The sequence below is a fragment of the Myotis yumanensis genome, unplaced genomic scaffold, assembly GCF_028538775.1.
Source record: "Myotis yumanensis isolate MYYU_CA2020_CCGP unplaced genomic scaffold, mMyoYum1.0.hap1 SCAF_18, whole genome shotgun sequence".
In the NCBI taxonomy this organism is placed as follows: Eukaryota; Metazoa; Chordata; class Mammalia; order Chiroptera; family Vespertilionidae; genus Myotis; species Myotis yumanensis.
Window position 1 is genome coordinate 13,436,687 of NW_027223769.1, and position 70,166 is coordinate 13,506,852.

At 53.0% G+C, this 70,166-nt stretch overlaps 2 protein-coding genes and 1 long non-coding RNA gene across 4 annotated transcripts in view; 2 read left to right on the top strand and 1 right to left on the bottom strand.

Moving 5' to 3' along the window:
- MTHFSD (methenyltetrahydrofolate synthetase domain containing) overlaps positions 1–10,044 on the top strand; it is a 22,299-nt gene extending 12,255 nt beyond the window's left edge. For both annotated transcript variants that reach the window (XM_070397934.1, XM_070397935.1), the window contains exons 6-8: positions 1,025–1,137; positions 1,350–1,475; positions 6,453–10,044. In XM_070397934.1, coding sequence (XP_070254035.1) covers positions 1,025–1,137; positions 1,350–1,475; positions 6,453–6,938 — 725 coding nt within the window. In that variant the 3' untranslated portion in view covers positions 6,939–10,044. The remainder of the gene's footprint in view (positions 1–1,024; positions 1,138–1,349; positions 1,476–6,452) is intronic.
- Positions 10,045–23,814: 13,770 nt separating this feature from the next.
- FOXF1 (forkhead box F1) lies at positions 23,815–28,228 on the bottom strand. The gene is made up of 2 exons (XM_070398379.1): positions 26,700–28,228; positions 23,815–25,343 (listed from the first exon to the last, which is right to left on the bottom strand). The coding sequence occupies exons 1-2, from the start codon at positions 27,826–27,828 to the stop codon at positions 25,183–25,185; spliced, it is 1,290 nt and encodes a 429-aa protein (XP_070254480.1). The 5' UTR covers positions 27,829–28,228; the 3' UTR covers positions 23,815–25,182.
- Positions 28,229–29,397: 1,169 nt separating this feature from the next.
- Positions 29,398–50,648, top strand: LOC138996803 (uncharacterized). The gene is made up of 2 exons (XR_011468863.1): positions 29,398–29,622; positions 49,484–50,648. It is a non-coding gene; the product is annotated as an uncharacterized lncRNA (long non-coding RNA).
- The last annotated feature ends 19,518 nt before the right edge of the window (positions 50,649–70,166 follow it).

A 70,166-nucleotide genomic window follows, 5' to 3' on the forward strand; every position in this document is an offset into this window, starting at 1 on the left:
TATCCTTTGCTATTTTTCTATTGAATTGTCTTTCTCTTATTTCTTTGCCTGCACTGTTGAAGGCTTTTAATTGTAAAAGTAGTATGATCAGATCTGAATTTCAGATGCACGAGTAATGATGCTTACACTCTCGGTGGTGAGGCTGATGTGAAGTAGAAATCAGAATTTCTGTACTGTCATGGGCTGCTACTCAGAGGAATGTGTTGGCTCAATTTGGGAGCCAGAGGCATGTTACTGCTTACTGTCCTGCTGCGTTCTTTCCTCCTGTAGCCTCAGATAATAATCCCTTTGTTACGCTACCATTTACGAATTAGCAGAAATAGCACTAGTACTGCTTACACCACCCTCCCTCAGGAGCTGTAGGGGTGATAGGGTAGCTATGCCATTTTAAATTGCATATCCTTGATTTTAGAGCTTTTATTTTCCTTTCAAGGGAAGGAGACGAAAAAGATTTTGCCTTTAGTAGGAAGTTATTCTTAGTCCTTTTAAAAACAACTCTTTCACCCTAACCGGTTTGGCTCAGTGGATAGAGCGTCAGCCTGCAGACTCAAGGGTCCCAGGTTCGATTCTGGTCAAGGGCATGTACCTTGGTTGCGGGCACATCCCCAGTAGGGAGTGTGCAGGAGGCAGCTGATCGATGTTTTTAACTCTCTATCCCTCTCCCTTCCTCTCTGTAAAAAATTAATAAAATATATTAAAAAAAAACAACAACTCTTTCATTGTTTTTAAATGGAGTCCTGCTAGCATAAAGCTCACATAAATGCAAGCTCAGTTTCCTTTTGTAGCATGTTTAAAAGGTTTGACGTTCACTTCGTTGTGTGTTAACGACTGTACATATTCAGTGTTGTTACTCCTCTTTGATTCCTCTTTAAGTTCATTCTCAATGGGCCGCCTACGGAGTTACTGTGGAAGGCCAGGGATATGGGGACCACGTTTCTCCCTTCATTGTCACGTAATGAAAAGTTTACTCCTGAGTGATTCCCCGGACCTTACTCAGATGTTGATTCTCTGCGTTGTCTCTTAGGCTGGAGAATTGGGAAGGGAGAAGGTTATGCTGACCTTGAATATGCCATGATGGTGTCGATGGGAGCAGTCAGCCAGGGGACGCCAGTGGTCACCATCGTCCACGACTGCCAGGTGCTTCCTGTGGCTGACAGAGCCACACCGTGCACCTCTGAGAGAGGGGGACGCGGGGAGGGAGGGGTCGGTGGGGAGAGGCAGAACAGTCTCTGCCTTCACTCCGCGCTGTGTCATGAGTGGCATTGCTCAGCCGGGGCTGGACCTGTTTAGTGATGGGGCAGCACTCAGCGTGTTACCGTCAGCTCCTTGACCCACTTCTGTTTGCCCAGGTCGTCGACATACCTGAAGCGCTCCTTGAGGATCACGACCTCACAGTGGACTACATTCTCACTCCAACCAGAGTCATCACCACGGGGTGTGAGCGCCCAAAGCCAACAGGAATCACGTGGTCTAAGGTGGGTCAGCACGTGGCAGCGAGGGCAGCCACAGTCTCCCGTGGCCTGCGCTGGCCCCAGCTTGGAGGCATCTCTCTTTCCCTGGGTCCTCCCTCTGGCGTGGCAGCTGTCCCCAGGCCTGCAGTGGCATACGTTAGAGTTACCGTGAGCTTTTCAACAATTCAGCTCCTGATCACGGTCTCTAGGCATGGACCTAAGAATTACTTTGCAAACCCGTGGGGTTCTGATTAGCAGCCGGTTCAAGGTCTCCTTCCACAAGACATCTAGCTACAGGCAGCAGGAATTACAATCAGATCCACCAGCAGGGCTAGCGACTAGGATTCGTTTGCCAACTGGTTTATAGCATTATACTCAGAGGTACTGTAATTAGAAAGCTAGTGGGCGCTCCGAGGCATGGATGGCATCTGGGGAAGACAGCCCATGTCCGGGCTTATCCTCCTCTGAGCATGCTTCCTCTACAGTGGTTCTCAACCTTCCTAATGCCATGGCCCTTTAATACAGTTCCTCATGCTGTGGTGACCCCCAATTTCATTGTTACAAATTGAACATAATTAAAGAATAGTGATTAATCACAAAAACAATATGTAATTATATATGTGTTTTCCGATGGTCTTAGGCGACCCCTGTGAAAGAGTCGTTCGACCCCCAATTGGGTCGCGACCCACAGGTTGAGAACCGCTGCTCTAGAACCTTTTCACCCTGAGCATTTGGAGGGACCTCAGAGCATTGTCATCAGTGATAAGCTCTAGCCTCACCCAGAGGAGTTGTATTTCCATTAGAAATACTCATGGCATTTCTGTTCCTCTTTGCCAGCAGCGGCTCAGACCTGCCCTGGCATTTTAGAACGAGGGGGATTTTAAAGATCGCCCATCCTCGTCTCCTTACCTCTGGGTCAGGAAAGTGAGGGTCAGAAGGAAAGCAGCGTATCCAAAATCGTAAAGCCAGTGAGTGGCCGAGTATGACTGGAACCCAGCTCTTCCTTTTGGGTTGGCAGCAGATGCCTGCAGTGTCAGATTCCTGATTTATATTGGACTTAACATGTGTTTGTAGGGACAGGTTTTTAATGTAATCATTAAAGAGAACATAAGTGACTGATATCTGTGTGCTCCAGTGAAGCGTGATTGCAGCATATAAAAGAAAACCAAAATTGCTTTTTACTATTTTTTTAGTTACACAAGGGTGGAAATATTTTTTTATGTTTGATTAACAAGCAACATCTTTCATTGCACATGGCAAGTTAACAAAATGTAACAAATGTTCCTAATTGCCAGCCAGGAAAAACAGTAGCACTGCCGTGGGTCTGTCCCAAGTGTGACGTGCAGCCGTAGGTTGGCTCACAGAGGCCTTTCTGTCCGCCGTGGGGAGCAGTCACCCGAGCCGTCCGCATAGAACACAGAACGGCAGGCAGCTGGCAGGAGCCACCTTGCGGGCCGGTGAGGGGGGTGGGAGGGGTTCCGTTTAGAATTTGTGGGGGAGTGTGGAAGACTACACTGACGTTAGCTTGTCATTCCTTTTACCCAATAAACATCTTGCTCTTGAAGCAAGCAATTTTACGTAAAAGCACGCATTTGTGCATTCCAGTTTCTAAAGGCCCTTTGCACGTGCCTGTGCGAGGGTGCTGTAGACTTCCCGCTAGTGTGTGCTGTGGGTTAAAGCATTTCATTATTTTCTAGCTGGTTGCAGGTGGCACAGTGCTGGCCCTAGGGTGTGTGCAGCAGGATGTGTTTTTGCTTCACGTGACATGTTCTACAATGAATTTCTGCCGCCCGAGTGTAGAGCCTTGCCCTGAGAACACTTACTTCTGCCTGAGGGAGCTCTGTGGTTCCACCGGGCAAAACCCACAGAAGTTACAGCATGCGAGGGGTGGTCACCCTCTCCTGGCCCAGACGGCAGGGGCTGCTGAGGCTTGTGGTTCCTGCTGCTGCTGCTTGCGGTGGACTAACATTTAGCGCTTCCATATATCCATATAGGCAGACTTTTCCTCTGATTGTAATTGCAGTTGTTGGTCATCCTTTCTAAACACCAGATCTAGTACCTTAAGAATCTAATTATGACTAGTTTAAGTCAGCTTTTAAATATTCGGAAAGAACACAGGAATCTGAACTCCTTAGGAAGGTAGAGCAGGGACATGGGAAGGCGTCGGATTGGCTGGACTTAGATAATCTTTGGGATTTTTTTGGGACCCAGAGCCTCTAGGTCTGTGAGTTTAATCACCTTTTGATGAATCAGTTCAAAAGAATTTTGGAGGGACAGTGGGCAAAAGTTCCTGTCGATTAGAAAAGAGTAGTCACATCCTGTGGAGATCCCATGGCACAGACATGATTTTTTTCCTTTGTGTCTGAACAATGGGCAACATTAGAAGGAGCAAGCCTGTCTGCACCATCTTTCCATGGCAGCTGAGTCTGTGTGCCATTCTGAAGACCCGAAAGGACGAGTGCTGCTCGCAGAGGCTTCTCTAAGTGACTGATAGCGCGTGCTTCAGTGGAGCGTGATATTAGCATATAAAAGAAAATCAAGCCCTAGCCTAGCCGGTTTGGCTTAGTGGATAAAGCATTGGCCTGTGGACTGAAGGGTCCCAGGTTCGATTCCGGCGGGGGGCACATGCCAGGTTGCAGGCTCGATCCCCACTGCGGGGCGCGCAGGAGGCAGCCAATCGATGATTCTCTCTCATCATTGATGTTTCTATCTCTCCCTTCCTTTCTGAAATCAATACAAAAAATATTTAAAAAAAGAAAAATGAAAAACCAATACATTTTTTTTAAAAAAGAAAATCAAATTTTCTTTGCCGGGGAGCAAGGCTGGTGTCCACTTGGAGAGGGCTCTGACCCACAGAGGGCTTTGCCGAGGTGGGAGTGTTACTTAGACCAGGTACTAAATGAAGTCTGCAAGAAGGCGCTAGGCTATTCTTAGGTGCTTGTGTTTCTGTAAATCTTACTCTAATTCACTGATTTTTAACCTGAGGCCTGTACACTTCTTGTGGTTTGGAAGTCCATGAACAGACATTGTGGACTTGTACACAGAATTGTGGGAGAGTCCCAGGGAGGGAACCCCAACTTCTCTCAAAGGTTCCTGCCTAGGATAAGAACCACTGCTCTAGCCGAAACCGGTTTGGCTCAGTGGATAGAGCGTCGGCCTGCGGACTGAAAGGTCCCAGGTTCGATTCCGGTCAAGGGCATGTACCTGGGTTGCGGGCACATCCCCAGTGGGAGATGTGCAGGAGGCAGCTGATCGATGTTTCTCTCTCATCGATGTTTCTAACTCTCTATCTCTCTCCCTTTCTCTCTGTAAAAAATCAATAAAATATATTTAAAAAAAAAAAAAAAAAAAGAACCACTGCTCTAAGTTACATATGGTTCTGAATATAACGAGAACACTGATGCTAGTGAGACTATTTTTGTCCTGGGATAGCTCAGTTGGTTAGAGTGTCATTCCGACAGGCCAAGGGAGCAGGTTTGATCCCCGTTCAGGGCACATACAAGAATCAACAATGAATGCATGGATAAGTGGAACAACAAATCAATTCTCTCTCTCTCTCTCTCTCTCTCTCTCTCTCCCTCTCTCTCTTCCCCCCTCCCCCATCCCCTTTTCTCTCTCTCTAAAATCAATACATACAATTTTTTAAAAAAACTATTTATTTTTGTAGAAAAATTGCACCTGTCTCCTCATGGGCTGATCTGTACTCTGACATGCCCACATCTGGGGGAAGCCGGTGCCTGGGCACTGCTTGCCTCTTTGTAACTAATCACTTACAAGCTTCATGCCCAAAAGAAGGACAGAAAGCATCACTAAAGAATGAGGGTTGCTCCGGCTGGTGTGCTCAGTGGATAGAGCATCAGCCTGAGCACGGAAGGGTCTCAGGTTCGATTCCTGGTCAAGGCACATACATACCTGGGTTGCAGTTTGTTCCCTGGCCTGGGTCAGGGGTCGTACAGGAGGCAACCACTCACTGTGTCTCTCACATCAATGTCTCTCTCCCCCCTCCCTCCCTCCCTCCCTTCCACTCTCTAAAAATCAATGGAAAAGATATCCTCAGGTGAGGGTTAACAACAACAAAAGAATGAGGATTGTGAAAAGGACTAAAGAGTGTTTTTCTGTTCCTCTTCTGCCTCCTGATTCCTCTGATAATATGAGACCAATTCTGCCCCGGCTCAGTGGTCCAGGCTCAGCCAGACCCGCGGGCAGCCCCCGTGTCCCTGCCCCAGCAGGACAGAGCTAGCGGTCTCCACACTGCAGGCCCATAGAGGCAGTTCCAGCCTGTTCAGGCGGCTCCGGGATTGAGCCTCATTTACTGGGACACCTGCCTTTCCTGTGTTGTAGGTTTCAGGAATTATATGTTGATCGATTAGGCCAAAAAGCCAAAGATGTCCTTCGTATAGAAGTCCTGTCCTTTGAGGCTTCAGTGTGTGTGTGTGTAGTATTATTGTAGACTCATTGCTGGAGCTGTTCTATTTCAGATTTGCCTTGTTTCCACGTTGTCAGTGACACATTTCTCTGAGAAATGCTCCTTCAGTGGAGGGTGGGGAGCAGGAGGAGGGGATCCCTGTGGCCTATTACAGACCTCATCCTGCCCAATGGCATAGTCAGGGGGAGGGGACAGGTATGGAGGCAAAAAAACCATTATCCTGGGGAGCCAGCAGGGGACATGCCATTTGTGACCCTGTGACCCTCATACTCGTGACCTCAGCTGCCCCCTCTGTGCTGGAGGCCTTTGGTTCTCTGCTTCCTGGGCCTCTGGGAGAACAGAGAAAGCTGCCCGTTCTTGCCAGCTGCTGTGGCATGCCCTCAGCCAGGGGCTCAGAGCTGCTGAGTAAGGGAGTGGGGGCCCACATCACAGGGCTCGTGGCTTACCGTGCAGATAGAGACGCTGCCGAGAGCACGTGTGGCAGAGGCCCCTGTGGGATTCTCATCTCCTCCCTCCTGACCAAGTCTGGTCCCTTTTGGACACCCTGAGTAGGTGGAACTGCTTTACTTTTTCAGATCAGCTGTGCAATGATGGGAAGAATCCCAATACTCAGAAGCCTTCGCTCCCGAGAGAAGCAGGCCGGGGGAGACGTCACGCTTAAGAATGAGCACCCACACCTAGAAGCCCACAGCCAGCACGCAGCTCCGCCAGGCGCTGTAAGGAGACCCGGGGACCCAGCCCAGCCGGAGGCAGGCTCCCCGCAGGGGGAGGATGTGCCTTCCGACACTGTTTACGTGGGGAACCTCCCCCGGGACACGCGAGTGAGTGAGCTGAAGAGAGCCCTGCGAGAACGGGGCGCAGCCCCACTGCGGCTCACCTGGCAGGGCCCACAGCACAGGGCCTTCCTCCATTTCCAGGACCCAGCCTCGGCCCAGCAGGCCCTCTCCTGCTTACAGGGCTTACACCTGGGTGCCAACACCCTGAAGGTGGCGCTGGCCCGGCAGCAGAGGGCCAGTGACCCGGCAGGTGGCCATGCTAGAGAGCCACACCCAGACCATTGACCGTCGGTGACAACCTGACCTCCAGAGGCCCGCATGGTAGGGTGCAGCCCAATTGTTGCTACACGAGCTGCTTTGACCAGGTTCGTTCTTTCTAGGAAGTCACAGCCTCAGGCCCTGCCTCCTGGTGATCTCCTGATGAGGAGGGAAGTTGACCAATACACTTCCTACTCTCCGGAGGCTGAGCGCCCCATGGATTCAGTTCTGTTTATCATGGTCCTCAGCCCACTGGATGGTATAACCGTGCTGGTTCTCTGGAGAGACCGCAGTTGGAGGGTTTAGGGGACCAATGAGCAATAAGCGAGTGGGAGTAAGAGGTGACAGTGGATTAGAAGAGTCTGAGGCCCCGGCAGGGACCAGACACAGGAGCACTCATGCCCCAGGACCCTGCCCGGCACTGCTGGAGGGAAAGCTGCATTCAAATCGCAGAAGCCAGGTACCTCCGCCTCCTGGGTACAAGCCGCTTGTCTCAACTCAGTCCTGGTGTCGGAAATGGAGAGCTGGTGCGACATGGACCCTTGGTGGAGCCGTCTCCCCTCTGTCCTCGCCTTACCTTTCCAGCCCTCCTCCTCCCCCTGGGCTTTGCTCTGCCCCAGCCAGCGGCCACGCACACAGCAGGAAGCGCTGGCTCGTAGGAGACAGTGGTTTTAGAAACTGAGTCATGCAGGCCGGTATCACAGGCAGAGTCCGCAAGTGCTCTCGCACTCCCATTTGCCCAATGCCCATGTTCTCCGAGTTCCTCTACTTCCTTGTTCCTAAAAAACAAGCTGGATTTTGGCTGAACTATGCTTTCTAAACAGAAGCACTTTTGCAATTGATCCTGGGCACAACGTCAAAATAAGCATTTAAGTGTAGGTTTTATTTTTTCAAATGTACACGCATTGGAAATTTTATTTTTTCACCAGGGGGCCTTACTGTGTATTTTAAGTACATTATTATGCCTCAAGAGGCCAGGCCTTGCACGAACTTTCAAGAAAATATTCTTAAGGTACTCAGTCTCCCTTGGAAAAAACATTTCCTTTTTGGTTTTACAATGAAAATACTGTGGAGACTTCGGAAAGAAAATCTATCCAAATAGACAGATATTTCTCTAAGAAAATCTATCCAAATAGGTATTTCTCTAGCAAAATGGGACTATTCAGGAACAACAAAGAATTGTAATTTGGGACATAGGATCTAGAGGCAAACCGTGTGAAAGTCTTGAGAAACAAAGGAGAGGAATGCTCTTTTATGGACTTGGGAGGAGCTGTTGTAAAGGAAGAGCCCATTGGAGGAAACTGAAAGATGGAAGTGTAGTGACTTTTCATTGGCTGAGCTGTTACTAGGCCAGAAGGAATCCTTCCTCCTGCTGAGGCAGCAAGTAGAACCATGCCATGGGAGATGTGGGGTGGGTCCCTCCTGTTGGGGTCAGTAGTGTGCATAGAGTGGCACGTTTGAAAGAACTCTCTTCCAGCTCTGGACTCCACTTTGAACGAGGTTTCACCATCCTTAGATTTGTTCATTAAATGCAGACTCCTTTTTCAAGCTGTCATGAATAAAATGAGAGTAGACAAATATCTTAAAATGGACCAGGACCTTCCCTGCCTTGGGACCTCTGGGCTTCCTCTCTCTTGGCCTGAATGCTGTCCACCCTCGTCTGCAGGGCTGGTTTTGTTTTGTCACTAGGCGTTCAGCAGGGATGTCAGAGGTCGACTCTGGCCACCCAACCCAGAGTAGCGAGCTGATCATCCTAACTCCTCACTGTTTCCTTTTGTTTAGTTTTTCTTTTTTCCCAGAATACCTCTTGTATTTGTCATGTTCTTGGTTGGATTTGTTGACGTTTTCACTGTTGACTAGCACTCCAGAACAGGAAATGTGTCACTGCCCATCTTTTTCACTCCTGCTATACCCTGGCTGCGAACAAGTCCTGGCAAATACATAGCAGCTCGGGAAACTAACATGTGGATGGATTCACCCAAGCCAGAGAGGGAAAGGAGAGCATGATGATACCGCCTGAAGCCCTGTGTCCAGTTGTGCATACGCCAGCCTGCCGTGGACGGTGTTACACTCATCAATAGTGGTCCCTCTTGGGTAAGCCAGGTCGCTTGGGTATTCTGTCGCTCACAGCCAGAATAATCCAGATTAATGATAAACAGATCTGAATGAGTTTCATCGTGTTTATATTTGTGGGAAGTAGTATAAGGAAAACTAAAGACCATGTGCCTGAAATATAAGTCCCCCAAACGTAGCAGCGTGGACCCACCTTTTACCCCTCCGTCTTGCCTCGGGCAGGCCTGGACAGTCTTCCTCAGAGCCGCCAGGAAGAGCACTCAGATTGCAGGACAAGTGCTTAGGGACCCAGCTTTTTGTTCCCAAGACTCGAGTACTTGTCGGAATCATAATTATATAATTTACATGACGATAATGAGGTTGAAGAATGGAAAATGATCACTTGATAACATGCTGAGAAATAAAGACATAAGGGTTGCTGTCTTGATTTGTGGGTCCCCTCCTGTATTTTCCTAAATGGTGGTGAGCTCTGCCACTGGATTTGCCTCGTGCCAAATCTGCAGCTGCACAGTTTCCAGAAACTCACAGTGAGTGCTGGCCCCTGAGAGCCCAGAAGCGCAGGTTCCACTGTGGTCTCTGCTCGGTTCCTGTGCTGCGCACTAGTCATGTGGCTTATGTGTGTTTCCGCTGCTTCGTCTTTAGGACAAACCCTTTGGCGTCTGTAACGCCTGACCTGTTCTCACAGTCTGTGTTTCTTTGGAGCTTCACTGGTCTCCATCACTTAGATTTTTTCCTGTTTATAAAAGTAAACATAGCCATTGTGGGAATTTTGGAATATCAGAAGTGTAAAGGGGTATCACCCATCACCCCACCATTCAAGCAGCCTTCATTGATATCACCTTTTATTTATTTTCAGTCTTTCTTCTCTGCAGTTTTAAAACAGCTAGGATTAGCAATGTGAGCTTCAGAAACAAATACTTGGTGTGGGCATTAGTTTTGCCAGTGTTAGGTACGCTGTGCCACGGCAGTCACTTAGCTCAGCACTCTATTTGCTCATCTATAGATGGTCATAGGTCTGTGAAGGCTAGATGAGATAATGCCTCAAAAATGTACGGTCTGCACGTAGCAAGTGCTCATGATTGTGTGCTTTGGGCGGGGGGGTGGGGGGGGTGGCATATGGTTCAGCCAACCAGAGACCCCCTCGATCACCTCTCAGACTGGGAAGAGCAGCTCCAATGCAGCAGAACTCAGGACTAACCTGAGGTCCTGTCTCACGTCCTTGCATTGAGAGCAAGAGTCTGAGGCAGCAGCAGCAGGCCCGGGCCTGAGGGGTATCAGTGATGGTAGTGATGGCCATTTCCCAGGTGACAAAAGTTGTCACGGATGCTGAGACCTGGTGGCCGTGGGCGGGGGTGACCACAGCACTGAGCTTGCTGGAGGGCATGTTTATGAAGACGAGAAGCAGCCATTTCTGCTCCAGAGGGGCTCCTGGCTATGGAGTTTACTCCAGACAGAAGAAGGCACAAGGGTCCGGGTTCGATTCTGATCAAAGGCATGTGCCTTGGTTGCAGGGTCGATCCCTAGCCCTGGTCAGGGTGTGTGTAGGAGGCAACCAATTGGTGTGTCTCTCTCTCTGTCTCTCCCCCTCCCTTCCACTCTCTCAAAATCAATGGAAAAAATATCCTTGGGTGAGGATTAACACCCTCGGTAAGCCGTGGCCGGCTCCTCCCAGCCCTCAGATGGCTGGGCCATTGAACTGGAACAGTCCCTTCTGTTGAGATCTGAGAGAAAGTGGGATGGCTTACAGGTGGAAAAGCAGCACCTACAGAGAACCCACTGGCCAGTTTCTAGGAAATACACAGTCTGAATACAGTTGAATAAAGAGAGAACAGATCAACATGGGGCCGTTCAGAGACTCAAAGTGAAAGGGTCTGACACAGATGTGAAGTAAGAGCATTTATGAAAAAGATTGACTCCAGGCAACAAGTGGATTTCAGGCAACACCTGCTCTGTACTGAAAAGTATGAGAAAACAGTTTCCACTTTTCTATGAAAAAATTGTGTCAGTGTTTTACCTTCTCTGTGCTGATCTCGAAGTACACAGGAATCCTGAGCTCTGATATCAAAGACCCTGTGGGCTAGATCACGTTCAGAAGAGAGCTTGCTGAAAATAGGAAGGGAAAGCGTTGAGCAGGATAGGTAAAGATGTTTTTTAAAAATAAAAATGTGTGAATTTACATTTATATTAGACGTGGTGTGGAGGAGAGAAGACAGCAAGAAGGTGAGAAAACTGGAGAAGACAGTGGCAAAGCTGCAGCTGACACAGGGAGGGCAAGACCCACCCACATTCAAAACATGGAGAGTCCTGGCCGGTTTGGCTCAGTGGGTAGAGCGTTGGCCCGAGAACTGAAGGGTCCGGGTTCGATTCTGATCAAAGGCACGTGCGTTGGTTGCAGGGTTGATCCCTAGCCCTGGTCAGGGTGTGTGTAGGAGGCAACCAATTGGTGTGTCGCTCTCTCTGTCTCTCCCCCTCCCTTCCACTCTCTCAAAATCAATGGAAAAAATATCCGTGGGTGAGGATTAACAAAAAACATGGGGGGAGGGTGGCTCCCCTCAGCTGCAGAAGGCAGTGTCAGTGCACAGACCTCCACAGCCGATGTGCGTGTGTAAATATCCTGTGACAGGATTCCTGCCTGGAGAGAGGAGGATGCCAGCACTGCTCCCTGGGCCCTTGTCTACAGATCTGAACAGACAATAAGGAACCTCCTGTCACTGAGGAAAACCAGCATCTTGAAACAGTATCTCTCCCTTGTGGAGATGGCAATACAGGAATCAGAAGGTAATTAGAAGGCCATCATAGCCATTACAAAGAGAATAAACTGGTAAGGAAAAAAAGCAATTCTTAGGAGTTAAAAACACCATAAAATAAAAAGTAGTCACACTGCAGGCAGAATAGATGCAGATACACTTAGTTGGGAGATGAGCCATGTGATTCTTCCTGGAACTAGCACAAAGACGATAGAGGTGAAAAGTATGAAATGTTGGGGAGAGTAGACAAAACTTACTTCAGCTAAAGAAGGTTTTATTTCATGTCAAACAGTCCTCAAAAGCCAAAATGGGAAGCATATAGATCAGCAACCTTCTCATATAGTATTAGTAACTTACCGAAAATTTTGTTTTTTATGCAGTAGCAACCAAAACTAATAACTCGGGGGTACACCTAAAGAACAGTCCAGGGGTCACATGGCTAAAAAATTATAAAGTTTTTTTGAAAAATATGAAAGATCTGAATAAAGAAGCATGCTGTGCTCTAGATGAAAAGTTTCAGTATTATAAAATTATTATTTCTCCATGTATTAAGATATTCTATACGTGACCATCAAAATCCCAAAGGGTGTTTTCATGGGACTTGATAAGGCGGATGTCAAAACCTACTCTAAAGCGTCAGTGCTTAAAGCAGCATGGTACGGGCGAATCACCTCACCAGTGGAACAGTTTCCGAGCGGGTGGGATTCTAGAATATAAGAGTAATCTCAAGGTGGGGGAGGGCTTGCTTCTTAAGAAATGGAATGAGAGCTACTAGCTGGTGTTTTGAAGGGTGAATAGAGCAATGGATTTCAAACCACACATCAAAATGAAATCCAGCTAATTTAATAGACACAAAAAGAAACAAAAGGATTTGGAGGTAATACCAGGGCATGTTTTATAACATTGGGAAGGGCAGCATAGGCAAGACCCTGAATTTAAGGACTTTATTCATTTGTTCCCTCTCAGAAGGTCGGATTTTAACGGGTGCAGAATCCAATGACCCCAAGATGAGCCATCTGAAGAATATTCTCCAAGTAGGAAAGTTGACTAGTGCATTTCATGCACTTCGTGAGTATTATCCTCTCCAAAGCTGCCTAATGCAACAACCTTTAGCTATACATAAATCAGCATGGAAGGTTTGTTGCCTTTCCGTGGAGTTTGGGAGCTGGCACCCAATTCATGTCATACTGTTAGCATAGGCAACTAGGAGTTAACAAAAGAGAAGGAAACCCGGCTGGCATAGCTCAGTGGTTGAGCATTCACCTATGAACCAGGAGGTCATGGTTTGATTCCCAGTCAGGGCACATGCCGGGAATGGATTCTATCCCCAGTGTGGGGCATGCAGGAGGCAGCTGATCAATGATTCTCTCTCATCATTGGTTTCTGTATCTCTCCGCCTCCGCCCCCCCCCTCTGAAATCAATAAAAAGTATTTTAAAAAAGGAGAAGGGAGCTAGACTGGCTGAGCCTAATGACGTCTGGAAGGTACAGCTTCAGACACACCAGGGGGAAGCCACATCCTCTGCCAAAGGGGGCATAATCCCTGGAAGATCCACCTCCCAGGGGACAGCCCTCCATTAGCCGGGAGCCAGGGAGGGCGAGGGAGGGGAGTCCTTTGCCTGGCACGTGCGCAACAGGAGCCCAGATGGCCACCATAAAGGGAAGGTATCTAGCCTGAGAAAAGGATCGGATTGGATGAGGGCACGAAACCCCAGAAAATCTAGGAAAGAGATCGGATGGGGAAGGACCAGCACAAGCCTGGGAAGCATTAGGAAAGAGATTGGTTAGTTCGAAAGGAAGCCGGCTCTTTCCCAAGCCTAACAGAGGCCTGGCTCACGGTGTGCATTTGCTCATTTGTTGGCCTATTTGCCCATGTTCTCCCCATAGTAGCCCTAGCAGCCGTGGGGCTCCACGCACAGGTCATTGCAGCTGTGCACGTGGGCAGCCGCACAGGCCCAAGGTTGGGCCTCTGTATGGCCGCAGAGCCCCAGCCGGAGCGCAGCGGCAACAGACACTAAGGTCGCCAGATGGGGACAGAGACAGCTGGACTGAGCGCTGGCACCGACTCAACTCCAGCCGCGTCGGATGCCCTCCCGATGCTGGGTCATGGCACCACCTCTCTGACCTGGCTCTTCTGGGCTTGGTGAAGACAAGGCTGGCCTTCCACAACAGGATGGAGGAGACACGGGCCTGGAGAGGTCCTTTATTTTCACGTCAATAAGTCTTACCGCTGCACCTCACTCTCCCAGGGAGGGCTCCCAAAAATGCTTTTCTTGTGACTCTGTGAAGAGCCCCATTTCCGCCCCCAACGCTTCTGTTCTAAGGGAAGGGAAGTTTATAGAAAATCCAGTTTTATCACCTGGAAAAGAGTTTCATCTTCAGGAGGAAACCCAAGCTTTTGGTACCCAGTCTCTCCCACCGCCTTTTCCTTCCACAGAATTTCCCTAAATCCCATCACACTGCCCAATAAAACGGGTGGGATGTATGGCCAGCTGGCCGGGCCCAGGCATCTTCTTTCTGATGCCCCAGCACACACTGCCTCAGCCTGTGAAGTGGGAAGCAATGTTCTCCCCACCATTACAAATGGGAAGACGGCTGATCAGGACGAAGTGGTTCCCCCGACCTGGTCCCACAGCCCATCCTGGCAGAACAGCGCTGCACCTGATAGAGATCATTGCTGCAATGCCAGTGTTCTTTCCACTCCTGCACCCACTCCCCCACGCCCCCCCCCCCCCCCCCCACCCGCTGAAGGCGTCCAGTGGACGAAAGCTCAGCCTTGTGGTAAGAATTCCTTACCTGCTGAACCACCACAAACAAGGCTGTCCTCAAAGGCTGATGGGACTTGTTCAGGGTTCCAAACCCAGGCCCAGGCCCAGGGAAACCTGGTGCTTGCTTTCCTCCATCACTCTCTCCGGGAGCAGAAGAGCAAGGACAGCGCCGTTCACGCCCATCCTCCCAGCCCAGCCAGCAGCCCAGCCAGCAGCCCCGCTCCAGGGCAGGGGTCCCGCCCGCCACTCTGGGTCTCTGCCCTCCCAGTGTCCTTTGGGAATCACTTGGCTTCCCCATCTCACCCAGCGACCCACACAGACCTCGCCCCAGACACCACAGCAGGAGAAAGAAGCTGATGACACAACACGGCAAATGAGAGGCTGAGGACCCAAGAAAAGAGCCAGTGCAGCTAAAACCACGAAAGAGCTTACATTTGGCAGAGATTGGAGAGAGGACTCACATGTCAGATGGGAACAATTAAAAGGAGAAGCCAGGACTAGGGATGGTCACGTGGTGAAAGCACTCTCCGTCCACACCCTGGGACACCAGTGACCATCCCTGCGGTCCTGCATTTTAATGCACCAGGGCCAGGCCATCTTCTTTGCCAGGAGATAATGAAGCTTTTGCCAAAGGAGCAAAAGTGACGATCCCTTCCCTTCACCTCTTCTCATCTTGCTGGGAGCATTCCCACACGCCACCACCTGCCCTCCCCCACCGCCCCCAGGGAGCACCTGGCTGACAGATGATCTTCAAAATGTTCACCCTCCCTACCCCCAGCACAAATAACCAAATGGGTGTTGCTAAACTCACTTCCCCTCTCCTGGATCTAATCTAAGCTGTGTTCCAAATAGAATAGCTACCCCTACAACTTAAGGGACTCCACTCACTTTCAAAATGGTTTTCTCCTTGGGGGCAGGGGTTCCTGGGACACCTTTCTTTAAAATAAGTCTTACATAGAACCCCACGCATGCAGCAGGCGAGATGGTAGTGTGTAGGCGAACAGGTAATCACTTCCCGGAAGCATTCTTTGATGGGTGCTGCCTACCTGGCTGCCCGGCCCCTTTCTCCCGCAGGGAGGGAGGGGACCACGTCCTCAGCTGGAGTGGCTTCTATCACCTGTGGACACTTTCTCTGTATAATAATGACTCGGGTTTACTGAGCTGTTCTGAATGCGGTGGGAGTAGAAAACGGTGGCCTCCAAGTGCTTTGACACGCCTTTCCTCTAGAGAAGGGGACTATGCCCATCATCTTGAATCTGGGCTCTGGGGCCGCCTGGTTAATAGGCTACAGCAGAAGTGACGCTGTGAGCTTGCATGAGGAGGCTTCTATTTTGTCTTCAATGGACACTCGTGGAACCCAGCCACCATGCTGTGAGGAAGCCCAAGCGGCCTGTGGAGAGGCCCACATGGAGAGGAACCGCCAGCCAGCACCACCTCGCCAGCCGTGTGGGCACACCAACTTGGAAGTGGGATCCTCCAGCCCCAGCTGAGCCGTCTCAGCGATGCCTCCTGGAGCAGAGGTGGGCTGTTCCCACTGAACCGGGCCCACACTGCAGTCAGGAGTGAAACGAAGGATTTTTGCTGCGTTAAGATTGGAAGATGACTCGTTCCTCAATAATCGGTTGCATAATTTCATTTATATTATAATGATATTCACATGTAGATTATATGATGCACTTATAGTAAATATACATTATTGAAGATATACAAATGGAAATTGTATGCACAGAAACACAAGCACATACTTTCAGTTAGTCCTTGCAATCACTGTGAGGGACTCTATTCCATAGACACAACCGAGGTGCAGAGGCGGGAACCGACCTGCCCCTGGTGCCCCCACCGGCTGGCAGTGAAGCTGAGACGCAAATTGTAGCAGATCACAGACTAAGCCAGCGTGGCCCCTGTGCCGTCCTTCACTGAGGATCGTCTTCACTTTGCAGAAAGGGGCAGAAAAGCCGGGGCACTTCCAGAGTCAAGTGCAGGCGTGGGCGATTTCCCAGGGCGCCCGAATGCCAGGGGCTCTGCCTGGAGCCCAGGTGGCTCTCCCAGGCCCGCAGGAGAGTCTCCTGGCGGCGGGCAGCGGTTTGTCCACTCCGCGTCCCGTCTATCCCGCCCCCTTCCATTCAGATCTGCACCTCTCTAAAGAGCTACCCCTGATGGCAGCCCACGGTGTGACGGGCACTGGGCCAGCCTTGCCTCCTCTGTGGCTGAGGAAACTGAGGCACGAGTGTGGTGGCTTGTTCCCCGGTGCACGGCAGAGGTCCGCTGGGCCCCACCCCACCCTCCCCCCTGAGTTCTGATCACTTTGCCAGTCCTTGTCCTCATGCTCGGTTTTCACCTGAGACCGCCTGGGCGAGCTTTCAAACCAGCAGAGACTTCTAAAAAGTGGAACCCACACTCCTGCCCCTCTGACAGGGCAGGGTTTCTCCCTGTGAATGACCCTCTTATTTTCAACATCCATAAATCACAAAGGTTAAAATGGGAGCTGACATGTGACCATGTAATGTGGACATTTTGCACTTTGGATATTTGGAAGCAATAAACTGAGGCCCTGAAGCGCTGAGTTGTGAGCAAACTGAACATCCCTCCCTGTCTCAAAGGGCGGGTGGATTGACTCATTTAACCCCATGAAGGGTGAGAAGGATGTGGCTCAGAGAGGTTAGTTAGATGACTTGTTAAGGTCACACAGCAGAGCTGGCCTTCGCCCCAGGGTCTCCCCAATCAGCAAGGGAAAAGTCTGTCCTCTGGAGAAACTCTGATGGCTCACCTCTTGACCACCAACAGGGCCTCGGGCTTCATTGGAAGCCACAGTGGCTTGTGGGGGACACCAGAGAGATGACTCATGATTGAGGAATGTGGTGAGGAGGCAATGCACACCAGGTTTGCAGTAAAGTCAACTCTGAGTGTACAGGCTGTGTGTCCTTGGGCAAAGTGCTTACTTACCCTCTCTGTGCCTCAGTTGCACCTGTAAGTCCTATGTAGGTTTTACTTCATTTAAGCCTCACCACATGCTTTGAGAGAAGTGCTCCTACCATTATCCCCATTTTACAGATGGGGAAGCTGAGGCTCAGAGAGGAGGGCCTCTGCCCAAGCTCACAATGGAAGAGAGAGCGTCAGGGCTCGAATGCAGGCTCTCTGATTCCCACACTTGCAACCACTACACTTGTTTTCTGCTTCTCCTGAGACCCACACAGCTGTCTTGTGGGGTGCTGGGGGGGCAATGTTTGCTTTCTTCTCACTTTTCTAAGGTTTATTTGTTTTATTTTAAATAAGCCCTATCATTTGTGTAATTAGGAAAATACTAATTTAGTTTGACCCTCCCCCCCAAAAAAAAGGCAGCTAACCCTTCACAAAGGTCAAAGAGCCCGAACCACCAAAATCAGGTTCATCTGTGCACATGGTTTCTGTCCAGACGGTTGTGAAATCAATTTTCCTTGGCCGGTTTTCTTTTTGTTAAGTTTGTCTCAACACAAACTGCAAAGCAGACAGCAGGTGGCGCTGCCGACTCATCGAGAAGCAGCCAGGGTGTGCAATGCCTGGGGTGGGTCAGGTGCCTCTCTCCCTAGGAGTATCTCTGACCCTGAGCTCTTCTTGGAAAGAGCCTAACGGGGAAGCCCCCTGGAAAGCTAACCGGGTCCCCCTGTCCTCATGGCCTCACTGGCCACGTCTGACACCGCTTTGCCAAGCCTCTGACCATCTGGACAGAGATGGCCCAGCCCTGCCTGCTTCACACGGCACTGCCCACACAGAAGCATGATGTGCTTATCTGTGGCTTGCCTTAGAGGAGATTTCCAAACACAAACGTTTTTATCCCTTTCCGGGGCACATCTGAGAACTTGGCCTGCTGCCATGCGGCCATGAACCCTGGGCACAGTAGGATGTGTGGTCCATGCCTCCTCACTGATGGGATCTCACCAGTTTAATAAGATGCTCAAAGAGCCCCGCCGGCGTGGCTCAGAGGTTGAATGTTGACCTATGAACCAGGAGGTCACGGTTCAATTCCAGGTCAGGGTATATGTCTGGGTTGTGGGCTTGATCCCCAGTGTGGGACGTGCAGGAAGCAATCAATAAATGACCCTCTTTCTCCTCGTTGATGTCCCTCTCCCTCTCTCTCTCTGAAATTAATAAAAATATATTTTAAAAAATAATAAGATGCTCAAAGTGGCTTGTCACCACTGTTTCTCCCCAGACCCCTGCCCACCGGCACCGTTTCTCCCTGCTCTGCCACCATGCTGACACAAAGCATTGCAGAAAATGAGCCGCGGGTGTGGCCTGCATCTGGCCCCATCAACATAGTCTACTCTGGACAGGCTTGCCTCTTCCACAGCCCCAGCCCACACTGGAAGAGCTGGAGGGGCACCTTGGTGACCGTGCTCACGGTGGGGTCTTTCTGCTTTGGCTCCAGTTTCCTTGGCTTTGGTGACATCGTCCCTTAAGGATGTGGACATGAGCCTGGTGCTGGAAAACACTGGAACAATGCATGCCTGTCAACCCATGATGATGGGGTGTGTCAACCACTAAATCTAGTCCAGTGCAATGGCAGACACATAGTAGGTGCTCCACTTCTCTTGCATGAATGAAGCTGAGGCGGGTTTTCCTATCTTTCTGTCCTTCATGCCAATAATATTTTATACTGGCAAACATCAGCTGTCCCTCTCCCTGCCCATCCCCAAAGCACATAATATAATTGCTAAGGCCCCTGATGTGTCTTGGTCCTACAGTAATTCAGTGCAACGATGTACAGACCCAGCTTCTTCCCGACTGTCTGGGCTGCTGGCCCAGCAGAGCTCTGCCTCAGGGTGTGCCTGTAGCCGATGCCGGACAAGGGCCATTCTCCTGAAAATAGCCCTGATCCCAGAGATGCCAGGAGATCCCAGAAGCAGAGCAGGGAGGCCCCAGCTGGCGTCTCTCACCCTGAGCTTCAACTTCTGAGATTTTCTCTGATAGACGAAGGAGGCCCAAGGAAGTCAAGGGAGCTCTCATCAGGTGGGAACTCATGAGAGCCAAGTCCATTGTCCTAGAGCAGTGGTTCTCACCCTTGGCTGCACATTAGAATCACCTGGGGATCTTTTTAAAATCCTGATTTCTGGGCCTCATCCTCTGGAAATTCTGTTTCTTTGTTACTAATGTTGTGGCCCCATCCCATAACAAAGAAACAGAATTTCCAGAGGATGAGGCCCAGAAATCAGGATTTTAAAAAGATTCCCAGGTGATTCTAATGTGCAGCCAAGGTTGAGAACCACTGTCCTAGAGGGAGACAAATGTCAGGGGGTCTGAGCTGGGGCTGCTGTGCTGTCTCCCCACCCCAACTGCATGGCCTCCCCACAGCTTGAAGGCAGGGAGGGGTGTGCGAGGCGCTGTGTTTAGAGACCCCAGACCCCTGTGTGGTTCCTCATCTCGCCAGTGGAAGCTGGCAGCCACAGAAGCTGGTTCATGGATCACACTTCAGCTTCCCTCTTTTTTTCCCTAGACCCCATAGCTGGAGGAAAATGGGTGACCAGGAGCCACACAATACAATGGTTAGGGACATGGGCTTTGAAGTCAGAAAATCCTGGGTCTGAGTTTAAATTCCACCTTTTACCCAGTGTCTGGAGCAAGTCCCCTAACCTGTCCAAGCTCCATTTCTGCATCGAGAAAGCGAGGGTAGGAACAGGACCTACCTGAGGACTGCCGAGATGCATTGAGCGGGTGTGTGTCCTAAGGGCTCCCCAAGGGCCTGCAGAGGAAAGCCTGGTAAACATTGGTGGCCTGTGAGTCCAAGCTTGCTGGGCTCCACCTTCTCTCAACCAACTACTTTTTACATTCACTAGCCGCCCTGGGCTGCTGGCGGGAGGGGGCAGCAGAGGCCACGCTGAGCTGCCTTCTCTGGGGTTTTCTGGGGAGCCCAGAGAACGATGGAGGAGAAAGAAACTTTAAACTTTAGCACTCACCAGGACCACTTGGGAATCTGTAAAGACTGCAGATTCCTGGGAACCCCCTCCAGAGATTCTAATCCCATGGTTCTCCAGGCCTTGCCCCAGTCCAAAATCTGCAGTTGGAGCAGACCACCCAAGTATTCCAATGAGGGTGGTTTCGGGGCTGCACACTGAGAACCACTGTCAGAAGTGAAGCCACGGGACACAGGGACCTTCTGACCTGGAGGTTAGGAAATCCTGGGGGTGAGTCCACGTCAGAGCCCCAGACTCAACTCCAAAATTCCATCTCTTGAGCCCCACAGATGTCATCCTCCTCCCTGTGGGTCACACCAGAAGATGGGGAGTTTAATGGTTCCCAAAGTGGGTGCTGATCGCAAGTCCCTGAGCAGGAGGCCTTGCAAAATATGGGTTCTTGCACCCCGTGTGCCGCCACCCACCTGCTCACACCTACAACCACCAAATCTCTTGGGGGAGGAGGGTGAGACATGTGTGGGTCGCATGGCCACTCCTGTTGGTGCCACCCCCGCTCCCAAAGGTCCTTGAAGACAGTATTATCAGAGATGAGAAAACTGAGGCTCAGAGGTGACTTTGATGGTTTGTTTAGGTGGCGGCAGAGCCCAGACTCTAGCTCCGCATTTCCACTACCTCTGGAGAGTGCCTGCTTGCGGGCACTTGCAGGTGGGGAGCCCGGCTTTGGTGCCACAGTAATGCCTTCCCATTCCCAGGCCTCCAGTCCCAAAGGGAAAAGAAAACGGGGACACGGCGGAGCTCAGTGGGCCGGGCGTTTTCCCATCAGAAGTGCACACCCTGAGTGTCTTCCAGCGGTCCGGCCTGGCGGCGCTGGCGTCCAGCGTGGGCCCTGGGAGTGAGCTCAGGGCGGTGGCCTCGCCGCTGGGGCTGCGGTTCCGTCCACCTACGCCTGGGGAGTTCGGAGGCCTCGCTGGGGAGGCCTCGCTGGGGCGCTTCTGCTGCCAGAGGGTGCAACGGGCGGGTTGCTGAAGCTCAGGTGCACCCACAGCACGGCCCCTCCTGGAAAACCGCGAAATCTGCGGGATTTGTGATCCAGGAACGGAAACCCCATGTCATACATCCTTGCTACTTCCCTGCCTCTGGGCCTTTTGTTATTGAGGGGTGGAATTGCATACATTTAGGGCGTGTAATGGACTTCATTGTTCCCAGACAAACTTCCTAAAAGTAGCGCAAATATTTTTAATTGATCCTGTTGAGGATGTCCCTATGCTAGAAGGTTTCCCACGTATGCCCACCGGGCCGGTGATTTTGCACCAGACTCAAAAGGCCTTTACACGTTAAGCTTGTACCTCGCACATGACGGTCACCCTTTCGTCGCAGCGCAGGACAGTGGGAGCTTCGCCCAGCACCCCCTGGTGCAAGCCCAGGCTGAAACGGGCCTTGGAAGACACAATGCCAGTGAGTTCTGTCCCGCGCAGCAGTGGTGGTGGCGGCGGCGTCAGCATGAAATCTCGGATGAGGGTGTGGAGGCAATTTTGCCTGAGGAATCTGGCCCTTTCAGGTTTGCCAGGGGAAGGCTGGACTTTTCTGTCACCCCCAGGCCCCAAGTCAAGCCCGAAAACAGCAGGTAGGCCCATCCCAGGGCTCCGGGAGGCGTTCCTGCAACCCGGATGGGGACGCGCTGGGAGATCCCACGGAACTGCAGGCGCCACTGGGAGATGAACTGGAAGCCGCGATCCGCTGCCGCCCTGGCATCTGGCACAGCAGCGGCGCCAAAGCCACGCGCCACGGGGACGCACCTCGGCCTCTGGCGCGCCAAGGTCCAAGCGAGTGGGTGAGGGGGCTGGGGGGGCCGCAGGAGACCGGGGAGCGCGCCGGCTGGGCGGCATTGAGTTTCTCCTAATCAGCCCCACTTCCCCGGAGCCTCCGAGCTAATTGGGGCGCAGTCTCCGGCGGGGAGGAGGCCCGCCTTGCCTGCGGAGGTTGTCTGGGTGAGGGCGCTGGAGACCTGGGGGCTTTTCTCGGGCCCTGATTTCCGGGGCGACCGTGGGAGGCGGGAGAAGCGGAGAGACGGTCCCTTCTGGGAGAGCAGTGCCGTCTCCATCGCAGCGAACCTGCTCGCGGAGCACCAGGCCGACGCGCGCCTGCGACAGCGCGCTTCGCTCGGGAGACCCCGCCGCCTCTTCGGCCCGCCGGAGACCCCGAGGGACACGGAGTCACCAGTCTTTTCCTGTCCCCTTTATCTCCGTTTTATAGACAGCTGTTAGGTTGGGACATTAATTGCCCGGGCGAGTTTATTGATAATTTTGATGTAACAGAGCACCGGAGAAATTACCCTCACGTCCAAAATGTCAACTTTGAGAAGAGCCAGGTTCAGAAAAACTGCGGTGGGTCTTGAACCGCCGCACCAACAATGCGACTTCATGGTGTTTGTTTTCCCAAATAGCGGGAATGGGAATAGAAGGAGGGTGATCAGCAGGACTCAGGCTCCTAAAAATGCTCTGTTGCCCCTGAGGATCTAGAGCAGTGGTTCTCAGCCTTCCTAATGCCGCGACCCTTTAATACAGCTCCTCATGTTGTGGTGACCCCCAACCATAAAAGTATTTTCGTTGCTACTTCATAACTGTAATTTTGCTGCTGTTATGAATCGTCATGTAAATATCTGATATGCAGGATGTATTTTCATTGTTACAAATGGAACATAATTAAAGCATAGTGATTAATCACAAAAACAATATGTAATTATATATGCGTTTTCCGATGGTCTTAGGAGACCCCCGTGAAAGGGTCGTTCCACCCCCAAAGGGGTCGCGACCCACAGGCTGAGAACCGCTGATCTAGAGGGAAATGTTAAGGGATTGGAAACATGCCTATCACCTTGTTCTCCCACCAATGGCGCTTTTTTGCACACATTTTACTCGATTCCTGATTTGGGAAAAACAAGTGTAGGGCACCAAAAAAAAAAAAAGCAACTACAAAAACATAAAAGTTCTTTCATGATTTATAACCGCTGGGAATATTGGAACAGTAAAGTCTGAAATTCAAAGTAAAACTTTCATTGGTCTTGAAATGGGAAAAAAGAAAGAATATAATTTTATATATTTATGTATATTTTATATATATATATGGTCTTCCCTGGGAGAAGGAGGACTCTAGTTCTTCTTCAAACGTTTATTTCTTTAAAAAGAGAAATGACAGTTAGAGGGGCAGAGGGCTCTTCTTAAAAAACAGAAGCCAAGAAAAATAGTTACTCGTGTCCAGAATTCACTTCAACGTGAAATGAAGAGTGAAAAGGAGAGGATTAGCCAAAAAATGAAAAAGAAAAAAGTATGGAGAATCACCCATATTTTAAATACAAAAAAATAAAGTCTAGCTATCCCAGGCCCGGTTCTGTCTGTATTTGGGGTGGAAGATATTCTGCAATCCCAATGAAATACTCATGCGATTTTATTTCTAGTTGATACAATGTTAAAGGCCATGTACAAATGTTATACATTTTTATTTTTGTTCTTTTTTTAGGAAAAAAATACACAAAAGGCAAAACATCCTCAAATTGTCATTTTATACAGTGCAGAAGGAAATTTAAAATACGTGTCACAAACGCTGCACCCCAGCAGCCAAAATGCTAGAAAAAAAGGGGGTAGTCCTTCATTTTATATATATATTTATATAAAACATATGGGGATTTGTTTTTACACACATTGGACTTTGTTTCAAATTTACAATGGATATCTAAAAAAAAATTCTACGCGGCAAATATTGCCAACAAAGTTACACCATTAATACTGATAAACGGAGGAGCCTATGCGGTGTTTCGATTACTAGGGAAAGAAAGAATAAATAACAGGATGAGCCTTGCTATAGTTTTAAAAAGTGCCTTAACCTTCCTGCATCGCCGCAATCCTGAATTCGCGCGCTGGCCGGGCCTCCCGGTCCCGAGCCCGGCCGTGTTCGTGCCGCTTTCGCACCAGTTTACAGTAGAGGTCGGGAGACAGAAAAACACCCTCCAAAAAAGTCCACGTAAAATTCGAAACAAAACCAGAAAGACTGCAGAGAAGGAAGAAGAGGAAGGCGGAGGGGGGTGGCAGAGGCCCGGAGAGCCGCCCGCTTCTGGGCTCCATTGGTTTCTTTTTTAAAAAACAAAAACAAAACGAACAGTGGCTTCAGAAACGCAAGTCGTGCGCACAGAGATCCACCTGCGGCTGCAGGGCTTCCGAGGTGGGGAGGGAGAGCTGGCTTCTCGGGGGGGCCCCCCCCTTCCCTGCAAACGCGGCTCTACCACGCCACTTGCGCATTCCAAGACATTCTTCCCAAAGAAAGTTAAACATAAAAACGATAAATACTCAACCCCAAAATAAAAGTATTTGATAATGATGGTCTCATGTGTTTGCCTTTCTTCTAAAAAATCTCCCCCTTCACTTTTTCCATTAAAGGGTTAAGGGCAGGGGGAGAGACCTCAGCAGAATTTTTGTTTAGATGTTGAAGGTTTTCCCCCAACACAGCACCTTCTCAGCCGGTTTCAATCGGATCAAAAAAAAAGAGATTTATTTACCAACAGCTGCAGTCAGATTAGGCCTGAACGCCACCATTTTTAAAATATTTTGAGGGAGTAGGAGAGGAGGTGCCAACCTCTGTGCCGCTTCTTTGCCCTGGGGGTTCCTTTTGAAATAATCCGGTTGGGGAGGGGTCAAACCCTTTTCTTCTGCCGATGGTTATACCTCGAGAATAAAGCAGTTTCTAGGGATGGGTTCCCAGTCCCTGTTCCCACGGCTGTGCCAGGGACCCGCGGGCTTCCTGGCTCACATCACACAGGGCTTGATGTCTTGGTAGGTGACCTGCTGGTGGTAGTAGGAGCCGCCGCCCGCAGAGTGCATGGAGGAGGACGCCATGGTGTTGAAAGAGAAGACAAACTCTTTTCGGTCACACATGCTGGGTGACTGGGAGTGATACCGAGGGATGCCTGTGAGGGAGGTGACAAGAGGCTAGAGTTTAAGATGGACAAGCAGCTCTGCCCGAAGCGCTCTGGGCGCAGGGCCCTATCCTCCCCACTCTCCACCCCCACCCCAGAGTCCCCGAGTTCCCAGCTCCGACTGGGCCTGAGCTTGGGTGCCCCAGGGGAAGAGCCTGGAACACCCGGAGACATCCCTGCTCCAGGGAGCACCCCTGCCCTGGCCTGCACCCGCTTTGGACACAGAGCGTGGGCTGGGGGGCTTCTGAGGCCTAAAAGGAAGGGGTGGGGTGGGGGTCTGCAGACGCCGCCACGGAGGGCCCTGACGGCCTCCACCTCTCGGGCGGCCTGGCGCCAGGGCAGCCACTTCCCAAGCCCAAAGGCTGTGGAGGCCTCCGTGCAGCCAGAGGCAGGCACTGGGAGCAGGAAGCACAGGCCATCACAGGGGCGAAGGGCGGCTTCTCCGGAGGAAGCCCCCCTTGGAGAACAGGGCCACCTGGGCAGCAGAGCCCAAGAGTTTGAAGCAGCCCAAGCAGGGCAACCCCAGATCCCTCCAGAGAAGTGGCCTTTCAGCCACCAGGCCCGGCTCCTGCCTCCCACCCGCTGCTGACAGCTGACCCCTGAGAGGCCCCTGCTAAGCTCCCTCCAAGCTCTTGCCAGAACTAGGCGGGAGTTCAGGAGGGGAGATTTTTCTCATCTTCCCCCTGAGGGCTGGGGAGAGGGCACCCGAGGACCCGAAAACCTGGGTCCTGAGAAACAAAGGGCCTGCGGGGCCTGCAGCTCTGACCCTCACTCTGGGCCCGGCACAGACCCTCTCTGCCTCTGTCCCCACGAATGCCCCTGGCTCAACAGTCACAAGGCCAGGCCTGGTTCTCTGAAAGGCCAGCGCGGAGCCTCTGAGCACCAGGCCTAGGCGGCCTTGGGCCTAACTCTTCCGTTCTGCCAGGGCAAGGAGCAGAGGTGGCTCTCTGGCCGCTCTCTGAGGGACCACGCTGGAGGGTGAGCCAGCTGGCCCGCGGGCCCCATCTCCATCCTGGGAGCTTGCTGAGGTGTGAGGGGACCTAAGGGACCAGGAGCAACTTAGAATGTTTGGATCTGAGCCTTTTTGGTGGGACCTGGCCATGCTCCCGAAGGCCAGCAGCCTAGAGTTGGGAAAAGAAAAAGAGAAACGACATGTTCACCCAAGTCAGGACCCAAGTTGCATTCACCCCTCAAACGGAGAGAGGTGGGGCTGAGGGACACCGCAGTGTGGGGCTGGCACCCAACAGAAGTGGCTGCAGGCTCTCAACCAAGGGCCGGCAGCAAACTGGGGCGCTGGGTCCGCGCAGTGCACTCACAGATGTCGGGGTGCCCAGACTCCCCACTCACCTTGCAGCTCAGCTGGGGCGTTGTGACTGTTCTGGTGCAGATAGGACTGGTCCAGGGAGTGTGTGGAGAGGCTGCCGGACAGGGGGTTAGCCGCGGGGTTGCAGGGGGACAGGGGCTGCTGCTTGATGTAGGAGGCGCCGCTGTTGAGCGCGGCCGAGGCCGAGGGCGGCCACGCCGCCGCGGAGCCTGAGTAGACAGCATGAGGCTCCATGACCCCGCCGGCGGCGGGCAGCAGCGGGGAGGCGGGCACCGAGCTGTCGTGGTGAGGGTATTCGCCAGCCGCCCCGCCACCACAGCTGCCCATGTACGAGTGGCCGCCATTGGCAGGCAGGTGGGGCACCGAGTGGCTGGGCAAAGCCATGCCGTCCACATTGCCCGGCAAGTGACCATTCATCATGCCCAGGCCGCCCTCGAGCGCCAAGCTGTTGGGCGGACACGAGAGGCCGCCAGCCGAGCTCTGGAAGCCGTAGGTGTCCGGGAGGTGGTTGAAGCCCAGCCCGTTCATCATGCTGTACATGGGCTTGAGCGCCTGGCATTTCCTTCGGAAGCCGCGGGGCCGCCGCCGAAAGGAGCCCTCCTCGAACATGAACTCGCTGGCCGGGTCGATGGTCCAGTAGTGGCCCTTGCCCGGCCGCCCCAGGCCCTTGGGCAGCTTGATGAAGCACTCGTTGAGCGAGAGGTTGTGGCGCACCGAGTTCTTCCAGCCCTGGTAGGAGCCGCGGAAGAAGGGGAAGCGGCTCTGCAGGAACTGGTAGATCTCGCTGAGCGTCAGGCGCTTGGTGGGCGAGCTCTGGATGGCCATGACGATGAGCGCGATGTACGAGTAGGGCGGCTTCTCCGGGCGCCGGATGCCGGCGTTCGTCTTCTTGGCCTTGGACGGGCCGGACGACGCGGGGTCCATGGCCGCGCCGCCTCCCCCGCCGCCGCCAACGCCGCCGCCGTGCGGTGGCTGCTGTTTCTCGGGCGCCGAAGACATCGGGTGGCTGCTGCCGCCGCCGCCGCTGCCGCCGCTACTCTGCGCCGCCGACGAGCCGGGAGGAGGAGGAGGAGGAGGAAGAGGAGGAGGAGGGGGGGGAGGGCGAGGGGGAGGGGGCTGCGCACGCGGGGCTGGCTGCACCTCTGCCGTCATCGGCGGCCACTTCTCCTGAGCGAGCCGCGGCGCGCCCTCCCCCGCCCGTCCGTCCTCCCCGAGGAGCTGCTGGATCGGCCGGCGGTTGGCGCAGAACCCCCTCTCTCTCCAGCTCCCTCCTCCCCCACCTCTATCTCCTCCCTCTTTCCCTCTCGCCCTCCCACAAGGGAAGGAGCCGAACGGAGGCTGAGGGCAGCCTCTTGGCAGCAAGGGCGGAGGCTGCGGGATCCCCCCGCCCCCCAACACACACACACACCGGTTTTTTAGGGGTGGCACCGACTCCGGGGCCTGCTGCCGTGCGCCCCCACGGGGAGCCGCGCTTGGTCCCCACCGCCCGCAGCGCTCGGCTCCACGGCTCCAGCGGAGGCCGTCCTCACGGGACCTCCTCGCGGCAGCGTCTCCGGGCCGGTGTAAGACCCTGCGGGAGTTTCCTCCCACCCTGCCCCCTCCTGCCCCCACGTTGGTGGGCGCTTAAAGGGCCCCCACCCTCGCCGCCCAGCGGCCGCCGGCAGAACCCGCTCCGCCTCCACCAACCTGGCGAGCGAGTGTTAATGCGCTCTCCGCCCGCGGTTCAGCCCCGCCGCGAGCTGGCCCCCCGCCTTCCCTGCCCGGGCGGCGCCTAGGGAAACGCACCCCGGGTCCTGGGCCTTCCCCGTCAGGTACCGACCAGTGGCAAATCGCAACTGCGGCGGCGGCAGCGGCCTCCAGATCGTGGCCATCACGGCACAGTCGGCTCGGCGGTCCCCGGGGCCAGCGGGCGTAGGTTCCCGCGAGGGACCGCCTCCCCACTCTCCCCGCCCCGGGAAGGACTGCGCTGCGCCCGGGACTTTTCGGACTCTCCCGGCAGCGAGCGAGCGAGCGAGCGGGCAACGGCTGGGCCGAGCGAGGGCGGAAAACGAAAGTGCGGGCGGGTCGCTCGCTGCTGCTTTTGTCTCCGGCTCTGCGTGGCCGGGCTGGGGCGAGTGAAGAAGGCTGGTCTTAGGGGACCAAGGTCGCACAGGCTCCCAGAACAGCGACCCGGCTGGATCACTCACTCGCGCACACGTATGCATGCATCGATGCACATGCAAACCCTGTAAATGACTAGGCTCAGATGTGTAAACTCTCTTCTCTCCCGTTCGTGCGTTTCCACTCTCGCACTCCGCGCTTCGGCTTGTGCGCGCCCACAAATGCGCTCGCTCGCGCACACGCCATAGGCCCATAGGAACTTAAATTTCACCAGCTCCCATTGAAATGTACGTTAGCCACGCTCGGATCTGAACCCACACGTAGCCCAGTTGACTCCCCCCTGCCCCACCCCACCCCCACACTGAAAACCCTCCTATTATTTGGCCCCGCAGCCCTGATGTCCCCACTTTCCAAGAGCAGGTTCCGATTCCTCATGGATGGTAAAGGCCCTGGCAGGAAGTTTATGTGGTTCAATGTAAACATGTTCTGAGGGATTCTTTAATAGTAATAATAGAGAATTCCGCGTGCGCGGGCGGGGCGGGGGGAGTTGGCCTAACGCCCCTGTGGGCCGGCCTGCCGCCGCGACAGGGCCTCTGACACTGCGCGCCCGGCCAGGTTCCGGAAAGCTGTCTGTGCGGGCAGGGAGCGCAGGCTCAGGAGGCCCAGAAGCACTAGGCTGCCCGCAGCAGGGGTCCCGCACGCACCTTCCCCCCCGCCACACCAACCCCTCTCCTCCGCTCCCACCTCCTAGCACCAGGGTGTGGGCTAGGACTGGCGTGGCTGGGCGGTGGCGCCGAGTGCAGTTCCGCGCAGGAGCCGGGCGCAACGCGGCACACAGGGACCCAGGTGAGTGCTGCTGAAGCGCAGTCTGTGGGGCACCAGGCTCAGCCTCTCCCGCTAGGGCCTTGGGTCCGGTGGAGGGAGACCGGGGGTGTTTTTGCGGGTCATCGCGAAGAGCCTAGATGCCGTTCCCTGGCTCGAGCTGAGGTGAGAGGCTTGCGCCGGGCTCAGAGAGCGGCCGCGGCGCTTTTCAAAGCCCACCGACCTCTCGCGTTTCTCTGGCCTCCTTGTCTCTGGCTGGCGCCCCTCCTCGTTCGCTTGGCCGTAGACGCCTCGTCGCCTTCGGGGCGCCTGGCACGTCCTTGAGAGGAGCTGGGGGGCGCGCTGGCGTTGTCTGACTAATGATCGCCGCCTGATCCGGCGGAGCCGCGCTCTTGGAGACCGGAGAGCCACTGTCCCTGCCCTGCGCTTCCTCCTGGCTCTCCGGGCCTCGGGTCCGTGCAGGCAGCCAGCCTAGCTGGCCTGGGGAAGGGATGAGTGTAGGACGTGATTGCGTTGTGTGTCCCGGTATTTTCGCACAGGTAGACGCGCAGTGGCAGACCCACCTCCACTTCTCTGGGCCCAGACAGCACCCACAGACCACTTTGCCTGCCTGCAATACACCTTCCCCCCGCCCCCCAGGGAACACCCCGCACACAGCTCAGGGGCTCCCACTCTCACAGACGCCCAGGCCTGTCCACTGCTGAGGACACGCTTTCGGTTAAACGCACGCTCTCCAGCACTGCACGTCCTCCCACGCACAGTCAGCCGCATTTGCACACGCAATCGCACGCACACAGCCACGGTCACCGGCCCTCGAACCTTCTCTCCCTCCATCACTTTTTTTCCCCCTCTGCCAAACGGAAGCTGCAGGCAAGGAGGCCCAGGCGGCGCGGGAGGGAAGCTCCAAGAAGGGGTCCTACCACCAGCTGCTGGGACTACATCTGGCCTTTGGAGGAGAAGCGAGCGGGGAGGCTGCTGCTAGAAAGCCATCGAGGGCTGCAGCACTCCCCATGGCTCCCAAACGCGACAGGAACGCCTTCCTTTCTGTCGCTCCTCCTCCACTGATCCGGAGCCTCCAAAGTGAGGGGCTCTTTTTTCAGGAGCCCCCTTTCCTCGGAAGCCCTCTCCCCGGTGGGAGGGGATGCAGATTTCATTTTGGCTAACCCCCCCCAGAGCAGGCTTCCTCTCTCCTGCACAGCCTCTCTCTCACCAGCTCTGCTTGGGGGCCCCTAAGTGTTTTGGGGTGGAGGAGCTTATGCCTTCATGGGCAAGAAGTATGAAGTCAGACCCCACCTGGCCTCCACTTAACCCACAGGTTCTGACAGCAACCCAGGCTCTGCAGAGGAAAGACAGCAGTTACTATGCCCAGGGAGAGGGCCCCCCCCCCCCCGTGGTTTTGGAGCCTCAGAAATGTAGCAGATGGAGGTTCTCCCCATCCTCTCATCTGCGCCCAGGCAGGGCATGAGGTGGGGGCATGAGAAGGAAGGAAGGAGGAATGAGCTCTGGGTCTGTAATTTGGGGGGAACCCCCCTCAACTCTAGGAAAAACCACAGCCAACGTCAGGAGGGCTTTTTCACATGCCCAGGAACTAAGCTCTTGTCTCCTATGATGCGCCTGAGAAGTCCCACCTCACCTTGCAATTTTAGGGTGGGGAAGCTGAGGCCCAGGGAGGACCTGGCCTGGGTCAGCCAGTGCTGACAAGCAAACATCTCTTGATCTTTCCTCTCCACCCCAAGAACAGACTGTCATTGCCGTTTACCCTCCCAGGTGCCTCTCTGCAGGCCGCAGCTGCCCAGAGTGGGATTTAGACATGCTCTACCTCTGGGCTGGCCTGGCTTCCTAGGCCCAAGGGCCCCAGAGACCTGTTGGAGAATTAATGGTGATAAAAACAACAACAACCACAAGCAATGTCAGCAGGACTTCTCAAATGCCCATCATGCCCAAGTACTCGTCATCACCTTATCAACACCCCCTTGGTGTTCTCTGGGCTGTGAATCCCTTTGTCCAACTGTTGAAAATTACATCCTCCCCCCATCCCCAACACACACACACACAGAAGGCGCATAAATTTGTGGAATGATTTTCAAGGTTTTACCAAACACTTTGAACCCATGGGTGGGAGCCCAGCCATGAACCCGCCACCTCCTATTCACAAACCCAGGACCCTGGTTAAAGGCCCCAAAGATACTTGTTTAATCTCCACAGAAATCCCACCTTTTACCGATGGGGCTCAGCGAGGCTACCCTCCTAGGTCACCCTGGGTTCAGTTGGTGCCATAGGGTGAGGGTCAGCAGCGGTCAGGGCGAAGACCCTTTGCCTGCAGATTCGAAATCATGGTCAGGATTTGAATCCAGCCTCCACCGTGTAGGGATGTTGCATGAGCTGTTTGTGCCTTAATTTCACTTGGGGGGCGGCGGGGGAGAAGGGGTTGCTATTGGTTTATTTTTGCCCGAGCCTTTTTATTGATATAGAAATCAAACATAACCTTGTTAAGTTTAAGGTATAGGATGTGCTGGTTTAGCCTAGTTATATGTTGCAAAATGAGTACCACAATAAGGTTAGCTGCCACCTCCACTCCTCCCACATAGTTAATGTGTGTGTGTGGTGATTGCATTCAGGAACTACTCCGTTAGCAACATTCAAGGGTAGGATACAGAATTATTAGACAGATCACCGGGCTGTAACTTAGCTTCTTCATCTAAAAAATGGGAGGAATAATTGCACCTTTTCCTTAGGGCTGTTGGGAGCATTGGACAAGACTGTGCAGAGACAGACTTAGGCTATCCAGACAGACAAACAAACAAAATCGGCTTGAGGGGCAGTCGGAGAAAATGCAGACTGGGATGTGGCAGCTTTTTGCTCTTAGCTTGAAGAGCCATAAAAGACCCCCCTCCCGTACCAAATCAAATGTGCACCCCAGCGCCAGCCCCAGGAATCCCAAGATGGGGGCGGGGGTGTAAAAACAGACACGCCTGCCATGTCTCCCACTCCCCAAACCCAAGGTATTTTTACTGGCTAATTGCTTAAGTGAAGCCGCCCGGGCGGAGAGCGCGCAGTAACCCGAGCAGGGAACCAGATCCTGCTCCGATTGTGCCCGGGCTGGCCTCAGGGGCGGGGGCAGAGGCAGCCGCCGACCACCCACCGCGAGGGCAGCCGCCTCGCCCGCTGCGCCCCTGCTCTGCATTAGCGCCTGGCCAGCACCCCCCTGCCCTGCTCCCTCCAATCCCTTCCAGAGGACGTCCAAAGGCGACCCAAGGTAGTGTGGGCTGGTCCCCAAACCCCTGGCAGGTACTGGGCAGTGAGGGAAGCCGGCTGGCCAGGGGATATCGGTAGGGAGGCTGGGGGGACGGGATGGGACATTTATGGGTGAAAACGCAACCCACAGATAAGGGACTTTGGGGAGAAACGTCAAGGTCAGGAGGCGAGAGGGTATTCTTCCTCCCTCAATCATAACATGATCTGTGCACAGAAGTGGGCTATTTCTCTGCACACTCGGGATATGCACACGCATCACGCATGCCAATCTGTAGTGGGGAAGAGCTGTGGGACTGAGGAGTGTCTGGCAGGCACGACAGTGTCAGGTGGGTGCTCAGGCTGAGGGTTGTGCACAGAATAGCTGGGATGTACAAATATGACTCGTTTGCTACGCTGAACACTAGAGGATGTAAGTACAGTATGGTGTCTTCACGTGCAATTAAGATTGTAAGACGTGAACAAGATAGCACTTTGTGTGTGCAGAACATTCGCATGTAATATGAGGTGGCCCGTACTCAGATTGTTACAGAGTAAGTTTAGTACAGCAAGGTATGCGCTTGGAATGGTTTGAAGGTGTGTACAACGTAATGTATTCCAGACACAGAATATCCTGGGCTCTGAAGAGAAGATGATATGGAATTAGACAGATGGTTGTAGGTTGTGTGTATGATCTGAAGGGGTGTATTACACATGATATATTGGATTTACATGAATATTGTAAAATGTGTACAATTCGATGCCCGTGGGCACAGAACATCATGGGAAATGTGTTGACAGTGCGTCTGGGTACAGCCGGTCAGTCGGAGGAGAGGGGTCTACCCTGGGGAGCTCAGTCCCCCAGGCTCCAGGCAGTGTGTTTGCAGCAGAGGATGACTGCGTCAAGGAAGGCTGTCAGGAGGTGTGCGTGCAATCTAACATGCAATAATAAAAATGCAGAGACCACGCAGCCCACAGTTATTGAAGCCTGACTGTGTGCTCTTCTGAGGCCCCTCAAGGTAATCACTAGCTCATGCAGCCCTGACCATACCACATAAGGCAGTCTCCAGGGAAGCCAAGCGACTCTCCTGCTGATTTTTGTAGCTTCAGGGCCGCTCTGGAAGTGCTATGGAGTCTTGGGGACCCTGTGTCTTCTGTGTGGGCCTCCAAGAGGTTGGTAGCACAGGACCCTGTAGTCCTCTCTCTGCAACCGGTACAGGGGACAAGAGGTGTGTGTACTGAGGAGCCCACTGGGTGTACCGGGGCCGTGGAGGAAGCTCCTGATCGGAGCCCACACCCACGTTTTGGGGTGCTGTACCCACTTGTGCCCCATTGCTGCCCAACTAAATTCCAAACCAGTGCAGTCCTGATGTCAGTAGGAAGCCGGACTCTGGGTCCCCCTGAGACTCTTCATGGGGTTACCCCAAGGTGAGGAGAGAGAGACATCACCCCCTGGCCCACAGAGCCCTGCCACACCCCCGAGGCACACGTGGGGCTCAGAAATCCCACCTGTTTGGACCACCGGGGCCACGGGCCACGTTGGGCGAGCAGCAAGGGAGGGGCTCTCCCTGCACCAGGCCCCGGCAGTCCATCTCCCTGTCAGCTGTACATTAGGGAGAGGTTCATATTTTGGTCAAGAAAAAAAAAAAAAAGGCCCGTGCTTGCACGGCTGCAGCCCTGAGCTTGCCCCTCACTTGGCCCTTTTACCCAAAAGCACACATTTTCCATGACGTTCTTCAATGAAATATTTGACAACATTGCAGCCCAGGAATTTACAGCCTTCTTCCCCTGCGAGATTTTTGGGAGTTTTCTGGCATTAGCAGTGCACGCTGCTCTAAGAAACAGAGATGCTCCTGGGACACGGAGTGTCCTGCGCTCCCATTCGGGATGCCTGGCTGGGCAGCCGCCCTCCCGCTTCCCACAGAGGCAAGCCCAGAGGCACCCGACATTTTCCCCCACTGCCTGGCAGCTGTGCTCAGAAAGACAGCATGGCGAGATGTTCCTTCCCGAGTGGGGTGTGAGGATGTGTGCGGTGCCGGGCTTGTTTCTGAGCAAAGCCTCCTCACGGGAGAGAGAGTGATGCCCCAAAGCTGCTGCAGAGAGGGAGGGAGGGAGGCTGTGGCTCAACGCCTAGCGAGGGGGGGGGGGGGCTGCCAGTGTGTGGGGGGAGGCAGTGTAGAGAGAGATGAAAATTAATTCTGTGAATTTCAACAAAAGGAAAATATCAATTCAATTTCAGGGGCTAGGTATTTCCTATTTTCTAGGTGAGGGAGAGGGAAAATAAAGACAGCCGGACCAAGGGAACACACACACACACACACACACACACACACACACACACACAGCCCGTGGGGGAGGAGGGAGCTAGAACTGAGACTGGGAAATGAGGGCCGGCAAAGCAGGGCGGCCGGGGAGACGTGCTCAGATTTGTTTCTTAATCAAAAGCAGCGATTTGCTCCCAGGAACCTGCGGTGTGCGCTCAGATGTGCCTGTGGTCTCCCCTTAGAGCTGGTAATGCTCCCTGTCTATTTCCATTTAGAGGGACTTGAAAATGATACAAACAAGTGTTATTTTTTATCCAGAAAACAAAATTTGCTCAGCCCCTGCCCCACTCAGGGAGTGAGGGAGGGAGGGAGGGGGCCGCCCAGCATTTGCTGAGAAAGTAGAAGTGACACCCTCTCCCGCGCTCCCCCCCAGTCTGGTTTGGGGGCTTTTGTCCCAGGCGGGTTGCCTCAGGCACCCCTGGGAGAATCCGCACTTGGATGTGGGGGACTTGCACGGCTTTGCTGGACCTGTTCTCTGCAAGATTTATTGGGGAGCCAGTTCTTGCGTGTATGTGACGTGGGTGAAGGTGCCGCAGATCCTGGGAAGTCAGAGGTGGTGGGGTGCAGGGCATCCTGCCCTGTGCACTGAGGGCCTGGAGACACGGAGACCCTGCCCCTCCCCAGAGAGAGACCCGATATTTGGTCACCAGAACCCAGAGACACCTAGAGTCAGAGATACAAAGAGTGAGGCCCTGAGAGAGACAGGCACACACAGATGGTGAGAGAGTCAGAAGTTTGCATACTGAGGTGAGAGAGAGACAAAGGTCGGAGAGCAAAGCCAGAGGGGGTGGTGGTGTGTGGGTGGGGGAGAGTGCAAGAGCGAGATCTGACTGGGATGAACAGAGTTCTTTGGTCTTCTGCTTGGGGATTGGGGGGTGGCACCTAGAAAGCAGGGAGTCTCAGACTGGAGTGAGGAGTGTGTGCAAAAGGGAGGGAGAAACAGGGAGGAGAGGGAGAGACATGGAGAAGAAAGAAGAAAAAGAAGGAAGAAAGAGGAAGGGGAAGGGAAAGAAGAAGGAGGGGGAAGGAAGAAAAAAAAGGAAAGAGAAAGAAAAAGAGGAAGAGAAGAGACATGCTTCTCCCTGGGCTCAGGGACTGGCAGGCAGTGGCTGCTCTGACACTGAAGTTTTCTGCGTCCAGTTCTCCTGGGTGTGGGTCCCAGACCTGCTCCCGTTTAGCCCTGGTGTGGCCCTTTCCCAGGAGAGCCTGAGGGTCGTGGTGGCAACCCTTGTTGGTATTTGTGAGTAAATTGATAGGAGGCCACAGGCAGGGTGGACAGAGAAGAGCCTTGGCAAGTGACAACCTCTAGGTGCCTCAATTTCCTTATCTTAAAATGGGGATGATCAATTCTCCATCCAGAGGAGTAATGCTGGAACACTCCATGCCGGAGTCTTGTGGGTACGTGGGGGCATTAATGTAGACCTTGGCAGATTGTTAAACAACAAACAAACAAACAAACAAACGAACGAACAAACCGGAGAGTGGGTAGGAGCGTGGGACCTGCCTGCTGAGACTTGGCTCCACTGCTGTGTGATCTGGGCTGGTGGCCTTCCCTCTCTGAGCCTTGGTTTCCTCATTGGCAGGATGTGAACAGTGACGGTGCCTCCTTCTGGGTAGCCACGAGGAGTACATAAACGAGTAATTGTTGGCCTGGTTGTTATACGTAGGGGTGCTTCCTCACAGAGTGTGGGATGCGGGGGATGAGATTTCTCAGGCCTGTCTCCTGGAAGTCCCCAAAAGCTGTGGGGACCCAGGCTATGGAGTTGGCGTCACGGACCAAGGATTTGGTGGAGAGGAATCAGCTCATGTGGGACTTTGAATAAGTCCCTTTCCCTGTAGACTCTGTATTTGCCACCAGTGAATTTCCTCCTCCCCGTGTGGACGGGGAAAGGAGCTCATATCCCGGCAGGGACTTCAGGCGGCGGAGTGCCGTGTTGGAGGGGAGCCTCCTTGGCCCATGCAATGACTCAGAACAGACTTCCAGACACAGGGCAGGGCGATGCAGCCGAGGTGTGCCCCGCTGCTCCTACCAGCCAGGCTCAGTCCCTGCACCAACAGAACTTGCGGGTGGCCACCTAGACCAGGGCCCAGTCTGTCAAAGACCTGGCTTAGAATCCCACCACCCTGCCCCATCTGCTCTGTGACCTCGCTGCAGCTTCTTAACCTCTCTGAGCCCCCTTTCTCCTTTGCATGATGGTTAAAATATAGGCATCTCTGCCCCAGAGCCGCGTGAAGACTGAGAGCATTATCCTTAGAGAACCGCTGAGCTCAGACTACATGCCCGCCCTGTGCTAAGGGTCTGCTCTTACTGAGCCCATTCCGTAGAGGAGAGCAAGGCGCGGGCACACAGTGAAGGCTCATACACGTGGGACCCACTGCAAGGCACTTGCCTCCCTCCTCCCAAGGGCATGCGCGGGGTCCGAACTCTGGGCTGCCGTTCACAAATCCAGGAAGAAGAGGGGAGACTATCAACCCCCCAACTCAGAGGCCCTGCTTAGTGCACCCCAGCTTTCCACCACAAGTAATCACAAAAGAACAGCCTCCAACTCTGATGAGTCCGCTCTGTAACCTTCCTGCTTGCACCCCTGCTTCCAGGCACACACCCCAACAGTCCAGTTTCTGGGAATTGCCAGGGAGGGGGGGGGCGGTGGCCCCAGTTTCCACTTGCTGGGGGTGGGGGCTCATTTAGTCCCTAGACTGCCCCCACCAGGGTATTCAGGAAAAATCTTTATTGCCGCTTTTTTGTGTGGCATGAAATTGGGGCGGGAGGACTTGTAGCAATGCAGGCTTGGAGCAGCTCCCGGCTCAGCTCCTCGGAGGCCCAGGGTCCCTGTCCCCCAGGAGCGGGCCTCCAGGACAATTTTTCTTCTTCGGAGTGAGGGCCCCCTGCCTGCCCAGGCACTAGGTCTCTCTACCTGGGGTGATTACAGAGCCCCCACCCAGCTGCTGCTCCTCAAACCTTATGCTCAGTGAACTTCTAGTTTACAACTTGACTCTGTCCCTTTTTGCTATTATTATTTTTTGCCTCTTACTCAGTGGTCACCTTGTTACCAACAAACAGCTTTCCACCCTGTAGAATTTAAAAATCAAATAGAGGGGAAAACATAAAACCAACACGCAAACTTTCCAGTCCTTTTATTTTGAAAAATATTTTATCAATGCTGGAGAGACACCAAAACTTTTGGAATTATTTATCGATTTTAGAGAGAAAAGGAGGGAGGGAGGAAGAGAGAAACATCGATTTGTTCTTCCACTGATTTATGCATTCATTGGCTGATTCTTGTATGTGCCTTGGCGAGATCAAACCACAACCTTGGCTATCCCACCACTCTAATCAACTTATCGACCCTGCCCCGGCCCACATAGCAAACCTTTGGACAAGCTGATCACACACAGATCCTAGTATGGCTTCGTTTTAAAAAGTAATTTCCTTGGGGCACTTCGTTTTCATAGATGTACTTCATTTCCCTACCCCACTAACAATTCATTCTTGTCCTGGATGTGTTTCTTCTTAATAATTAGCCTTTAGTTACCTGCAAAATTCTCTCCCTGACATGGCAAGATGTATGAGACCTGCTATTTTAAGGAGCATAAACCTCAAAATATTCCAAACATGTTGTTGTACTCCCAAGGTCAAAATCAACCCTTTTATCTTGTTTCTCCTCCCACCTCCCTTCGCACTGGTAAAGTCGGGGGATGAGTTAGGTGCACGTGGCGGCAGCAGGCAGAGCCTCCGAGGGTCGGTCACACACTCCCCCCGCCCCCCAATTAGCTGAGACCCGTTTAATTCGCCGTGAAAACGAACCCAATTAGGAATCACATTCGCTTTTTAAAGAGGCCGGTAATGAGTGTCCCCGCACCCCGTCGCCACAGCCCACGTTTTTCTCCGCGAATTTGCAAAGCAGCGTTTTCTGAAGGACTTGGCTTCGGGGTAGCGGCCCTTCCCCACCCTCCCGGGCCCTCGCTTCTCTCTTCTGCCTCGGAAGCCGCCGACACTCCCTGGTTTTCGAGGCTGAGTCCGCCTCGAGCTTGTTTCTTCCCAGGCGAGAACTGGCGGAGCGCTGGCTTTCGGCCGAGGCGGTGCGTGGACTTTCGCAGGAAGCACCGCGCAGGCTGCTCCCCGGTGGCCAGGCCGCCGCGGGGCTCTGGTGCCCCGTCTATCCCCCGCCCTCCCCCGACCCCCCTCGCCCGGCCGAGCTGTGGCTCCGCATCCACCGAGGCCCGGGCGGCGGCGGCGACAGGAGGGTCCTGGGCAAACCCGGCTCGTTACCGCGGCTCGGGTTCTGCGACGAAGCGAGCAGTTATTTCCACCGCGGTTTGGGCTAATGACGGGCTCTGCTTGCGGGAGCGCGGCGTGCGTTTCACCTCCTCCGTCCCGGCGAGGGGGTGCGCTCCCGGGCGCCAGGCGAAGGACGTCGGAGCTGCCCATCCCAAACGCCCAGGCTAGGAAGGGCGGCGGGGCACGCGTTTCCCTTTCTCGCCCCGGGGCCCTGCCTGGGTGGGAGCAGACGCGGCCTTCTCCCTCGCGTCCGAGCGGAGGCTGGGTCCTCGGGTCGCCGGGTGCGCCCCGGCTATCGCGCTCCTGGAGAGGGGCCTTCGGAACCAGGGCGGCGCGGCGCGTGGAGGGCTCCGACGTCCTCCGTGGACGGGGGTGCGAATGCCCCCATTCCTCGGGCGCTCGAAGGGACCGGACCCTGGATGCAACCTAGGTTGCCGCTAGAGGGGGACGCCTAGATCGGAATCTAAGGCCCATGAAACTGGGGGGCCTCGAACCCGTTGTTCCCCACCCTGCACACCCAGGAAATTGAAAGCGAGGTTGCTTAGGACGCGGCTCAGCGGGCCATAGGAGCGGCGGCACCAAAGATCGCGCAGTAACGTAAAGGGGAGAAGGCGCATCCGAGGCGCTGCGGGGACCAGCACAGCCGCGTTGTTCCCGGCCTTCATTCTACCAGAACGAGCGCGGTCCTCCGCCTGCCTGTGCCCGCGTACGACAAACCTGCAGCCACTGGAGGGGTTGGGCTGACCCCCACTGAAGCCCCCCAAAAGCCGGGTTTTCATTTGGGCGTCCGGGAGGACGAACTGGGAGTTCAGAGAGCGGAGAAGAGCGCGAAGCTCAGACCCAGGACTCTGGCTGACTGCTGAGCGCGGATGCCCTGCGGACCTAGGAACGTGTGTGCACGCACGCGTGCGGGGTGTGTGGGTGTGAGAAACACGCACCAGAACTGCGAGGCCGCGGACTCTGGAGGCCCGCGCCCCGACCGCTGCGCGGGCAGGCACCGCGTGCGCCTCCGTGGACCGCAGAGACACCGCCCCCATATCGCTCGTCTCCACCAAAGCCCACCGCGGCACCCTGGCCGCCACCCCCGGGCCGGGTCCCGGGGGGCGTGCACCCCCGCCCCCGGCCCGCCCCCCCGACGGCCCCGACAGGCGTCCAGCTGGAAGAGCGGGCGGTTCCAACTCCATTAGCTTGCTGCCGCCGCCGTCGCCCCGGGCCAGAGCCTCCCGCAATTAGGGGGCGCGGGCGCGGGTGGGGGCGGGGCGCGCAGGTAGAGGAACCAATTTGCCCGGAGGCTTTATCAACAAGCGGCTTAACTAGGAATTTACATTGACAACTCAGCACCTCCGTCGGGGCTCCGGCGGCGGCCGGCCGGGCTGACAAGCTGCTCTGTAGGGGGTGGGGGACTGTCCCGAGAGCCCGGAGGACTGAAACCTCAAAGCCACCCGCAGGCGGCCTCAGCCTGGTCCCGCGCCGCGGGGGCCCGGGAGGGCCGGGGAGCCGAGAGCGCTGGGCCCCGGCCGGCGGCAGAGCGCGGGCTGGTGGGCGCTGGGCCGCCTCTCCTGGCGAAGTAGGTGGCCGTGTATATTTTTGTTCAAGTGGTGTTTATGTTAATGAAAAAAGGATGGAATTACAAACAGCCCGCCGATCGCGCCGCGGCCACCGGGACTCGCGTCCCAGGTCCAATCTAAGGGCGCGCGCAGGGCCCGCTCGGGACCGTTAGCAGAACCCCCATTCCGCCTAACGAGGTGCAATTGCGTCTCCTCCCTCCGCCCCTGCGCATCGGGAGCCCCTGCAACCACCCTCCTCCCCACCCGGCAGCCGGCAGCCGGCAGGAGCACCAGCAGATTCTGGATAAGAAAAACCCTCCTTGAAGTCCCGCAGCGCCTTTGTGTTTAAGAGAACATTCGAGTGGGAGTCGAATCAGTCTCCCGCCTCCCCGTCCCCGCCTGCCTTTCACTCCCCTCTTTTCTGTTTAAAATAATGTGATTCGCCTGGCTTGTTCCACTCCGCTCCCCAGGGAAGCAGTCGGCTTTCCGAAGCCGTCCCAGCCCCACCCCCACCCCCATCCCAAGATAATAGTTTTTTCTTTCTCAACACCCCCGCCCTCTTTTCCTCAGTTGATTGGAAAGGACTGGGGTGGCGCGCCCACTGCTGCCTCCTTTTCTTTAGGTAAATAGTACCCAGGTAGGGAAGGGAAGGAAAGGGAAGGGACAGCAGGATCCGCTGGAGAGAGCGCGGACCGCAGCCGCGGGAGAGAGTCTAACCCGCGCAGGAGACGGCGGGGGAGACGCGGGTTCTGTCCAGGTTGGGATCAGGGCCGCGTGCTTCCTCTGGAAACGCACCCTGCTTCTTTCCAAACGCCGTGGGCTGTATCTCCACGGGCAACTCGAGACAGGGACCCCAGCGTGGCCAGCCCAGTGGTCAGTTCAGGGCCTTTTCTCCACACATCGCCGCAGCTCTTCACCACGCTACGCTTGTGTAGCCGCTGCTCCCCCCTTTCGCATCAGTTCCCCTCCCGTGCAGGTGCGCAGGCAGCGCGCAGGCAGGGGCCTAGAGAATACCCCGCCCGCCCAAGGCTTCCAGCCCAGCCGGCTGGGTCAGGTAGCAACTTTGGGGGCCACACCTTCCCCGTATTTGAATCTCTGCTTCCCTCCTCACTACAAAGCAGACTCATTATTCAAAAAGGCTTTGAAAGACAGGCTCCCCCTGGCCTGGTAACCGGCCTGGCACCCCAAGGGTAAAGAAGTCTAGGGAACCACAGAAACAGAAACCTCTCAAAGAAGAGGGCAAGTCGGGGTAATTCCAGGCTGCGTGAGAATTCTGCATGTAGACTTGCTCTCCCAGCCAGAGTCCTTAGGGTGGTTCATTCCAAGCCGGAAGTCTAGGTAGAGTTTGCCCATGTGGGAGCGAGTTACAAGAGGAGAAGACATCATTCAAAGACCATGTGCCCCTCCTCTGCACCTTGAGGCTCCATGACAACCCCTGGAAACGGGTTGGGAGTTTGGGTTGTATGCCCCCTGGGTCTCAGGTGATGGAGTCAGTGGACTTGCGTGTGGGGGACTGTTCTTAACTCTAGATCAAAGGATCTCCAGGCAGGAGGGGCAAAACCAGGTGTGTGGGTACATTTGGGGGGAGAGCAGCACCAGAGCTGCTCCAAGTCCCTAACACCTTTCCTCCCAAATAAGAACCACTAAATCCAACAAATTGGGCCCAAGTCATGGTTTTTGGCATCCCCTTCTTTCAGAGCGCTGCCATTTGTCAAACCGGTGCATTGCACTGACACTCCCCTGACGGTTTTGTAGCCTTGACACTGAGCAGCAGAGAGAAAAATCCAAGCGAGAAGGGGTGTGGATGCGGGCGTGCGCGGCACCCGGCCTGCTGCAGGCCAGAATCCGCCCCCTCTCCTGTGGGCTGCGGGGTCACCGGCTCCAGCTGGGACATGTTTTCAGGCAGAAGTGCGGGGTGCAGGCCGGCCCAGACTGGAGCAGTTGCTTCGCAGAGCCCCTCCCTTCCCGCTTGCCGCCCTTCTCTGCTCCAGGTCACCAATTTGTCTGCCAGCGCCTGCTTTACTCTCTCAATAGCCTTCAGCAGGTGCCTGGCCCCCTCCTCCCTGTCCCCTTTCCTGCGCCCTCACCAGTCAGACTGATAGGAGGTTTGTGTTGGAAACACGTCAAGCTGGTGTTTAGTCTGTCGCGATTGGTGGTGAGGCGCCTTCTGAGCAAGCGGAATGCCCAGTTATAGGGCCTTGCATTCTGGCCATGGAGGTAGGGTGGCTTTTTTCTGGGGAGTTTTGGAAAGCAGGCGTCCAGGTGAAAAGATGGGGTGAGGGCCACTCTCCAGGGTTAGCAGTCGCCCATATCCGCCCACAAAGTAGGGCTTCGGGGCCGCCCCTGGCCAAGGACCGCACCACCATACTTGGCTCTGGGGCATTCACGGGTCTTGGCAGCCTGGGCCCTGCGGGAGCCACTGTCTTAACCGGCACCACTTTCTCTGGGTCTGGTGGATGCCAGACCGAGCCTCGAACCACCTTGGAGCTGGCAGAGCCCCTCTGCACGCCCCAGCCACTTATTCCATCCTGCAATTAAACCCAGGGTCACATATCTCCTTAACGACGCTATCAGGCCAGCGGCTCATTATGGCGTATATTTAGCCATAAACTATGGGTTGTAGCGAGGAGGAGATGAAAATTATTGTGTTCTGGGAATGAATCCTTTTAGCCGAAACCAGAGCTGTTATTTACCAGGGAGAACTAAGTACAGGCTCTGGCTTCCAGGAGACCCCAGGCAGGACGAGTGGCTTCCAGGTCCTTTCCTGCTCTGCTGGTGCCCCCCATCCCCACCCCCCAGGCCTGGCCACAGGGCACCCTGCTTCCTGAGACCCCAAAGGTGCTGCCTCAGGGTGCACTGAGCCACCAAGGAGCGACTTTGCTAAGCAGCAGGAGGGTGTTCCTATCCACGGTCTGGTCTCAGCTCCCACGTTTGGAGTCCCCCCTACAGCCCACTTGCCTGGTTTGGAGGGACAAAGCCTTGGGTAAGGTTGGTTGTAAGAAGGCGGCACAGCAGCCATGCAGTGGAATGGTCTGAAGCTGGTGGAGTGGACACGTCTGGCTTCTAAAGTGGTTCTATTTCTGCTGTGCAGTCTTGGGGGTGGGGGGGTTACCTAACCTCTCTGCACCTCAGTAGCCTCATGTATAAAATAAGGAAGAAGTCAGACCTCCTCCCAGAAGGCAAAGAGATTAGATCAGATGTTAGTGTGTATGAAGGCTGTATCCCAGCTCCTGGTCCAGGAGGATGCTCAGTAAGTGGCAGCCAAAGGAAAAACCAGGAAGGCCCTAGTGGGATTAACATATGCACTGCTGAAGGGAATAAATGAAAGAAGCCATCTGTGTAAGAGGCTGTGGGAGACGTGGAGTCCAGTGTTGGGCACCTCCGAGTTTGAATGGGGCCCAGACCATCACCAGCTGTGCCCACCAGTTTGGGGAACTTATTTCCCATGTCTAGGCTCCAGGGTCCTCATCCTTGAACACTGCTGGGCCCAGAGTTGCCCGGAGTAGCTGAGATACTGCTGTGTGGTGTCCTGGGCAGAGCTCCACATGAGAAAAGGTGATCAAACCTGATCTCACCGCCTGCTTCCCCCTCCCCCAATATCCTGGATGTCAGGGTGGCCCTGGTTGGAACCAGGAGTTTCCAGATACACTCATGCTGCTCAGCTTGGCCCTCGCAGTTCTGGAGCGATGGAAATTGTGTGGGCTTGAACCACCCCAAATTTAGCCTCGTAGGAAGTGAGTGGGTGACCCACAATCTACAAATATTTGGACAAACCAGAGAAGGGAGTCCCCAGTCTAAATGTTTGCCCAAGGCCTCTGAGTGAGTAGATTAATTACAAAGCGAATGGCCCCCCTCAGGCAGGGCAGGTGTGTCCTAGAGGAAAGAGGCCGAGACCCCCAGGCCTCCTGGCCAAGCTCCAACTTCCCTGGTCTCCAGGCTGGCAGGATACCCAGTCTCCATCCCTTCCGCGTGGACGTCCTGCCCAGAGATCCTGGGAGCTCCTGCCACATAGATGTGGGTTGTGTTGGGCAAAAGCAGATCCCGCAGACCCCTCCTGTAGACCCCCCACATACACACCCAGGTCCCCAGCACTGTCTTCTTAGAGCAGCGCCTCACTGTCCTGGGGTGCTGCCCTTTCAGTGCACCATCCCCTTCTTCCCTGCCACCCATCTGAACACAGACAGGAGTCAGTCCTGGCCGGGGGAGGGATGCGGACATTGCTTCTTTGTCTGGAGGTGTTTGTAGTTCTGAGAGGGAAGAGGTGGATGGCATGATGACATGGTCACTCACAGCTGTGTGACATTGGCCATGGGTGGCGAGGTCCCACCCACCTCTGAGCCTCTGTTTTTTCTTCTGTGAAATGGGGATTCTGTGTTATCCTCTAGAGGCCAGGCCTTCTACCTTTGGCCTTCATGAGATGATCCCCCTTCTTAGTTTGATTCCCTTGTCTCTTGGTGGGCACCACCCCCAGGACCCCCATCGCCTTCAGAAAGCACGCACCAGGTGCTTTATGGCTTCTAATTCTGAGGTCGCTCTGGGATCCAGGCTTCTCTGAGGGCTCAGTGGCTAGGGCGGGGCACAGGGAGAAATTCCGCAGATTTAATCAAATGGAGTTCCTATTAAATGATGTGGCAAGACGTCTCTTTTGTTGGTTGATTACTAGGAATATGCATGTGGTTTATTGCTCTGACAGTGTGCATTAAGGGCTTGCGTTTCTTCGGGCAGCACATGTATTAATTACCCAGGAATTTCAGGGGGGTGAAGACGGGAAAGAGCGATGCAGGTGGCAGAGACAGACGCATTGCTGGATGATTCTGCTCAGATTCCTTCGCCTCAAGTGGGTCCAAAAACACCTCCTTGGACAAACGGTGGATTGGATCAGAAGCGGGATTCACAGCAGAGCTGGCGTCCTGGCTACTGTTGTTGGGAGGGTCTCCCATCACGATGACGCACGCATGCAGCCTGACGCACGCTTGGAAGCACACTGCCTGTTACTCACGGAGAGTCTGTGGCCCAAACTTTCGTTACATTAGAAGTGTATTACTGCCGGGCTAGCTAGCTGCTCCAACGAGGAGCCCCAAGTACAACACTCCAATTGTGTCCTCTGGGACCTTGAAATTGCAGTTCTTGCACAAACTAAGTTTTCTCTGTTAAAAGGTATTTTTCTGTGCTTTCTTCCACTACGAAAGCCAGATTCAATGCCTTCCTTGTGTCAGGCTTGCTCAGGCGGTGGAGGAAATCGCAGAAAATCCAGAAGGATTAGGCTAACGAAGACAACTTTTTCCTTTCGGTGTCATATTTGGGTCTGTTCTCTGGGTTTAACGGATTTCTCCAGCTGGCCTGTGGGGAGACCGACAGGGGTCCACCCAGCATCCAGCCACAGGGAACCCTCATCTCAGTTTGGAAAACAGAAGGATGATCTAGGACAGGGGTGGGCAACCCCTGGCACGCGTGCCAAACATGGCACGCCAGTAACTTTTGCTGGCACGCAAAACCCTCTCTTATAATCTTCCATTTACAATTTTTTTCTTAATACTGACTTTTTTATTTTTCAGATAAATTCAGTGTAGGTGCATCTTAAATACACAAATAATTTTACATAACAAGTTATCCTAAAGACCATAGACATGGATTGACGAGAGAGGGGAAGAGCAATTTCAATAGTGTCGAAAACGAACTATTGAGGACTTGGAATGCCATTCCAGAAAATTTTTTCTGTTTAAAAAACTTTGCAACAGCGTTACTCTCCATGTTTTCATCCACACACACTTGTGAATCTTTGTTCTCAGTGATGAATTTTGTTAAGTCTCATAATAGGAGTGGCCTGACGGATGAAAGTAGTAGCTCGTGCATATCTCTGAAGGTCACGAAATATAAACCTGATGTAAAATCTCTGTCATCAGTGATGCAGCAGCAAAAGTCCCACTGATAATATCAAACGGAGTCATAAAGTTTTCTGTCGGACTGTCAGTGTACATGTATACATTAAAAAATAAATGTATTTTTCATCATCATATACTGTTTTTGTCGCTCGAATGAATTTTATTATTTCTTCAAGGTTCTTCACATACATACACCTTAAGAGATATCAAGTAGGCGTAACATGTTCTCAAAAAATTAGGGTTGGCACGCAGAAGAATTTTGAGTCAGAGATTTTGCTGGTTTTGCCAAGCACTCACAAAAAGGTTGCCCACCCCTGAGCTAGGACAACAGTTTCGGGGCACTTTCTCTGGCTCAGGCACCACGCTGAGTGTCCTCTCAGCTCAGCCCCCAAAGCAGTGTGAGTAGGGAGACTTTGAGATGATGATTCCCATTCTGCAAGTGAGACCATGGAGGCGCAGAGCAGTCACACATTTCTGAGTGGTAGTGACAGGGCTGACGGGGCGTCCAGGGCCTGAGCCTCTGTCCTTAGGAGACCTGGTTGTCCACTCAGCCGCTCCACTGACCTCGAACACAGATGAGTGCGGGAATTCTGCAAGTACAGGAGGACAGCGCTGGGGATGACGGGTGCAGACGGGGCCTGGCTTGGGTGGTTATTAAAATAAGTTGCCCAGTTTCTACATTTGAGTTCATAGCTTTCTGAACATGGTTGATTGACTTCAGACCGCTCCAGAATCGCTCCTGAAGTTCTAAAACTTGCTCTCTAATAAGTGTGTGTGTGGGTGGTGGGGGTGGGGGTGGGGTGGGGGGAGTAGGGGGGTGGGGGGGGAGCTGTTCTTACTAGTATTTGTGTGCTAGTGTTTGCAAGACACCTGGAGCATCTGTTCTTGCAAAGGGCCCTTTTCCAAGAAGGATTGGTGAAGAGGGGACTCGTATTGGAAGACAGCTTTTGGATGCAAAATGTTTCATTTGACCAGCAATTGCATCACCATCAAAAACAACTCCATTCTTGTCTTTTAAGGATACTAATAGGCACAGATGGGGTTTACTTCAAAATAATCCAGGGGTAAAGGGACATGGGAAGGGGCAGGGAAGAAAGGAGACTGGATGTGAGTTGGCAAATTGTTGATGTTGGCAATGGGCAGATGGTTATAGTAATTTCTTTACTTCATATGCTTGATTGCTTTCCCATGGTAAAGAATTAAAAAAAAAAAATTAAAGTCACCTTTTTTGAACTTGTAGGAACCAACATGGTAGGGGTGGATGGGATAGAACTGTGCAGAATCACTAATCATAAGGATGAGTTTGAGAGAGAGAGAGAGAATAGGCATTTAAAGGAATCCAGGCATTTAAAACTAGAAGGAAACTTGAGATGGTTGTGTTTCCTTCTCTCATTTTACAGTGAGAAATATGAAGACCAGAAAGGCTAAGTGGCTTATCCAGTTTGGCACAGCAGTGTTAGCTATAGAGCCAGAACTAGATTGCATAATGACATCGCCTTCTGGGGTTTTTTTTTTTTTTTTTTTTTTTTAAGCCATGTCCATGTAGCAGAAGTAAAGAATTAAGTATTTGCTGTTCTGTAAAACCACTGAAGCAGGCAGTCAACCAAGACGTAGACTCATCACCTGGGTCAAAAGATGACATTCCCTGCATCTGGATGCTCTGTGGTCTTGTGGCCGGAGCTTCAGGTGGGGGGCTGGAGCCTCCTGCTTTCCCAGGATGCTTTTGGGATCTGCTGAAGTACCTGTGAATGCAGTGACTGGATTCTGCACGATTCTACCCCCTTCATCTTCTCAGACCTTCCCATCATGGCAGGTGATAGAACATCCTGGAAGCATTTTGCCTGGAATGGGACTTCATATGAGGGCGGAGAGACTTACAAAATAATGGACAGGCTGGAGGGGTGTGTTCTAGCTGGGCCTTTAGACCGATGCTGGAACAACACAGAATTGGCCTGCCCAGAAAGCTATGTGTTTATCTCAAACAGGAAGCGGGAGGTTGCCGCTGGATCTACTGAATTCAAGAACACAGCTATGCCTGCAATCCCAGATCAGGAAGTCACCACCCGCCTGCCTCCTGACTCCCCCAGGCAGGTGACTGGACGCTGGAAAGCTGCTGCAGAAAACCTGGAGTCTCCACGCCTGTGTGCACTCGTGGAGCCCAGTGAGCTGTGCTCCAGGCTGCCTCCCTTCTGCCTCTGGACCTAGGCAACTGCCTTTCACTGGCTGAATCTCATTCACATCCAACACTTTCCCATTCTACAGGAAGTCTGGGAAATGTAGTTTTGTACTTTCCAGATCAGGAAGACTCATGAGAAAAGGGGAGTGGATGCTGGGAGGTGAACAAATACAACACACACAACATAGGTCCCTTCCTCTGTGTCCTGCTCGGGCTCTGTTCCCAGCGCTGGCCGAGCACTTGTCCAGCTGTCTGGGATGAGCTGGCGGTTTGGTCTCTGTCTCCCTGTACCCCACCCATCTGCTGTCCCCAGCATCTAGAACAGTACCAACGACATACTCAAAAAGGACATCATAGTTTTGTTTTTAGCGTTATTAACCCTGCGACTACCTACCTTTCAGTAAACACACCAGTTGATAGCTCAAGTGATGTTTCTTTCTTTCCAGATTTAACCCATTGGAATTAATGATGGCAGCCAGACTAAGCTTTGAACAAAGGAAGTTCATCCTAAAATGCTCCTGGAAGTTTGAAAACACAGTTGAAGTACAAGGACGGTTTAGGAGGGAGTTTCAAATAGCTCCACCTACGCGACTTACCATCACTCGAATTAGAGATAAGTTTGAAGCGGATGGAACTGTTCAGAACGACCACGGGAAGCGTTCCGGAAGGCCACGGACGTCGACAAGCCCCACAAAGCAAGAAAGGGTCCTGGAAATGTACCACCAGAGTCCAGGGAAGTCTGTGCGGCAAGCGAGTTGCGATGTAGGAATTTCAAAGTCGTCTGTCCATCGTATTTTGAAACGCTGCCATTGGAAAAGTGACATTCCAAGATTAGTCCATGCGATCAGTGAAGATGATCTGGACTGAAGAGCGGAGTTTTGCAAATGGTACTTGGCAAGATGTGTAGAAGAGGCACACTTTCCAACAAAGATCGTGTGGAGTGACGAGGCGACATTTAAATTAAATGGTTCAGTTAACTGCCACAATTGCACCTACTGCGGACCTGAGAATCCACACGTGGTGGTGGAACATTCTGTTAATTCACCAGGAGTCACCGTGTGGTATGGCTTGTCATCAAGAGGATTAATTGGACCATTCTTTTTTGATGCGACTGTGACTGGTCCCATGTACTTGAACTTGCTGCGACAGTCTGTCATGCCACGAATTAGGGAGGTCTTTGAAGAAGAGGAGTTTTATTTTCAGCAAGATGGGGCACCCCCTCACTACCATCGTGATGTAACATCCTACGTCGATGAGATCTTGCCAAACAGGTGGGTTGGACGAAGGGGTTCTTTAGAATACCCTCCTCGTTCGCCCGACCTCACGCCTCTAGACTTTTTCTTATGGGGATACTTAAAGGATAAAGTCTACGCTACCAAACCGGCAGCAGTCGCTGCACTGAGAGTAGCCATTGTACGAGAATGCACTCAGATACCAAACGAAATGCTTCTTGATGTTTGTGGTTCCATTGCTTCACGTTATCAGCAGTGCCTGGATCACAACGGACATCAGTTTGAAAACAGGCATTGACAAAACAATTAAACAATGTCCGTAGATTCTGTTACATTTTGAAAATGAAATGTATTTTAATAAACACTGCCTTTATCATTATTCAAAGTGTGTGTGCATTTTGGGGGACACCCTGTATTTACTAACGCTAGGCGTGTTAACAAGGAGCTTCCATTCTGGTTGGGTGAGGCAGACGATTAGCAACAAGAAAGAGCAAGTCAACAGGAAAGCTAATTTCAAATAGAATCAATGGCAATGCAGAAAGTAAAAACAGGCAGTGAGATAGAGTGTGATGAAAGAGGGCACATCTGAAGTGGTGCCCTTTGAACCCAGGCTTGGATGACAAGGAGTGGGACAGGCAAACATCAGGAAGAAGAGCATCTATCAAGAGGGAACAGCACATGCAAAGGCCCTGTGGTTTCCCAGGATCCAGGGAAGGGCAATGGCTGGGATGGGGGAGTAGAGAGCAGAGGAGGCGGAGAAAGTAGAAAAGGAGGTGAGGAAGCTGGGCAGGGCCCAGGGTGATCCTGCTGGTGCGCTGGGCCATGAAAAGCGGATTTTATTCTAAATGTGATGGTCAAGGTTTTTGATGAGGAGAATATGATTTGTTGGTGGTTTTAAAACATGTCTGCGAATCCTTTGATGCTCTTTGTCTCAGAAGGACTATAGGTCTCTGTGCCCCTCCCCTGAACCTGGGCAGGCCTTTGAGACCGCCTCCAGGAATAGAATGTGGGGGCAGTGACACTGCGTGGCTTCCAGGACCAGGTGGGAAAGGGGTCTCTTCTGCCTGCCTCTTCCAGAACACACACCTTTGGAACCTCAAATGGTAAGGAGTCAGGCTTCCCAGAAGCCCCACACTGGAGAGAGAGGCCACATAAAGATAAGAGAGGGGCCAGGAGACCCTGCTGTTCACATCTTCCCAGCCCAGGTGCCAGACATGTGAGCGAAGAGGCCTTCAGATGACCCCAGCCCAGCCCCACGTGACTGTGACCACATGAGACACCCTGAGCCAGAGCCACCCAAACCCAGCCCCTCTCGAATTCCCGACCCACAGAGACTGTGAGAAATAATAGAGCCATGACATTTTGGCACAATTTATTATGCAGCAATAGATAACCAGAAAAAATCTGATTTACATTTTCAAAGTAAACTATTTGTTGAACTGTAACTTGTATACAGAGAAGTCTGCAAATTAGCTGGACGAGTTTTCTCAAAGACAATGCACACTATGAGCAGCATGCAGATCAAGCCACCCCCCATATGTCCCCCATCCCTCCTTCCAGTCGCTGCCTTGCAATGGACTCCATGTCTGTGACCCCCCCAAAATTCATCTGTTGACATCTTTACCCCCAGGGGATGGTGTTTGGAGATGAGGCCTTTGGGATGTGACTAGGTCATGAGGGTGGAGCCCCTGTGAATGAAATTGGTGCCCTTTTGAAAGAGACCCTACAGAGCTCCCTGACTCTTCTGCCAAGTGCGGACACAGAGAAGGCACCATCTGTGAACCAGGAAGCCGGCTCTCACCAGACACTGAATTTGCTAGCACCTTGATCTTGGACTTCAGTCTCCAGAACCGTGAGAAAGAAATGCTTGTTTTTGAAACCCCCAGTCCATGGCACTGTTGTGTAGTAGCCTGAGCTGACTGAGACGCCAGAGGTGACCACTCTCCTCACGGCCTGCAGTGGAGTCCTGCCTCTCGTTGGACGTTGCATAAATGGAGTCACACAGAATGTGCTGTTTCCCTGAGGCACTGTGTGTATGTGACTCACTGGGCTGTTGCAGGGAGCCATCACACGATGTGACACAAGTTCTTTACTCCTTCCACTCCCGAGTGCTCTTACAAATATTCTAGTATGTCTTTTGGTGCATACACATGTGCATTTCTGTTGCATATTGTTCTTGTATCTCTTTATATATTAATTGATTTCAGAGAGGAAGGGAGGGGGAGAGAGATATAGAAACATCAATGATGAGAGAATCATTGATTGGCTGCCTCCTGCACTCCCCACACTGGGGATGGAGCCTGCAACCCGGGCACCTGCCCTGGCTGGGAATTCAACTGTGACCTCCTGGATCATAGGTCTAGGTGCAACCACTGAGCCATGCTGGCTGCTGTTTCTGTATCTCTTAATGTGTAAGGGACCATCCTAAAAGTTAGTGGCTTAAAACAATAACCCTTTCTCTTTCTCAGGATCCTGTGGATGGCCAGGCTCAGCTGGGATGTTCAACTCCATGTGATGCTCAACTCGCATCCACGGGGCTGGGTGTCCAAGCTGCTTGCTGTCGGGCTGGCAGCTGGGGCTGGGAGCTCTGCCGAGACTTTTGACCAGATTTTTGCCTCAGTTCCCTTCCTGTGGCCTCTCCACGTGGTTCCAGCTTCTAATATGAGGGTGTCTGGATTCTGAGAGGAAAAGTAGGAGCTTCCAGCTGTGAAGTGACCCATATCCTGCGTGGTTCAGGGTTCGTGATCTGGAGAAGGGGCTCCATGCAAATGAAAGAGATGAGACAAGAAATAATAATTTGGAAATTGGGGGGCCAGGCGAGAGCCCATCCCAAGAGGAAAGACTCCAGTTGGGCTCAGGCCTTGTCATCCTTTTATTCAATTTGGGATACACCTATAGCCCTTAGGCAGGCAATTTCCAGTAACACACAGACTATCTTATAAGTAAGGATTTACATGACTATCTGGTAGGGAAGTTGCTTCAGCTACCATTGTTTGGACTAAACAGTGGGTGCATAGCTCTGACTTTTTTCTTTTTTTAAATGTATTTTATTGATTTTTTTACAGAGAGGAAGGGAAAGGGATAGAGGGTTAGAAACATCGATGAGAGAGAAACATCAATCAGCTGTGTCCTGCACACCCGCCTCTGGGGATGTGCCCATAACCAAGGTACATGCCCTTGACGGGAATCGAACCTGGGACCTTTCAGTCCGAAGGCCGACACCTTATCCACTGAGCCAAACCAGTCAGGGCAGCTCTGACCTTTGCCAGGGCTCAAGGGTCACCAGCCTTCCGGGTTCCTTGTCCACACCTCTCTGCTAGTCAAGACAATGGGCGGCTTCCCACATCCAGCCTTATTAAGTGGTGGTTGCCAGAGGAGGGAGGTGGGGGACAAGGGTCCTAATATGAGGTGACAGGAGGAGATTTGACTTCGGGTGGTGGGCACATGGTCCTATATACAGATTTTATAAATTAGTAACCCACACATGTAACCTATATGTTCATGTAGATAAATGCCACCCCAATAAAATAAAATAAAAAAAGAGGCCTGGTTCAGATGTCCCAGCCATCACCCCATTGGCCAGAGCAGGGAGAGGGCCGCCTGGACTTGAGCTTGGGCAATGAGCTCCATCTCTGGACTGACAGCTGGATGCGCCGCAGGGAGGGGGCCATCTTTGGAGGTTGAATCCCACCTGAGGAGGTCCACTCCCGTTGTGAAGAGTGGATTGTGTGCTCAGAGTCCACCAGGACTTAAGGATCACCTCGGGGCCTTCTCGCCTTGTCCTCAACCTCTGCATTAAAGGCCTGCCCGCTCAGGACCCCGAGGTGTGAGCATCGATCGAGCCAGCGAGATTCAAGACCTCCCTCTGGCCTGCATCCTGATAGATGGGCCAGAGAAGTTGGCTTAGTTTTGATTCCCCAGCTTGGGTTTCCAAGGGCATACCCTCCTCCACAAACCAGAGCGTGGTTGCTCCATAGAAATGATCCACACTTTACCCCAAACACAGATCCTGCAGTTCAGTGCCGTCCTGAGCAGGTTAGCACTAACTCTCACATTTGTCCAGCGTGGAGCCGTGAGGATATTCATCAGCGTGGAGCTTGGAGAGCCAAGACAAAGGCCACTAGGTAGTTCTCTCTAGCACAGTGGTTCTCAACCTTCTGGCCCTTTAAATACAGTTCCTCATGTTGTGACCCAACCATAAAATTATTTTCGTTGCTACTTCATAACTGTAATGTTGCTACTGTTATGAATCAGAATGTAAATATCTGATATGCAAGATGGTCTTAGGCGACCCCTGTGAAAGGGTCATTCCACCGCCAAAGGGGTCGAGACCCACAGGTTGAGAACCGCTGCTCTAGGGGAACAGATAGGACACTGTGGTGTATGCACATGGTGGAGTACTATGCAGCGGTGAAAACTGAATGAAGATCCGGCAACAGGAACAGTTTCTAGACACATGATGTTTAGAGCCACGGTGGAAGCAGTGTAGCACCAACAATGTGAGCCTAGACGCTGGAGCTGTAACATGACAGTTCAAATCCCTGCTCCCCTAGTAGCCTTGACATCGGGCAAGTTCCTTACCCTCTCTGGGTATTTACGTCCTCAAAAATATGCAGGCAGGAAGGTGACCAGATGTCCTGGGACAACAGATTCATGCCTAGGGTCCTGGCTGCTTATCCAGCTGAGACAAGAATGGGCAAAGAGAGTGGTTTCACAAAAGACTGAGACAGACACAGAGAGGAGAACACCATGTTAGGTCACAGGGAGGCCATGTGACAGCGGAGGCAGAGGTCAGGGTGACGACTCCACGCTCCAAGGACGCCAAGACTGCCGGCCGCAGCGGAAGCGGAGAGCAGCACCAGGCAGTTCTGCTCTAGGGTCTCCAGGAGGAACCTGCCTGCTGACGCCTTGGTCCCAGGCTCTAGCCTCCGGAGCTGTGAGAGAACATGCTTCTGTTGCTTTAAAGCCCCCAGTTAGTGGCACTATTTTTTATGGCAGTCCTAGGAAACTGATAGAGATTCAGATCGTCTAAATCAATATCTTTGTTAAATAAAAGATATGACATGATAAATCAGTGGGTAAGGAATAAAATTCATTAAATTGTATTGATTAAGATATATATATATAATATCTATGCTTTTTATGTCCTCATGAAGATAAAAATCCAAGCCTACATAGGGTTCCTCTTGTTATAATTATTTCATTCCTTCAAACAACAAACATTGTGGCTAAAACAAATTTTTTTCATGAAACAAACAGAAAGGGTTCAGTGACTTAAATGGGTAAACCATCCCACCAGCGTGGAAGCAGGGCTTGGGCTCTAGACAGTAGGGTGTGTGTGTGTATGTGTGTGGTGTGTGTGTGTGTGTGGCAGTGTCTGTGGAGTTTGGGGTTTTGCTCATTTTGAGGGAAGGGAGTGGAAGCCTTTTCCGAGAAATGCTCACCAGTGTGCTGGGTCAGGGCTGCAACATCAGCTGCTCCCTGCCTGGCTCAGGGTTCGAGCCCAGTGCGAGGGTGGCTCTGCCTCCTGAGGTCTCTTGGAGCCCCGCCTCCACCCTCGGGGACAGGATTCCAGCCTGTGACTCCATCTGTCCCTGGGTCTCAGGACACGCCAGTCGGAACCTCTAGCAGCTGACCCTCCCGTATGGAGCAAACAGCACCTTGTCTGAAAACTCAGCAGTGCTCCCGGGATTCCTAAAGCTGGGAATCAATCCCGTTCTCAGCATTTGCCATGTACTAATCCATTTAATTCCCTGGCAATTCTAGGGCCAGACAATTATCTTCATCCCTGTTCTACAGGTGGGAAACTGAGGCATAGAGCTCTCACTGAGCGCACCCTTCAACTCTCAGCTCCACGGCTTCTCAAAGTCTAGGGAAGGTGAGGAGGGGCTCAGAGTTGCTGGGAGCGAGCAGCCCAATAGCTTTATCCTGGCTTTGTCTCCACATCCCCAGCCAGTTTCAGCTGGCATGTTGCCTGAGCAGAGGGGCCGCCCCACCTCCAAGGCGCCTGCCCCAGCCCTCACCATTTTGGCCTACAGTTTTTGTTTAGTGTCTGATGGCCCCTCTGGGAAGGCCATGTCCTGAGGGCTGGGAAGTTCTGCCTGTCCCCCTCGGAGGTCGCTTCCGGGCACCCAGGCAGCACCTGGCTACAACGTCCTGATCCAGCTCCTTGTGGAAGGGGCACCCCAGCCACGGGCGCTGATGCAGGCCCAGGGGCAGATCAGGTCCCGACTTCAGGAACCTCATGCAGAAGTAGCTTCAACAACTGCTGACACTTGTGTGGCACCTCCTAAGCGCCAGGCACTTTTCATGTTTCATTGAACCCTCAATGAGAATACGACAGCTGAGGGGTGGAGAGGTCAGGTCACCTGGCTTGTGCCCTCCCTTAAGTCTGGGCCGGCTCTGTGATGTCCTCTACTAGAAGAGGATAATAGAAGTGGCAGGATGTGATTTCTGAGGCTTTGGGACACTCATTCTCAAACCCAGCCACCATGCTGCCAGGAAGCTCAAGCAGCCGTGGGGAGGCCCACGTGGAGAGGCCCCAAGGCCCCAGCCTTGGCCCTGGCTGCGCTCCCAGCCGGCTTGCCAGCCATTTGAGTGTGAGGTCTTGCAAGCATGTTCTCCGGCCCCAGGTCACCTTCCCAGCAGAGGTGACAGAGACGAGTTCCCCTCCCGAGCCCTGCCCAAATTGCCCATTTGTGAATGAAATACATGGCTGTTGTTTTAAGCCCCTACATTTCAGGATGATTTGTGATACAGAAGCCCCCATGGTCTTTCCCTAGCCCCTCACCGACCCCTACAGTGCTCTGCTCTGCAATACTTCTCACAGGTCCTAGGAGGAGAAGCAGAAGCCAAGCACAGAGATGCTGGAAGGTTGAGACTCACTAGAATAAAATATATTTTTATTTTAATTTGTTATATTTTAGAGAGAGGACACAGAGGGGAGAGAGAGAGAAACATGGACTGGTTGTCTCCCATACGAACCCACAGAATGGGAATCGAACCTACAGTCTAGGTATGTGCCCTGACTAGGATCGAACCTGCAACCTACTGTGTGTGGGACGACACTGCCACCGAGCCAGTCGGCTAGGGCACAAACATATCTTAGTGTCCAAAGATCGCTTAACCTCTGTTCTCAGCAAAACTGAATGGAGAAAGGCTGGCTGCTTGGGACAGAGGGTACTCCACCTGGAAATGCGCCTGGAATGGAGCAGGGTTTTCCCTCTCTCTGAATCTGATGGACCCGCGTGAAGAGACATGTTGTAAAAATTAGTTCCATATCATGGTAAATTTGATTTGCAATCATTCCACACAGAGTAAGGTATCAGATTTATTTTTACATGAAGACATTAGCTCCTAAAATGAATATATATGTCTGTAAAAGGGGAGGGTTAGATACACATATATTCCATCAGAGCTGTGTTTTGGTTGGGCTTCGACAACATTTTTAAAAAATTAGGCATTGTAATCAGGTAGCTATGAAAACAACTTCTACCTTTTCTTTGCCCACAGCCAGCACCAGGTGGTCCCGGGGCCGAGGTCCCTGGAAAGACAGGCACTGCAATGTGGTTTTCATCATCTTTCGATGGCAGCCGACTGCTCATCTGGGGACTCCACCTCATTCCTGTGACATGGTCTCTTTATCCTGCCAGGACCTCGGATGTCCAGCCTGGACAGCCTGTTCTGGACAGCTCAGAAGCAGCCGCTGCTTTTTATCGAGCTGTCACTGTGGAGCAAGCACTGGGCCAAGAGCTTCCACGTCAGAAGGCGTCTCGTTCATCCTCATTTCATTCGAGAGGAAACTGAGGCTCAGAGACACGAGTAGCTGGCCCAAGGTCACACAGCTCGGGGGGAGCAAGACGAGCATCCTACATCACGTCCTTCCTCCCCCTCCCAAGCAAGGAAGAAGGCGCAAGTGGAAGAGACACTTCCCTTTGATGAGGGCAGCGCAGCTTGCTGAGACGGCCCGCCAGGGCACGCAGGAGGGCTCACAGGGCTGTGGGAGTTGTGGTGAGCCCTGGTTCTGGAGACAGCCTGGGTTCAAACCCTCTCCACCACGTAGTATTTGTGTGACTGCGGGCAAGTTCTGCCACCCACCGTGTCTGCTTTCAACTCTGAGACGGGGCCAACTCCGGAGGGTTATGAGGATTAAATGGGCCAGGGCCAGGGAGTTGTCTGGCACAGGGCAGGCTGTCACTGCTGTTCTCAGCTTCGTCAGCAGTCTTGTGACATGAAGATTGGGGTGCAAAGGGGAGCAGGGCAGAGGGGCAAAAGGCCCTGGCCTGAGAGTCCTGGGGTACTTGCACTCCCTCCCGGAACCATCTTGCCTGGACTTCTTTGCCGAGTGTGTCAGCAGGAGACATTCACGCTCTCGTCTAAGCCACTGCGCTCGGGCAGCTCTGCGTGGCTTGCAACTGAGCGCATATTAGTGTCCGGCTGCCTTTCCTTGAGAGGCAGCAGATCACCATCGGAGGGATTAGGATGCTATGGCAGGAATGCAGAGAGAAGCTCCTGACTTCCAGAATAGGCCGTCTGGGTCCGTGGCATCCGTTGGTCCGGAGGCTGTGAGGTGACCAGAGCGTCCCTCCATTCTAACTACCCGCCCTCAATACCAAGAGGCAGGACCCCTGAGGCAGGCATGGGGGGGTCACCTAAGACCCAGCTAGAGGGACTCACTGTCCACCCCCAGGACCCGGGCTCTGAGAAGGGATGCCTGAGAGGATCGAGGAGGCCGCCTGGGATGTGGGCCAGGGTCATCAGAGTGACCCCGATGGGTGGGTGGTGGTGGGTGCATTCAGAGAAGTAGGGGCATCTGAGGACTTTGCAACTACCCTGGGTTGCTGGTCCCATGCTTCTTCCATGGAACCACGCTCCTCAGCAGAGAGGAGACAAAGGTCTCGGGGTGGCAGAGTCCTGTGGCTGCCAAAGCCAATGACAGTGACTTAAAACAACAGAGATTTATTCTCAGAAGCCAGGGTCCAAAATCAAGCCCTCAGCAGGATCCTTCTGCTTCTTGCAGCTCCAAATGGCTCTAGGTGTCCCTTGGATTGTGGCCACATCACTCCTGTCTGCCTCTGTCTTCACACGGCCTCTCCTTTTTCTTCGTGTCCTTTACCTGCCTTTTAGAAGGACACGGTCATGGGATTTAGGGTCCACCCTCACCCAGGATGACCTCATTTCAAGATTCCTAAGACCCTGGAAGACTCTTTTTCCAAGTAAGGTGCTATTCCCAGGTTTCAGGGGTGATGGGGGCAGCCACCATTTAACCAACAATAGCTGTTCAAAGACCCTCCTCACCTGTGTTGAGATGATAGAGGTTGTAGTTGAAAACTGTTCTGTCTCATATGCCTGGAAAACAAAACTACAATGTGAAGGGGAAGGAGAGGATGGACGATGGGTTAGCAGGGTATGGGCTTGGCATGCATCCAGATGAGAGAGAGACTGGATATAGATACAGATACAGATAAAGACGTAGATAGATATAGATATATAGATATACAAATAGATATAGAAATAGATAGAGATAGAGATAGAGATAGAGATAGAGATAGAGGTAGAGATAGAGATAAAGAGATTTAACTTAATAAATTGGCACATGTCATAGTGGGGCTGGCAAGTCTGAAATCTGTAGAGCAGGAAACAGGCGGGAGCTGATATTACCGTCTTGAGGCAGAAGTCCTTTTCCAGGAACCTGTTCTGCTCTTAAGGCCTTTGCCTGCTTGGATGAGGCTCACCTGTATTATGGAGGGTCATTCCCTTTATCTAAAGCCAACTGGCTGGATGCTAACCACAACTAGCAGTTACCTTCAAAGCAACACTGTGGCCTGGCCAAGCCCACACGGACCTGATCATTGCAGGGCCGATCACACTGAACCTGGCTGTGGCCCTCTTCCCTGCAGGGATCTGGGGAGCCAGCAGGGCTGTGAGCTGCTCTGCTGGTATCTTCCTGTCTGCTCAGCCCACCCCCCGAGAATTATCTTAAGAGATTGGTTGACACCTCATGGTTTTAACCAATCATTCTCCATGTCTGCGCTCATCAGTTTGACCAAAAAAAAAAAAAAAAATATATCAGAGCCCTGACAATTTGTTGGCCTTTCTGCCACCAGGAAAATTGACACATGGACTGACTTCTCATTAGGACTGGACCTGCCTGAGGGCTGACGGTGGGGCCATCACACACACGCAGGGAGAAAGGATTACCACAGCTGTGCTCACTGAGCACTTACTATGCACAGGAGCCTTAGCCTCTGTATAAGCATTAACTCCTTTAATCACACAGCTATATACAATCATTGCATCCATTTTACAGATGAGGAAACTGAGGTGTCAAAAGGTTAAGCACCTCACTCAGGGTCAGGTGGCTAGCACGTGGAGGAGCCAGGATTCTAACCCAGACGATCTGGCTCCAGAATGCATTTTCTTGAGCCTGCAGGACATACCATTATAGGATGTCACTCTCTGTCCCTATGTCAGACTCAGAGGTGACAGCAGGGGGCGGAACACACACCTGGGAGTCTTAGCCCCAACCCAAAGTTCCTCTTTTGACAAATTCAAATTTCACTCCACTCTCAAGAATGTGTCTCCTTCTCCAAACGGACACAATCCCTCCTCTCTCTCCCTGGAATGTTTTGAGAATTTCTGTCTGTCAAATGCTTCGGAGACACATGAAAAGGATTTTTTAAATGCCAGGCCTCTTTTCCTTTTAATCAATTATAGACTTGCCTTTGGGAAACACTAAGGCAACCTAAAATCCCAAACTTTCATCCCACTGGAGTGAACAAAAATAATCACTCTGTTGGCTTTCCAGTGATCGTGCCATTCCGACGCCATCGAGGAGGGAACGGAGACCTCGGGAGGAATTCTAAAGAAACGCCCGTTGCACGCTTTCCACGCAGAACCGTACGGCCGGGGAGCCGGCTGAAATGTTCGCAAGTGGCATTTGCCGTCAAAGCAATTCTGACAGGTCCTTGAAGGGTCTGGTAACTAGACGCTCCACAAACTGCAAGAAATTAGCCCCAACCACAGACCATCCAGCAGCCCTGTACTTAATAATACTTCCCGAACGTGTGAAGCACTTAGTATGAGAAGGACAGGCAGACGGGAGTCGCCTGTGACTGCACATGTGAGGTTCGTCCTCACGGAGAGCCTGGCTTCTTCTGGCCTGCCCCAGCCAGCCTCCCCTGGTCCCCCCACCTTGGGGCCGGCGTGTCCCAGGGAGGGCGATGTTGCTGTGACGCGCACTCCTGGCCGCGGCTGTTGAGGAAGGAGCCCCGGCTCCAGCTCAGGCCTGGAAACGTGAGAGCCTCCACCAGGTCCACTGGGCCACGGAAACCACCACAAAATTGCTCCCTTCCTTCTGCATTGCCGCCCGCCCCACGGCAGCTCCAGGAGGCCCCTCTGACAAGAGGGCATTGTGACTCGTGTCTGATCCCTCCCCTGTCACAAAGGGGGCCTTTCACGGCTGCTGATCCGGAGGGTGGGGACCGCACGGCCTGCTCGTTAGCCAGCTCCAGGCACGGCGGCCACAGGCTGCGTGCTGTACCTGGACCCGCCCTCGCTGGGACAAACCCTTTATTGGATTTCCAACAGGGCGCTCTTCTGAGGGCGGCGAACTTGTTTGTCTGGGAGAGACGTGTTGGCTATTTACTCCAACAGAGATGATATAGAAGCTACACACATCCTCTGTTGGCAGTGCTCTTCCCTGGAAGAAAGAGTGAGACGAATAGTTGATGGGCTTGTGGTGTCAGTGGTCTCAGAAGGCTGATGGGCCGCCCTGGTTGCATTCAGGGAGCTCAGTGGTTTGGAGAAAGGATGGGAGGGGACAAAACTTCCCGCTCTGTCGTTCCGGACCCTGGGAGTATGGGACCACCTGAACAAATGGCTAATTCAGAAAACAACTTCACCTGGCAAAAGGCATCTCGGAGAGGGCCGAGGCCGAGAGAAGTCTTGTCGGCGGCTCCTGCAGGGCTGGTGTGTGCGGCGCCTGCAGCCGGGGAAGAGCTGAGACTGAGTTGCTTTCAGGGAACTCGGCTGCTGTGCAATTGGGGGGGGGGGGGCGCGAGGGGGGGCGTGCTGAGGGCTCCCAGGGCATTACTGATTTCAGGTGCGCTTGGTGACGACACTGTTCTCCTCGGATAGAAGTGCTGCTTCCCTTTACACCGTACAGAATGGGTCCCAGCACAGGACAAAATGCCACCTCGCTGGGGCTGGCAGCCCAGCCGGGCTAAGGAGGGAGGTCAGGATGAGGAGAAGCCTGGAGATGCTGCCGCCGTCTCGGCCAGGTGACAGCACCAGCCCGAGCTGACCTGAGCTGTCTGGCCCAGCGTGTTTGTTGTCATTCGAGGACACACACTCGTCAATGCTCACATTTTATTGCTGGAGCTGTGAGGCGCCCTGCTGTTTGAGTCACCTCGCTCCATCACATGATCCAACATGTAAGTAAAAGGAGTGCTGGGCAGGAGGCAGACTTCCCGCTGTGATGGGGCCGCAGCTGATGCGGACGGAGGCCTCTGAGAAGGGCCAGCGCTCCAGCGAAGCGGGGCAATCAGTGTGATTTCCCGGTGAACGCGCCCAAAGGGCAGCCTGTGCTTCTCTAAGCTGAAGCACTCATCCACCGTGAGGACAGGCGAGGGCTCAGTCCTTCGTGGGTGTGTGGGGTGAAATGAGCCGCTGCCTTGAGCCTGTGAGCTGGGATCCTGACTCCTTGTCTCCGGGTGTCTGAGTTTGGGCCCCCAAGAAACAGAGCCTGAGAGGACCTGGGCATGGATGGGTTACTTGGGGGAGAGAATCCCAGCAAGTAGGAATGAGGGAATGAGGGCAGCAGGACGGAAGGAGGGAGAGAAAATAAAGGATGTTATGATAAGCATGATCCCCCTGAGATGCTCTAAGAAACCTGGTGGAGTCGCCCCACGGGAGGGTGGAGGGCTGGGCAGTTATCCAGGACCCTGATACCCCCCTGGACCCCCGACCCCAAAGTGGGGAGGATGAGGCACAGGTGCTTGAGGTGGGGCAGGGGGTGGCCATAAACACTCCTCTGTTAATAGTTGCCTTCTTGCACAGATGTGGGTCTTGCCCTTCAAGAGGCCCAGTGTTTGCTACCCTTGCATGCAGCTCCCCCCAGCAGCCAATGAACAATGTTTGTCACCCTGGAAACAGCGATGGCACTTTGTAGCTACCGTGTCTGCATACAGCACTATAGTCATCCAAAGCCTGGGCTCCCAGCTCTGCTGCTAGGTTACTGTGCGCCCCTGGGCAATTACTGTGCGTTAGGACACGTAGGGTAGTAATTACTAACATGCTGAGGGGGTGTCTAGAATGCATTCAGTCCTCCTCTTATTTACTCCCATTTACTTGACAACATTATAAGGTCAATCACATTATTTTCCCAGCAGATCAGTCTTTCTGAGGTGCAGAGAGATTAAATAACTTGTCTAAAGTCACATAGCTCATTAGAGCTAGAATTCAATTCCAGCAACCTGGACCCAGGTTATTGTGAGGATTTAATGCATCAGTGAACACAAAGCTTTTCAACAAGGACCTGGGACATAGTATGTGCTCATTGGATATTAGCTGTTGTCATCATTACTTGCTCGAGAAATTGGAACATGGCTAGTCTCACACAGGTGGAGAGGGGGAAGGCATAGAAGATGCCCTGCACACTTAGAAAAGTCAGATTCAGGTTCACCCTGTACAGTTGCTAAATGAAAATGAGAGAAGAGGGGTGGAGGAGCCGCTGCCACTGGGATCAGGTGGGAAACGCCGATGAGTGGGCAGCCAGGGTCACCCTGTGATTAAAAGCCCAGTTGGAGCCTGGCCTCCCGTCCATGCGCCTCTAGGATCGTGCTAGTGCAGGGTGCTGTCAACAGGAAATGTGCAAATGATTTGGAGTCCCTTTGCTTTTCTTTGCAGCAAACAGAGAAGCAAAGAAGTTAGTGAGCTTGTTTTGGCAGGGGAAAAAACACAAAACGCCCAAACCACAGAATTCTCAAAAATATTGCTAAGCACTAATTTTGCTAACATGTTAGACAGCCTTTCGGATCTAGGCAATCTTGTTCCTCGGCTGGAAACTGTTCCCGAAAGCCATGTGATCCCCAATCCACCCTGGGCATGTGGGGATAATGAGACAATCAGCCCCTGCTGCCCTCCCTTCCAGCCATGCTGAGCGGGGGCATTCCCCGCTGCTTCAGCCCCGGGCCCACCCAAAAGGTGCCAGCTGGTGTGCAAGAGCCTCCGCCCTGCCCTCCTGAACTCACTGACGACCTGGAGGTTCACATGCCCTCGAGATATTGCCAGACCAAAACCTACTCCCAGGTCATAGTCACAGGACCAGAGGGCGCAGACGAGGCTCCTAGCTGGCACATTCCTGTCATTCAAGGGCGGCGTCTCGATCAAAATGGGCAAAATAGGGAGACAAATAGTATAACATCCCTGTTAAGAAGGTAATGAGTCACAAATGCTATTTCAATGGTTTTCTTTGAAAGAAATACACACAACCCAACCAATTTTAATTAAAGATCTTGTCTTTGTAATCAGGCAGCCACAATGAAGGCAGAACTGCTTTCATGTGGAGTAACATGCACAGAGCCCAACTCGTTTTCCCATAAAAGGGCAGGGTTGTGTGTGTGTGTTTTGCAAATGAGAAAATAGTTTGTTCCTAACAATATGGGGGAAGCAACAGAAAGCGATCTTTTGCAGAGTATAACATTGCCAGTCGCCCTCCCTCCCACCCTGGAAGCCATCTGGTGACGTGAAACCAATTGGAACACTTGCCAAACTCACATCCCAGCTGGGATTAGCCTACCCTTTGAGATTAGACATGTGATCCTGATTTTTAAGCAAAAAGCGCAGTCACAAACCAAATAAACATACCTACCAGTACATCTAAAGCGCAACGGGTGGAGAAATGATTGTAACACACCACAGTGTGTATTTCTGCCGAAGGAACGACCCGGACATCAAAAATGATGTCTTGATTTTTAGTTTTAAATGACAACAGAATGGGAATACCTCTCCGAAATATGTCCTTTGAAACCAGTGAGGAGATCATGGTTTTCGCTTAAATATGCATGTAATTTAATAATCCACTGGAGGAAAATGCATCTGAGGTGGCCCGAGCTCAGCCACACATCCTTGCTTTTTGCCAGTGTTGAACTCGTCTGTGCTAAGGAGTCTCCGGTGGTGGTCCGTGGAGGTCCTGCAGACAGCGTGCATGCTGTGTGGAGTGTGCCTTTGGACGTGGCTGGCTGCTCTCTGGGTAGGAAAGGCAGCGGTCATCTTGAGTCATCTTGGCATCCCAGGGTGGGGAACCTCGAGGACACCCAGTCACCATCTGCTGCACTCCACGACCTCAGGGCAGCAGGAGGGGGTGACTATGTGGATTCCCAGGGGCTTCTTTAAGCATCTTCTGATGAGTGACTCTCTAATGGTCTCCACGTACTGAACCTTGTTATTTGGCAATAACCAGGACACATAATGGGAACACAGGCAATACTAGTGAGGTTCTACATGCAGGGTAGCTCCTATTCTGTCTGAGTGACAAAAAGCATGTCAGCTGCCAATGATGCTACTGGATGGGTTGGTACCCAGATGCTGAGCACGGCCAACCCCACGGCCAATCCCACTGCTGCATGCTCACTCGGTGCCACTTCCCAGTAGGCGCTGAGCTGTCACCATGTTTGATGAATTCCTCTGAATTCCACAAGGGTTGGAGAGGCCACAGCTGCACGTCCTCATGGGTCCTGAGGGTTAGTTGTTCATCACACAGTGAGGGCTCAAGACCCACTGGCCATTTTCGTCATTTTCAAATGCACAGAATATGCAGAATCTGGCACAGCGGGCAACAGCATGGGTTTTAGAGTCAGACAGCCACTCTGATACTTGGAGCTGTGGGACAGTTTCTCATCTGGGAAAAAGAGACCTGTCCTGCCTCAGCCCCAGGGGAGGCAATACCCAACCCGGGTTTTTCATATTGACCGTGACTTAGAAGGAGAGTCAACCTGCTCACACAAACAGGCCACACCGGCTGTCTCACAAAACAGGCCCCTTCTCAGAGAGGCTCTCTGCTCAGAGAGTCAGTGGGACTGCTGCCTGACCTCTGCCTCTCTTCTCTGGAGTTGCTTTCCTGTGCCCACAGTCCAGGCTGTTCTAGGCACTCTCTTCCCAGAATCCTTGGAGTGTCCTGGGACAGAAATGGACACGGGTGACCCCAGGATCCAGAACGTGCTTTTGCTCCATAGCTGGCCTGCTGGTCCTTCAGGATGGACCCTCCACTCAGATCCATATTGGTGTCTGCGCAAGGACAACCCTGGGTTTCACCGAGCCTGGCAGTGAGGTGGCCCCTCCCTTCCTCGGTGCTCTGGGGACTGGCTGGCATTCAGGAAAGAAGGGGACTCTCTGAACCGAAGGACACAAACCATCAAGCTCTGAGCCCAGAAGGCACTCCTGGAGGCTGAGATCCACAATTGTGAGTTTCTGCAGGAGCCTATTATCAGGTTTTTACTAGTCTTTAAACTCAGTAGGTCACATGTCACCCCTGGCAGCAAAATGACCTTGTATTCTGTTATAAGTAATGAGCCTCTTCCTTTGAATCAGGACAACATCCTTGCATTTCACAGATTCAGAGCAGAGGCTCCCCACCTCCCTGAAGGACCCAGTGCTTCGCCAAACATACCCTTCTGGCCTCCCTTCTCCCTGGAATGTCCTGCCACCTGCCCTGACACAGCAATAATGAGAAAGAATCATTGATCGGCTGCCTCCTGCACATCCCCAACTGGAGACCGAGCCCGTAACCCAGATAGGTGCCCTGACCTGGAATCAAACTGCGACCTCCTGGTTCATAGGTTGACACGCAACCACTGAGCTATGCTGGCTGGGGTCATCTGTCTTAGTAATGTACCAATGGGACCTCTTTGCCCAAAGTCACTTTGCTCAAGATGGCCACTTCAGCTCCAGCCATCACATCTGCATTCCAGTCAGCAGGAAAGAAGACCTCTGAAAGGAAAGGGCCAGGGCTTAGGTTAGCTGTGCTGTTGTTTAAAGGAAGGGTCTGCCACACTCGGCTTAATCTGATTGGCTAGAATGTAATCACATGGCCACAGCTAGCTGCAAGAGAGGCTGGGAAATGTAAACTTTAATTCTGATTAAGCCCCTAACTAAACACGGGGTTCTCTCACCATGGAGAATGGCAAACAGATAGGAGGGCTGCCATCTTGCCCACATTATCTGTTTATTCCTATGGCTCAGCTTAGAGCCAGAAGGTCGGAGATTCTCAGTACATAAGTGATTCTCAAATGAGTAACTGAACAATCAATGGCCAGCAGTGGGAGCCAGACATGGGCCTCATGGGATCAAAGGTGCAGGGCACCCTTGGCTCAGCCGCTAAGAGGTCCCAGGGAGCAGTGTTCTGACCTTAGGGGGAAAAGAGGCTCTGGCAGCTTTGATTCATAGACTCCCAGGAGCTGGGGGTGGGTATGAGGAGGTGTGCAGGGGAGGGATGGTCTCAGCAGCCGACTGGGGGCTCCAGGTGAGGTCTCTTATTGCCTCTCCTCCGCTCCTCTCCAACTTTTGGGGTCTGGGCCTTGCACAGCATTTTAGCAGGTAACCCCGCCCCACTGTCTGCATTTCATTTATCCCTGTCACTAGGCCCAGCTTTGCAGACAGCTGTGCGGCAGGATCATCTTTTACAATCCAATTAGCAGCAGACCCCCCAGACAACCGGGAGACATGAGTGGTCGGCTTCCCACCGCGAAGCTGCCGCAGCAGAGGTTAGGCTGCTTGGGGTCTGGAGAGAAGGGGAGAAAGGGCAGGGGAGGGGGGTGGGGAGGGAGGTGACTCGATACTCTGGCAGAGGGAGAGTGAGGATGCTCCTGAACTTGGCCCGACCAAGAATGAAAGCGGCAGGAAAGGCCAGAACCACCCACACACTTCCCCCATATGGCATCGCAGCTGTGACTCCTTAAGCACTACTTGGGGCCAAACACGCAAAGGACTCACGTTCCTTTCTCTCCTGGAAGAAAACGATGAGGGGCCTCTGTCTGCACCCTCCATCCTCAGCCGGGGGAGGCGAGACAGAACTCTCCTTAGAGCTGGAAGGGCCTTCTCTGCAGTGTCCAACCTCCTTCTTTGACAGAAGGGCAAACTGAGGCTCAGAGAGGAGCATGAGTTGCCCAAGGTGACAGAAGAGACGGGGCTAGACCCGGAACCTCCTGCCTTCCAAGTCACTGGGGTCCTTACTAGGTTCCTTGGGGGGGCCCCTCTTGTCACCTCGTCTCGGTTCTGCCTGGACCAAGAGCAGCACGAAGCACTGGATGTCAGGAAGTTACCCCGATTTCCCTAGAAGAGTCTTAATTCATAATTCCCTCCACCCTGTCTGCATCATCGGAAGGACTCCTCCCGGGTGTCATGCATTCCTTCCGTGGATGGGGAAACCGAGAAACGGATGAGTTGATGAGGGACGACATCCCTGGAAAGATGCCCTCTGACCCAGAGACATCCCTCTCTTGGCCATGCCACCCGGACTGGCCCTGGTCCCCGGAGGCCCAGGCTGTCTGTGGCATTGTTTTGGCACGTGGCTTCTGCACCCCAGGGCGTCTTTCTCAGCCGACTGCCTACATCATGTTCACTAAGGAGTCATTTCCAAGAATAGAAACTCCTTTGAGTCTCACAGAACAACAAGCGGTCCCCAAAATTGAGAGTGAGCTGGACTGAGGAAGTCAATGAGCCTGGGTTTTAGCCGGAATGGGTGACTGGGCAACTGGAGACACTCTGGCATCAAAGGACTCCTGTATAAAATGAGGGGTGGGATTGTGGCTGTCTACCATCCCGCTGGGGCATCCCGTATTACTATTATTATTCTTTTTTGTTGTTATTGTTAATCCTTATCCAAGGATATTTTTCCATTGATGTTTTTTAGAGAGAGTGGAAAGGAGGGGGAGAGACAGAGAGAAACATCAATGTGAGAAAGACACAATGATTGGTTGCCTCCCGCATGCTCCCCAACCAGGGCCTGGGATCAAGTCGCAGCCAGTACGTGCCCTTGACCAGAATCGAACCTGGGACCCTTCAGTCCTTGGGCTGATGCTCTATCCACTGAGCCAAACCGACGAGGGTGCTTATTATTATTTTTTAATTCAAAGTCAAACGTAAAACCTGCCCAGCCCTACACCTTCGGTTTAGCCTCCCCCATCAGTAGCTGATAGGAGGCGCTGAGCCTGCCGCCCTCATGTGCCTTCCTGCCTGGGACAGGGTACATTGTCCAGCACGTCTCCTGTTTTTGGGAGGGGTTGGCCCCTCGCTAACTATCCCTCCTGGTTGCTCGGCTTGATAACTGTTGCATTTGGAAATAAATGACACACTTTTCCTACATCTGCTCCAAATTTGCATTTCAGAAATTAGAGAACTTAGTTATGCGGTATTACATGGCCATCCGGGCAGGGCCTCGGAGTATGAAACTGATTGGACATTCCGCCCCAAATAAGAGGAGTTTCGAGCTCTTTCCAGGAAATTGAGTGGAACACCCAAACTGACATCCAATATTAAATATCATATTTGTGTAGTTGTTCTGTAGAGTTCCCTGGCATCCAACATCTGGGAGCGAAATTTATAAATGGAGAAACTGAATACCTGGTTAGAATGATGCTCATCAGAGCTAAGAAATTAAAATATTACTGTATACACTCCAAGTCAGGCCGCTTATAAAGGTAGAGCTATTAAAATATGATTAACCGAACCATATTTTGTCTCAAAAATGTCATACACCATTAAAGTTGAAAAGACTTTGATGTGTATACCCCTGGCAAGGACTCTGCCCCGTCAGCAGCAATGTGCTCGGGAATGTTCACTGCAAATATACAGTCTCCCCGAGTGAGGGGAGGATGGGGAGCTGCCTGGGGCAGCAGGA

What these genes read in the sequence shown, in the direction of transcription:
- FOXF1 (XM_070398379.1), bottom strand. Translation starts at nt 27,828, where the DNA reads ATGACGGCAGAGGTGCAGCCAGCCCCGCGTGCGCAGCCCCCTCCCCCT. An exon ending in CGCCCCAGCTGAGCTGCAAG is followed by an intron (nt 25,344 to 26,699) that starts GTGAGTGGGGAG and finishes CCTCCCTCACAG; the next exon opens with GCATCCCTCGGTATCACTCC.